The following is a 72,089-nucleotide window of genomic DNA, read 5'->3' on the forward strand; positions in this document are numbered from 1 at the left end:
AAAGTGGTTCAGCTTGCTTGTACGGATAGGAACGGAAAGGCTATGACGTAGTCCTTACGTTGTGAAAGGTGGAGCACTAAACTGCAACTAACACCAGCAAAGTTGAGGCATTCTTTGTTTTGGTGTGGAGGGAAGTTTTGAAATCCGTGCAAAAATCTGTCATTTGGGAAAGTTCTAGAAGGTAAACAGACAGAAGTTTAACAGTTTAACCTTTAGGAAGTACTATTTTTATAACTGCTGTTTGTTCGGTGGTAGATACAATTAAAACTGGTTATATATGTCAAGTAAATTGCAAACAACAATGTTGCCTATCGGACACCATGCCGTGTCCAAAGTCAGACTCTTCATTTCTCTGTACAAGATATCCCTGAATTGCAAACGAAGATTGCAGCCTTTTACTAAAGCTATCGTACATATTGTTTCAGATGTCCCAAACGAATCGGGCTGTTAGTGGAAACCCAGAACATGGAGAGGGCAATTGAAATTATTAGGAAGAAGACAATAGGATACAAAAGGGCAATTAAAAAATTCAGGCTACCGAAAACAACGCAGGTAAAGCTTGCAAATGAAAAGAATGGGAGTCCAAAGGAAGCAACTAGCACTAACATGGGAAGGCCCACAGTACTGAGTTCATTATTGGATGAAATTTTTGTGGAGTATTGTCTAATCATGGAGGATAATTTCTTTTGGTTGAGAAGTTGAGACACGAAAAGGATAGAACTGAACCTGCCCATAGAAAATGACTTGAATCATCGTCTTAAAGATCGCTCTTTTCTTCCGTGGTGCTGGGAAGAATTGGCTGAAACTTTTTTCTCAAACTGCGCAGAGCCTAGCTACCCGTACGAAAACTAGCACAAACTATGCTCGTGCCACAGATTTTACAAAATAGAACGTTGACAAGTTCTTTAACAACTATGTGCAAGAACTGGATAGAAGGAAAGGTAAATAAATCTTTCCCCACTACAGAAAGGGTGCTCGTGAACAAACAGAACAACACATAAACAATACAACGCAACGCAAGCACAAGCACGTAGCAAGCGATCTTACGTGCACAATTCGTGATTGAGACCACGAAAATTCTAAGAGTTGTCACGTTTCGTCAATTTCTAACAGAGACAGAGACTTGGAGAGCCCACAAGCAGGAATGCCAAACGACGATTATGCTGATTGCTTGTTTTGTGGGGAGACGTTCTCTATAGATTGTAGGAATGATTTGTGGATATCATGTGCAATGTGTGATATGTGAGCACACGATGAGTGCACAGGAAATGACCATGGGTTATACATAGTGATGGTTAAATTCCCGGGAAGATTCCCCAAAATGGGAATTTTCCGGGAATTTATGTAGAATCAAAAAAATTGCATTCCATTGCTATATTATGATTTCAAAGTTAAATTCGTTTTTATATCACAGTATATTATTACTGTTGTCCCCATGGGAGTCTTTAAAATGTATTTTCTGAACGATATTATGTGATTTTATTAATATTTTATTATATTTAGAAAATACGCATAAATGGATATTTATTCATAATATGTTCTATGAAAGTAAATATGTTTCAAAAATGGTATAGTAAGTCCACAAACTTTTAAACCGCTAAAAAGTTTAAATTTACATGTAAGTGGGTTTTCTAAACTTGACTCTACTACTGATATAAACATATTAAATTTTTAAATGTTATAAACAACTTAGGTTGGGTAACTGCCAGAAGACACATGTCCCACCATTTTGCCAACATTTGGGCATAAATATGTACGTTCACAATATTTGCAAGATACTTTCTTATCTTTATAATTTTGCATGTAATATTGCCACAGACGACCTTTCTTCCTGCCCATTTCTCGAAATTTCATGCTTTAATTCACACGTAAGAGAAGTCCGAGTACTTCTTCAGAAATTCGAGTCAGAGGCAGGAGACAGACCGACGTCTATTTCGAACGGTTTTTCAGGGTTTATTAATAGTACTTCATCTCTATTTCTAGGTAATTCTACATTACTTTACAAATTTGTTCCTTTTCTTCATTTGTAAATTAGTACTTTGCTACTTTTGGCTATTGTTTAGCTTTTCGTGGGCCAGGTTTTGCGATATTCTTTTCCGATGGGGTTGTTATCTGGTTTCATACCTTAAATTACTTTACCAACATTAAATTCAGACAGCATTGCCGAGCGAGCGTTAGCGAGTGAAGGCGGGGTAGAGCCCCGCAAGGCACGTTGTTTTCTATCTTCGTTACCAACAATTCACTTTCTTTTTTCATATAAATCACTTCCACTTACCTTTACGGTTTGTACAAATCCCCTACTGCCCTAAAAAAAATTGTGTTCGATACTTTCTTGACTGCTTGAACACCACTATCAACTCATTTGTTCTGTAAACCGTCCAACGTTTTGCTAGTTTTGGGCTCCCAATGGAAATGTAACTTAAAAACTCATATTATTAGTTATATAAAGTACAGTCAAAGAATTCAATTTTTTTAACCTCCAAATTCTTTAAAACCTAGAAGTAAATCATAATATATTAAAATAATGTAATTAGTCATACGGTTCTTATAATTTGGAAGGTAAAGTAAAGAAATGTAAATAAATTCCTTCCCGGGAATTTATAGGCAGGGGAAAACCCCGGGAATATTCTCATTTTTTTAAATTCCTTCCCACCGACAATATTCCCACTGCCCATTACTAGTTATACATTTGTGACTTTTGTGGCAAAGAAATAATGAGGTTTGTTTTTCATTTGAATTAGTATATTGCAGTGTTGGGTAAGTTACTTGTGAAAATGTAACGCGTTACAAATTACTTTACTTTCTCTTAAAATGTAACGCGTTACTAACGTGTTACTTGCCTCAAAAAAGTAACTGTTACTTTTAGGTCCAAAACTTTGAACATGTGAAAAAATCTTACTATTTCAGTTTTCCGTATTACTATTACTACCGTTATTATTATTATTATTATTATTATTATTATTATTATTATTATTATTATTATTATTATTATTATTATTATTATAACAACACTGTGTATAAACATGAAAAATAGACGGTTTATATCTGAATACTAAAAACGTAGTTGATTGCCAACCTCGGTAGTCGTGAAGTCTAGGAGTCAAGGATATTGTTCATGAGCTTCTCAATTTCGGTTGAGGGTCTAGGTTTAGTATTTGGGTTCGAGCCAAACATTGTTAAAATTTATAGGGCACTGGCCAAATATCTTCGGCCCGGGCTTAGAATTGTCAACGACTCGAGCAGATCAGCTCACAGCTTATTCACTACCAACCCAAACCGAGAAGTGAGTCGAGCCAAAAGCTCACCCAACCGAGTTGGCTAGAGCCCTTCGCTCAGTTGAGTCGAACCTAGCAGATGCCTCATCCCAACCAAGTCAGGTCGAGCCGATGGTTCACCCCCAAGCGAGCCGGCTCGAGCCATCGGGTAAGCTAAGCCAAGCCGAGGTAAGCTTGTTATAAAAAATCTCTTGTAGTCTCGCTATCGAGACAAGACGAGATGCGAGCAGTGTCCTCTCTCGTGAGCAACACTAAAAGTATTCCATATTTCTGCTTGGCTTACATTACTCATGGCTTTCGCTTTCCAGTGTAATCAGGTCATGCTTTCAAAACGAGTTAAAACGAGCGAGCCATTTATCAAACTCTACTCGACTCGAAACTCGACGCCAAAAACATTGAATCGTCTCGGAACTCGACTCGAGAATATTACTTTTGATTCGACTCGAAACTCGATTTGGATTCAAGTCGAGTTTTAGCTTGACTCGTGCCCATCCTTATGCGTTAGAAAAAATGGTTGCTTATTATTCTGCTAAACTAATTATATAATAATAACAATGTTGCTATGTAAAATTAAAAATACAGAATATAGAGAAACATTACACTACAACTGACAAATTGAGAACACATGAACTGGGGGTGAATCAAAACTTGTCAGTAACTCTAAAATCGATACATGCTTTTTAAAGGTAGTTGTTCCAAACTCTATAATCAACGAGAGTTTAGGATACGCAAACTGATCTATAGAACCCTAATTTTTACATACTCTCAACATTACATAAATAAAGTAGGCCTGCTCATCAGAACACAGTTTATTCATATTAACCCCTTACTGAATGTCGTTAATTATAGCACCCTAGTTGTTGATAAATATTTCCCGCAAGGGCACCACTTTATTTTTAGATTCTGTTCACCATTATCTTCAGTTTTTAAGAAAAATATTCTTTCAAATGTTCGAACGATAAAATATTTTCGTTCTCCATCTTTATAAAAACAACACCAATCAAAGTAACATAGACTACCAGTACCATTGCACTCGTAGTTCACTCACTGAATGTATTGATTTGAAGCTGTCAAAATCTAAGGCAAAATCTTTCAGGTGCTTGCAATCAGTACACGTGATTTCCCTGAGGCTGTCCTCATCTTCCAAAAACAGCAAGTGGCACTATATTTTGTTATATAAAAAACAAATCAAATTGTATCTATAAATGTATTTGCAAGCCTACCAACATAAAGTTCGCAAGGCGAAACGGGAAAATGCACATCGAGATTTCTCGTTCCGCCTTACATTAAGGTGAAAAGTGATAACAGGTTTTATATGCAAATTTCAATGCTAGAGGTCATAAGGCGAAACGGGAAAAGGCGAACAGTGCAAGAATCGTCGGTCGCTGGCATCGTTCATGCTCTATTGTTTCATTGTGAGAAATTCACTTACAGGAAGTAAACATTTGTTTTCGAAAGAAAATACATATATTGTAGTTACTAATCCGAAATGTAACGCGAAAAAAGTAACGCAAACTAGGTACGTTACTTAAAAATTTGTAACGCGTTACCGTTACAGTTACTTTGGAAAAAATGTAACGCGTTACTAGGAAACGTTACTTAAAAAGTAACGCGTTACATGTAATGCGTTACTTGCGTTACGTTACTTCCCCAGACTGGTATACTGTGCATTTTCTGTATTGTTCATTTATGTGTATTGTAATTTGTAAAATAGATTTTTAGTATTTTGATACTTTATTTGTGACTTTCATGTCAGTTATTATGGGAGGCCCGAGTTTCGAGACCTTTTTCCTAAATGCTTTTTTCATTCCTTTGCATGAAACAACTCATTAGCAAAACCTTATGAGCTGTATGCTGAATTGATTAATGTGTAAAGTTTAATAATATGCCAAAGATATTAATCCAGTGAAACGCGAGTAGAAACATCATAGTATTTAAATATACAGTCCGAAAACAAAGAAGGGGTCCGACTTTGGTGACATTCTTCTACATAAAAATATAGTAGGTGAGCATACGCTGTATATTCCAGGAAATGCCATATTACATTTCTATATAAATTGTGCTGAAATACATACAAATTTGATTGGAGAGCTTTCTCGAAAATGAATATGGATTGATTAACTCTAGAATATTGCTAGCATATAACGGAAAAAGTCCAAATACTATATAACATTGAATATATAGTATTAAGCTGAACAAAAGATGTGGTTGAGTGTAAATCCTCACGAGTAATTTTCTAGAAAAACTAGATTCTTTTAAACCTAAAAATTTTAAGTTTAACGCCCCACGATTGTGGCATTTAGTACCTAAGAATTTGTAATTTACGATAACCACACTCATCAAGATAAAACTGTTAGTAATACATACTTCAGTAAAGTTTTTCTTTAGGGGTATGACTGTAGAAAGACCATATATAGTTTGCTTAACTAGATATAACGAAAAATTAAAATAAAATATTAAACATTAAATTTCCTTTAACAATAATATTGTCCAACGATGAGATACAAATCAATCGATGGATGACATTGAGGTTGATAAAGTAATTGCTTCAGAGTAACTTCTGATCAGTGATATTTCAGAAAATTTACTTTTTATGTAGGGTTAAAATGTTAGTAGTTCGTTAGCAAGAATATTTGATAGGATTCAATGCGCTGGAATAGATAATTTTCAATTTTTTGTTTATTTATTTGTGCACTGGACATAGAAGAAATTATACTGTTAACTAACAAATTGTATATTGTTGTTTGTCTTGTCGTAGTGACGAGTATAATATTTGTGTAATACAACAAAGAAAAGAAATAATTTCAACTACGTCATGTGCTTCATTCTTGCGCCACTGGAGGATAACCCTCTACATTTACCATTCTTTTCCCCAAATTTACACACTTACCTATAATTTATTATTCTTACCCCGAATTTAATATTATGAACGAAATTAACGAAATTCTCAAAATTTACGTTACTTCCCCAAATTTACCATCCGTTAGTTTGATGTTCCTGCTGTCAATAAAAATTATCCTAGGAACAACTTGGGTCCTAAAACTCACCTTTGTGCACGCATATTAATAAAAAATAATGTTATTTATTTATTTGCGAAATGCTGAGTGAACGATAAGTAGCGTAAAGAACAACTTCTAAATGCTTCCTACACAACAGCCTCCACCTATCCATAAAGGAGATACTTAAGTGCACACCATATTTCCATAAAGCTTTTTTTTTTTAAAAAAAAAATAGTGGTGTATGGGTTTTAGGAATAACGTTAAGCAAGAAGCAACTAAATCCAATAAATCACAAGAGAGCAACACTTGAACAAAACTACTTTCCAAACAAATATATACATATATTGATTTGAACAGTGGGTAAAGCTAACGTACGGAAACCTGAATACGAAAAGAGCTTTTACCAAGATTTCCAATAGCATGGTTTTCGTTCGTTAGCCACTAGTGTCTATTTTACATGGACCACTGTCAGGAATTAACTTGGAAAGGAATTGGATTTTGGATCGATACAGCTGCCTCCAATTCAACTAACGATATAGCCTTCCCCTCTTCCTCTCCAGAGCTTACAAAATCTCTCTTGCCCGAACGATACCCGAAGTTGTATAATCCTACTTCATTCTGAATACGTTTCTTTTAATGCTGAATTAAAGGAAGAAATGAATTAGAAGTTGTTTTTATTTATTTTCAAACCTCCTTTCAACAGAGTTCAGAAAGTATGAAAGGATCTTTTTTTAAAGTGCAAAACCATTTAAAGTTTCATTTATCTATATATAAATCATAGGTTTAAGATTTCTGTTTTGCAAACAATAATTTAAACATCCTTTAATCTTATCCCATTTGCTCTTCCAAATAATGGCATACACGTTCCAAATAAGTAAATAAACACTTTTTGTTAGATGAAGAGAGAGTTCAATAAGCCAATTACATCTAGTGTGAGGTCAACATTTTTTCTGCTTTTCAGTTCAAAAACGAGTATCTCCATGCTAAACTGAATGTACCTATGGTTGATAGAAAATATTGTAAGCTTAAGTAGGAAAACTGAGTGAAATTTTCAGTTGCGATAAACAAGGAGAGATTATTTTATTTATATTTTCAAGTAATCTCTTTATTCTATAGAATACCTTCTACTTTTGCTGCTAGTTTTGGAGAGATTAAGATAAAAAAAATTTAGAAAGGAAACTTCTTCATCCTATGCAGATGTTGAGTTGAGTTGAGTTGAGTTTTACGTCCCGTTCAGCAGCGAGGCTATATGAGACGTGGACGTACTGATTAACGTGGAATCCGAACCACATGAGCTCCCGCCGGGAATCGAACCCGGGCCTCCCACTATGCAGATGTGATAGACGTAATGCTACTTGCTGGTGGTTGGTTAAATCATAAAGAAAAGTCCAGGATTATGGTTCCCAAAAATAAAATTTTGAAGAAAGAAAGGTGTTCATCACTGGTAAAGTTTCTTACTGGTGATTGGTTAAATGTTTAAAAAAGGAAAGAAAACAAGTTCAAGGTCCCAAAAGCAAAACTGAAGGAAAAAGCGAACTTATCACCCGTAGAGACAAACACACTGTGTAGAACACTGCAATATGTAATCGTCAGCAATGTATTTGAAACCAAGGTACGTAAGATAGACTGTTAATTTTACTAAGTTTAAAAATACCAAAAGCACATATGGAACGCAGGTTGGAAAGTTTGAGAGAGGGAGACCTTAGAACAGGAGAAGGGTTAAGCATGACACAAATACGAATCTCCCAGGTATGAGAATCATCAGTCTCGTTAGACTGTTTGACACTGGACAGGAGCTTATGTTCCTTCAGTAATAAGCTTTCCTTAATCCGCAGAGTTAATTAGTTACATAATAATGGGTGTCTGAAGGGCACAGAAAACTAAGTAATTAGTCTAGTTAAAACTATCCAGGCAATCAGATGCGAAAAGATGTGAGGACTAAATAATTATTAGGCTTAAGTTGTATGTATTATAAACTATACTTCAAATTTGAACCTAAGATTTTATAAAATCACAAATTATAAAATTAAGAAAAGTTTTTACATTCAGCTTAAATATTGGAACCGAGAGGAATTAATCAGAAAAAACAATCAAAACATGTTGATAATGGAGTAAATAGTAATATCGGAAGTGTTAAAAGGGGGGTAAGGAAACTGATAATGGCTTTTAGTTAAGAAAATATCATGCTATCAAGAAGTATATGACAAATTTATCGAATTCAGTATCCATGTCGTACATATTAAACTTGAGGGAAACCAGAAGTACAAAGATAATTCCTATCCTACTCGAGAACTTATACAAATACACATGTAGGGTTACTCGAGGAATTAGTGTACCTCATGGATTTTGGCTTGTTCAGTATAGAGAACTCTAGTTATAATTCTGAAGTATCAGTTCGGCTCCTGTAGTTGATTTTACTGAAATATAAGGGTAGCACTTAGTTTTCCTCAGTCATATAGTCTAAAATGATATAAGCTACTAATTCTTCATCCAAAATTCCAAATTATTAATCTCTTAATTAAATCTCCAAGTTTATATATAACAGTTTAGTTTTCTAGAAAATTACAACATGAACGGAAACTGACTCCCTACTTTGAATTGTGAAGTTCTATTCATGTGTGTAGATAGCAAACAAAGATATCTTGTTTTATAGACTAAAGCATGTCAGTTTTCCTATATTTTTTCAGATTCTGTAAAGCTTTCGTTGTTCCTTTGAAGCAACAGATATGCCAGGACGATTAAATATAGAATAGAGTATCAAAATTGCAGCAAGATTTGAGGTGTGGTAGTCTGTAATACACGTCCAATTGTGGTGGAGAGGTCAACATGGGAGGGAAGCTGTTGTGAATACAAAAACAATGAAAAATTGCCAAAGAAAATTAGTGACTACCAGAGGTGTCATGGACATTAAGAGATTAGGTAGGCATTGACTTCAGTATCAGAGGAAAAGGTGGCCACAGTATGGGAGGTGTCCGAGAGAGGCCCTTTAAAATTAACAAGGCAAGCTGCAAGAGAGAGTGTAATCACACTCTGTTCTGCGCGTTCAATTCTCCATAAATAGTTATATTACAGCCCATGGAAGCCTCATTATGTTCTTGTCCAAAGTTGTATCAAGGAGATTGCGATAGGAGTGTTGAATTTTGAGAAATTATGCTCGCATATCATGAAGATTATCCACACTTGTTGAAAAACTTTTGCGGAGTGATGAAGTTGTGTTTCAAGTAGGGGGTTCGTTAATCGTTATAGTAGCCATTATTGGGCAGAAGGTGATCCCGAAAAGACTACTGGAAAAATGCAGGGAAAGCCGAAAGTGACAGTGTGGTGTGGATTAACTTCTTTCCACGTTATTGAACCCTGTATGAGGAGAAAAACTATGAACGCTGAAAGATACTTGGAAATGTTAGAAAATTTTGTATGGCCTAGAGTTCCTGAATAAAATGAGGCAAATGAACTGTTACATATGCAAGTTAAAGCTCCTCCCCATTACACCTCGCCTGTAAGAAAATGGCTTGATGAACGCTTCGCGTACGCTGGATAGATCGCCGAGGTCCCACAGAATGTCCAGCGCAAAGTCCTGACCTCCCCCATGCGAGTTCTTTTTATCGTGGAGTATATTTAGCGCCCGTAGATTTAGCGCCCACATATAATATCGTATACTTAGCGCACAGAAAATATTTTATGCTTATCAGTGTGCTAGGGTTGACCAAAGAGAGAACTAGTTTATATGTATAAATGTAATTTCGTACAACCCATATTATCTATCCTCATCCCCTCTCTTTTGACGACTAAAGAACAAGAATTTTTCACTTGAAAGATTCTGCTATGCTTGCTGCACAATTGTCATGTCATTTTTAAAACCCCTTAGGCAAGTTGAAAGAAATGTGTTCTTTTCTTCCTCTTCTGTTCACCACCGTCAGCTCTAACACTCTGACTTTTCATGTACATCTGTAATTACGTACAACTTAATTACGTCTTAAGAGCATTACCATATCACCTATGATATTTTCATATATGGATGTGAATTCATGTGACAGTGTTATTTTAAAATTTATATAGTTTTAAATAATAATAATTACACGCACCTTAAGCAAATACTACTACATGGAAAACAGCAATTATTTATGCATATTGCATAACTTCATTTGCGTAAATACAGGGTGTCAAAAAATTCAACTGCCAAAATTTGCTGGGTAATTCTTTATATCAAATGAAAGTAAAACGTTCTAATAAACATGTGTCATAAAACGACTCCTTTCAGTGTTACAAGCTGCCCTAAACGCAATCAATCACATTTTAAACCCTAGTTTGAAAATAATATAACATATCGCAAGTAGTTAAAGAAATTCGGCAAGAATTATTATTTCCTCTATCCAAATATCCTTACAAGGATGTAGATGAAATTCCGGCTGAGTTAATTTTAGCTGGAGGCGAAAAATTGCGGAACAAGATACACAAACTCATTCTCCTTATGCGGAACAAGAAAGAATTGCCACAAGAGTGGAAAGAATCAATCATTGTTCCAATCACAAGAAAGGCGACAAAACTGACTGTAATAATTATCGAGGCATTTCTCTTCTGTCAACATCCTATAAAATCCATTCAAATATTTTATTACCAAGACCGAACCCATACGCAGATGAAATTATCAGTGCGGATTCAGACGAAATCGATCAACTATCGACCAAATATTTACCATTCGCCAAATACTCGATAAAAGTGGGAAAAAAATACCCCGGTACATCAAGTATTTATTGATTTTAGAAAGGCGTACGACTCGGTTAGGATAGAAACCTTATACAATGTTCTTACAGAACTTGGAATACCGAAAAAAGCTAATTAGATCAATTAAGATATATTTAAATGAATCCCAAAATAAAGTTCGGGTAGGAAAATATTTGTCCACGAGATTTCACGTCGAAAATGGCCTGAAACAAGGAGATGCGTTGTCGCCATTATTATTTAACTTCGTTCTGGAATACGCTATAAGGAAATTCAAAGATAGCAACCAGGGCCTACAGTTGAACGGTATTCACCAGGTTATGGCATATGCTGATGATGTAAATTTAATAGGGGATGATAGGAAAACAATAGAAAGAAATGCAGAGATCTTATTAAACGCTTGCAGGGACATGGATTTAGAAGTAAATGCAGAGAAAACTAAATATTAATATATGGAAGTGGGTCGGGACCGGAATACAGCAAATTATGGATGCGTTAAAATATTAAATAATACTTTTGATAAAGTGGATAGCTTCAAATATCTAGGATCAATATTAACAGATGAAAATCATATTCACGGAGAAATTAAATGTCGATTAAAAGCAGGGAATTCGTGTTACTATTCGGTTCATAATCTCTTGTCGTCGCGAATTTTGTCGAGGAATTTGAAGCTTAAAATATACAAAACGATAATCATGCCTGTTATTCTGTATGGCTGCGAAACATGGTCACTTACTCTGAGGGAAGAACATAGACTGAAAGTATTTGAGAACAAGATCCTGAGACGAATATTAGGACCCAAGAGGAACGGGAATGGGGAATGGCGGAAACTTCATAACGAGGAACTACATAATTTATATGGTTTATCCAACCTTGTTAGGGTCGTCTAGTCTAGGAGGCTTAAGTGGGCGGGTCATGTAGCTAGAATAGAAGAAAGTAGAAACGCTTTCAAAGTCTTGACTGGAAGACCAATCGGAAAACGACCATTATGAAGACCCAGGTGCAGATGGGAGGACAATATTAAGATGGATCTCGCAGAGATTGGAATAGAAAGTAGAAACTGGATGCAGTTGGCTAAGGATAGAAGTAAGTGGAGAGCTTTTGTGAACACGGCATTGAACCTCCGGGTTCCATAGGCCATAGAGTTAGTTAGTTAGTTAGTTATTCTTTCAGATATGATTTATAAACTTTTAGAAAATGTAATTTTTCATGTGTGCCATCTACAAGTAATACATAAATACACAATTATTCATTCAAGAGAATGAAAAAATAATTATATTTTTTCAATATATTTCACCCGGTCGTTAAATATAAATCCCCATCTTAGGTTACTGTTGGCGGATGTCCATTTCTCCCACTTTTTACTTGTTCTTTTACCGTATATTACTAACTAGGGATGATTACATACCGGGACCAAATACCTGGGGAAACCCATATATAGTCTGAAAGCTCCTGCCATAAGAAGTACGATACAGTTTTGAAATCACGGGCAAACATGCAATTTGACCCTATAAGCAGCCGGTTTGTTAGTGTTCGTGACCCTATGCATGGTGTGTATTCAACAGAATAAAACTGAATGTAGCGATCATTGAGATAATATAAAGACCTAGAGATGCCCTGATGCGAGATATTTGATGGTATCGAACTCGCATATATCGAATCGATCCGCCATATTGGAAATGGGAAAAGAGATATTTTCACATAATGCTCCATAGTAATTTATGTCTTTTTTGTTTTTTGATTGTCTCTGTTTGTAGGAAGAAATGTACATTGGAAAAAATAAACGTTGTTTGAAGTATTATGACATGTTAAAGGAAAATAATGTTCTTTCCTCTTTTACTCTGTAACAGTCAATAATATAATGTGGTTGTGTACTTGTAATAACATTGGATGAATAGGCATGTTCATTGTATTTACACTGTCAAAAGGCTCGTCAAGACTACTAGCTAGAGAATTGTCAAACTATTATTAAGTTTGCTTATCTATTGGACCCGTGTAACGTGGGTTCCTGTCACCACGGCATGGCGCGTCCTCAGGTTGTGGATCGAGGAGAAGGCCTCTAGATATACAGGTTAGCTGCGAATATACTGAATAAGCAGTCGCGGACTTTATGATTTTCCAGATGATTTTCCAGTGCTTCAGGAGACAGAATTGGGATGGATCGTGGCAGGACGCGTTCCTCAAGAACGTGACCCCCATATTCCATTAACAGCATGTTTTGTGAAGACAAACATAGATCTACAGCAACAACTTCAAAAATTCTGTGAACTAGAAGAAATTACTGTTAACCTAGATCAAGCGAAGAGCTTGCATGTGAGCGACATTTCGTTCAGAATACAACAAGAGATCATACAGGGCGTTTCATTGTACGATTGCCTTTGCTTGAAGACCGTACAGTTTTAGGCGATTCTTATCAGCAGGCATTAGTTAGATTAAAACAATTGGAAAGAAGATTTGATCAACATCCGGGCTTTGAAGCTAAATATACGGAATTCATGCAAGAATATGAAGATCTTAGTCACATGGTAAGGATAGATGAGCGTAAAAAGGAGGACGTCAGCGTTGCATACTATTTGCCACATCATGCAGTTTTTAAGCCCACAAGCTCTACAACGAAGCTCCGTGTGGTGTTTGATGCTTCAGCAAAATCTGACAGCGGAAAAAGCCTCAACGACATTCTCTTAGTTGGTCCTACAATACAGCAAGATTTGTTTTCTATCATTTTGCGCTTCAGAACTCATTCGGTAGTATTCACTGCAGATATCGCTAAGATGTATCGCATGGTCAATGTTCATCCAGAAGACACGCCATTACAACGTATATTGTGGAGAAGATCTAGAAATGAACCGATTCAAGTTTTTGAATTGATAACACTAACGTATGGTACGGTATGTGCTTCATTTGTGGCCACAAGATGTCTACAGCAATTAGCAGACGAAGAAGAGCATAATTACCCTGTAGCAGCAGAAATATTACGTCGAGATTTCTATATTGACGATGTTTGTAGTGGCATGAGCAACATACAGCAAGCTCTAGAGGTCCAGAAGCAATTGATAGAGTTACTGGGAAAGGGAGGTTTTGTACTTAGGAAATGGAGTTCGAATGATCCAAGGTTATTGGAATCCATCTCGCCAGAGCTTCGAGAAGTGCAGCGTCCAATCCAGTTCCACGAAACCAAGGCGTCAAGACATTAGCATTGTCATGGCATCCATACAAGGATATATTTCTCGTTGAAAGCAAGACGTCAACAATGAAGGTTCAAGAGTGCATTACTAAACGCCAGATTGCTTCAATCGTTGCCACTATATTCGATCCATTAGGAGTAATTTCACCAGTTGTCATTTCATACAAAATATTTTTGCAAGAATTGTGGCGGCAAAAGGTTCAATGGGACGACAATATACCAATGGAATTAGCAAAGAAATGGACTCAAAATTATACAAGCAGCTTCCATTAATCAATCAGATTAAATTCGACAGATATGTACTCGTTGAAGGAAACATAGCGGAGATTCAGATCCATGGTTTTTCAGATGCTTCTCAAAGAGCATATGGAGCTTGCATTTATATGGGATCGATCAATCAACAAGGAGAAATATCAGTTAAGTTATTATGTGCTAAATCACGTGTGGCCCCAGTCAAGAAAATCACTCTCCCACGTCTGGAGTTATGCGCAGCAGTTGTTTTGGCAAAATTAGTTCACAAGATTTTACCAATTTTAAAATTGAACATAAGTAGCGTCCATTTATGGACCGACTCCCAAATCGTGTTGGCATGGCTAGCTTCTCCGTGTAATAAATGGAAACCTTTCGTGGCCAACAGAGTAGTTCAAATTCAAGACTTAACTGACGTTAGCTGTTGGAAACATGTAACTTCTTTAGACAACCCTGGAGACTTGATTTCAAGAGGAATAGATGCAGTTTCCATAAAGGACAATTCATTATGGTGGCACGGTCCACAATGGCTTTCTAGTTTAGAATCTAATTGGTCAGTGACAAGTAAGGATTCATTGCAAACAAATCAAGTTCCAGAGAGTAAGGGAACCATAACATGACAGTCACTTTAGACAATTGGTGCAATGGAACCGTAACAAGATTCTCAAAATTGTCAAGGTTAGTTAGGACAATAGCATATTGTAGACGTTTTGTTCATAACATCAGACACAAGCAAAGCAAACTAACAGAAGGTCTTTCAGTACAAGAACTCCACAAAGCGCTCCATGTTTGCACCAAATGGACACAAGAAATTGGATTTCACAGCGAATTACAGCATTGTGATGGAAACATTGTTCTGTCAAGAAGTAAATTGAACAATTTACATCCATTTTTAGATAGTGAAGATATAATCCGAGTTGGAGGAAGATTGGAGAATAGTCAGCTTCCGTTTGACGCCAAACATCAAATAGTTCTGCCTTCAAATCAACACTTAACAAAACTTATAGTTGAAGCAGAACACTTAAGATTACTTCATGCTGGACCCCAATTATTAATATTATCACTACGCCAGAAATATTGGATCATCAGGTGCAAACAGGTAGTAAAACAAGTGATCCATCATTGCTTCACATGTTTCAAGTTAAAGGCCAGTGGTTCAAAACAACTTATGGGACAGCTGCCAGCAGCTCGTGTGCAGCAAGCCAGACCATTCCTAAACGTAGGCGTGGACTACGCTGGAACGTTTTACATAAAATCAGGAGTAGTTAGAAATAGATCTGTACGCAAGGCATACGTTGCGTTCTTTGTTTATTTATCCACCAAAGCAATACATCTGGAATTGGTAACAGATCTTAGTGCGCAGTCATTCATAGCAGCTTTACGCAGATTCATAGCCAGACGAGGAAGATGTCTCAATATATACAGCGACAATGGCACAAATTTCGTTGGAACCAACAACGAATTGAAAGAATTGTATCAGCTGTTTTCATCAGATCCTTTAGTTCTCAAGTTCATGATTTTACATCGACCGAAGGAATTCAGTGGCACTTCATACCACCAAATTCGCCGCATTTTGGAGGACTACGGGAAGCCGGTATAAAATCAATGAAATACCATCTAGTTCGTATTACAAAAGGTGCAGTGTTAACATAAGAAGAGTTTGCAACATTACTCACACAGATTGAGGCCTGTCTCAACTCTCGACCACTTACACTGCTATCAAGTGAGCCTAACGACATCAGTGTTCTCACCCCTGGACATTTTTTAATTGGAGAAGCCCTTACAGCTTTACCAGAGCCTAACTCCACCGCAACACAATCTCAAGGTTGGAGATGTAGTTTTGCTGATTGAAGACAACGTTCCTGCATTGCAGTGGAAATTGGGCATCATTGAAAAAGTGTTCCCAGGAAAGGATTTCTTAGTTCGTGTAGTGACGGTTCGTACTACAACTGGAACATATAAACGTTCCATCAAGAAACTAGTTGCATTACCATATAACAACGATTGGAATTGAGATTTTGAGTAATAAAAAATAAGTACAGTTGTAACATTGCTTCAAGTTTTGTGTTTGATTCGTTTTTTATGTGTATCATTTTGTTTTATTTGGTCAGACCTTACCTGACCAACAGGGGGAGTATGTTCGGGATTATTTGTGTGTTTAACAGTGTGTGTGTCTTTAGCTGGCAACAGTGTTCAAGTTGCTTAACGCTTTTCTATTGTTTTGGGAAGAGTGTGTGAGTGTAGAGGCAGCAAGAACATGCAGTTTTGGTGAACCATATATCATGGTCGAAGATCATACAACACAGCACAAACAATAAGCCATCGTATCAAAATCATTTACAACTAAAGACCTTGTGAATATGTTTATTCTCGTGTATTATTTTGTGTGCAAACTGAAGTTGTAATCATTAAATACAGTGATTTTATATTGGGTTGCATTCATGTGGTGTACAAATCAAGCCTTACAGTCCACATGTATGAACATCGTTTTTAGCATTGTTATTGTACTTCAGTGAAGTTACAAATATATACATTCACATTATACACCGAGAAAGCTAATTAGATTAATTAAGATATGTTTAAATGAATCCCAAAGTAAAATCCGGGTAGGACAATTTTTGTCCACGAGATTTCACGTCGAAAATGGCCTTAAGAAGGAGATGCGTTCTCGCCATTATTATTTAACTTGAAAGGAATACGTTCTGGAGTAAGCTATAAGGAAATTCAAATATAGCAACCAGAGCCTACAGTTGAACGGTATTCACCAGGTTATGGCATATGCTGATGATGTAAATTTAATAGGGGATGATAGGAGAACAATAGAAAGAAATGCAGAGATCTTATTAAACGCTTGCAGGGACATGGATTTAGAAGTAAATGCAGAGAAAACTAAATATTAATATATGGAAGTGGGTCGGGACCGGAATACAGCAAATTGTGGATGCGTTAAAATATTAAATAATACTTTTGATAAAGTGGATAGCTTCAAATATCTAGGATCAATATTAACAGATGAAAATCATATTCACGGGGAAATTAAATGTCGACTAAAAGCAGGGAATTCGTGTTACTATTCGGTTCATAATCTCTTGTCGTCGCGAATTCTGTCGAGGAATTTGAAGCTTAAAATATACAAAACGATAATCATGCCTGTTATTCTGTATGGCTGCGAAACATGGTCACTTACTCTGAGGGAAGAACATAGACTGAAAGTATTTGAGAACAAGATCCTGAGACGAATATTAGGACCCAAGAGGAACGGGAATGGGGAATGGCGGAAACTTCATAACGAGGAACTACATAATTTATATGGTTCATCCAACCTTGTTAGGGTCGTCAAGTCTAGGAGGCTTAGGTGGCCAGGTCATATAGCTAGAATGAAACAAAGTAGAAATACTTTCAAAGTCTTGACTGGAAGACCAATCGGAAAACGACCATTATGAAGACCTAGGTGCAGATGGGAGGACAATATTAAGATGGATCTCGCAGAGATTGGAATAGAAAGTAGAAACTGGATGCAGTCAGCTAAGGATAGAAGTAAATGGAGAGCTTTTGTGAACGCGGCATTAAACCTCCGGGTTCCCTAGGCCATAGAGTTAGTTAGTTATCTATTGAACTATATGTTTGAACTGTTGGAAATTTTGCGAAAATTATGTAACGTACAAGTGTTCTTTGACACCTTGGTAACATGCGCGCCGACTACATGGGTGCTCCGGAGCTACGGCACCCACCCAAATAATCTTGTAGGGGGAGGTGCACCTACAAGAATTCAATTTGGACCTGAGTTTGAACCCATTTCTCTTGCATTTAAGTCAGCCGGGTTTCCGACTGATCTGAGGCAGCCCTAAATTATCCTTATAGTACCGCTATATTTTACTTTATCACAGCACAGCCCTTTATGACAGTGTTCATTAAATATTTTAACTAAAAGTAAATCAATCAACTATCGAGACTTTCTTAAAAAATATAGGTTAACAAATCCCGCCATTGATATGCACCCACATAAATCTTGGAAAGTCGGCGTCGTTGCTTGGCAACATACTCTTTGGTTGTGGAGGAAGTAGACCTACTTTGTCTACGTTAAAAATTGCTAATGATAGCAATTAATGCATAAAGTAATCTTTACCCACTGTTAAAAGAAACAATACGATTATCTCTCATACAAGTCCCACTTTATTTATCGATATTCTGTACAAGAAAGTATATTTTTAGTGGGTTCACGTTCACTTTAGCAGACAGTTCTACCCTATTGAAATAGTGATTACTCGAGCAGACAGTTCTACCGAATGTTTTACATTTTTTATATTTTGATTGTAGGTTACAGCTTCGTATTTCTTTTGGCAGAGCATGCACTAAATGTGGAGCTCCATTTCTACTTGCAAATTGACTTCAGGAGGGCTCTGTATAAATACAATGTGGACGTATCACATAAAAGCTGCAGTGCACAGAACAAGAACCAATTTGTGCTAGGTAGCCACCAAAAGCATGAATGCTTTGTAACCGTGTCAGGCAGGAGTGCAGCAGGGAGCCCGAGCGGTAGCAAGAGGGTGTGTCCGTAAGGAGCAGGCGCCTCAGCGACGGAGAGTATATGCATAAACAAGTAAACTGGAGGAGACACTTATACATACAATACTGCCACTATCACTCAAAATTCATTTCAATATGGTCTGCACTGACAATACTTACTTATTCATTACTTCTTCCATTCTTTTGCAAAAAATATATCACATCGTATTTTACCTATAAATTTTCTATTTGATAGAACCGTCTGCTCGAGTGAGCCTTTTATATTTCGTATATAGTAGATATATAATTATTTTTGTTTTCGTGGAATTTGTTAGTTAAAAACCACAGGCGCTACGATTTACTTTTAAAAATAATAATTTCCGATTTAGTGTCGTAAAACGTAGGGCGGATAACATAAAGGGTTGTAGCATTTGGTATTGTTAAATATCTACGATAATTTTTAGGCGTTTGTTCCAAGTTTGCTTTCCACAGAATTTCTTAACTTCGCTTATATCTACACCATTGGAGAGATTAAGATTAGTTAAATACCACAAGAGCACAGCCCTGAAAAATATGACAAGTAAGTAATACAATATCAATGGCAGAGGTGTAGATAAGTAGCCCACCATATGTGTACCATGAAAATTTATACTGCCAAATATTCGAAAAACTACGTTTGAAAACTCCCTAGCTTAGAAAGTATAGAGTATATCCCAAGCGGTTTCTGGAATTACACAGAAACTAGTTTGCGCTCTGTCTAAATACTCATGTTTAAGAATTCACCGATTCCAGCGAAACGAACACTCTCTTAGTACTTAAAGGAGTATCCCTATACTTTAACTTCCTTTCTACAGTTCGTTTCGCCGATAACAGAGGATAGTAAAACATGGTATTTAGATAGAGCACATACTAGTTCCTGTGTAATTCCTTAAACCACTTGAGATAGGTCTTATAGGTTCTAAGCCAGGCCGTTTTGAAATGTGATTTTTCGAATATTCGATGGTTCATAACTCTGAAAGGAGACGTTTTTGACCCATGTTTCCCACTAGACCCATGACCCATTAGAACTTTTGTTTCATTTCATATAAGGAATCACCTCAAAGTTTTTCGGTGTTGTTACCTTTCACCCTGTATGAATGAGGTTTCTCGTAAACTTCAGAAAGTTGCTAATAAAATATAGGAAATAATATTCTTCATCTAGGTTTAGGAAGACCAAAATAGTCTTTAGGGTATTCCAAAAAACAGACCGTCTTGTTAAGAATCAAGAATCAAGCTCATAAGAAATACAAAACTTGTCAAAATGCCAACAATTGTCCAGTCTAAATGTTGAACCTTTAAAATTCAACTGAATGAGGTTACGAATAGTTGTTATAGAAGCATAGAAAGTGTTTTAACTTGTCCTCCTGAGAAAGTTTGAAGGTAAAGGAGTGAAAAACAATGAATCAATTGATATTTTAAGAGATGTTCTATTGAGTGAGATGACAGTACTGCAGAACAGTTTGCTCAGTACATTTCATATGTTTTTTAGGTTTCTCCGGTTATTACAGTTAACGAGAAATCATTTTTTATTACGTTTTGTGAAAGTAAACCCCGCGAAATTACTACTAAAGATGTATTAAAAGTTATTAAATTTCTTAAGACTAAGTTTACATATGTAATTCGTGGTATATCAGTCTTTATTATTAAAAGAATAGCTAAAATAATTTAACCTATCTTCTCTGTTTAATTGTAGTCTTTATACTAATGTTTATCCAGATATATGGATGATCACGGTGACAATCATATCTAAAACTTAGGGTAATAGTGCCAGATTTTCCCCCCTATTTTTATAATGAATATTATTATGAGATCTTTTGAGAATTTGTCAATATGTAATAAATAAGGTGAAGGTCGTAACTAATATAAATCAACAGAGCTTCATGAATCGTATATGCATAATTCCAGGTATGATGCATAATTAATTTCCTGTAATTTGTGCAGGCAGTCAAGTAGGTGCTATTCGATGAACATTCTGATAAATTGCTCCATCATTTATTAATGAATAAAATGAACATGAATGACTTAAATTATATTATTAATTGGTTAACTTATATTTAAATAGTAGGAAAATTGTTGTAAGATATAAATACAGTTTTGCCTTTACCTGTAGTATAACTTCTAGAGGGTCATTGGTTTGATTCCTGCTCGCACTAAATGGGCTTTGTGATGAATAAAACACCGTGTGCGTGGCTTATGTGGCTCATCTCTATTCTTTCTTCTCCTCACCACCTGAATATAAAGGAAAGAACTTTCAAATAAGTCGTATAAACACAAAAAAGGAAGTGAGATTTATATCACATCGTAAAACTATAGATGGTTTCAAAAGAATAATGAATACTGAAACTGAAAAAAAAATATAAGCTGTATAAATTAGGGTTGAAGAGGAATGAGTATGAGACGGAACATACTCTTGGGCGCTCAAGCCTTATCTGACTAGCTCTTACCGATTTTGCTCTACGAGGACATATATCGAATCTGATTTCTACTACTTCCAAAGAATAAATGAAATCGGAGATGAAACATACTCTTGGGGTTCTGAATACATATCAAAAGACCGTTCTTTGCAATTTTTCACCATTTTCTGATTATGGTGACCAGAATTGGTACAGGAGATTGTAGATTTGTAATATTAAACAGTCGAGATGAAATTTATTCTGAGACGCTGAAGTCATATGAAAGTCATTTCTTACTGCCTCTTACAGTATTTGCTCTGTGAAAATTAATATTGAAGTCGAAAGTGGTAGTAAATTACTACCACTTCTGGTTTCAATAAAGAGATCAAAATGGAGATAGAATATATCTTTAAGGCTCTTAATAGATCGTGAAAAATAGCCCCTCACTATCTGTTATCGTTTTTGTTCGACAATAATCAACGTTAAATCCAGAAGTCGTTGATCTTTGTCACTTCTAGTTTGAATATACGGCTCGGAAGATATATGGCACCTGTTCTTGTGACGCTGAATCAATTTCAAAGAACGGCTTCTCGCTTTCTTTTGCCGTTTTTTCTCAGACACCTGTCAACAGACGGGCATAGCAGCTCAATATTTATGCAAAGTGTGCTCTTACGATATCGTTATAGATGTCAAATGTTACTGCTGGGTGGTGTAAGAAAGCAACATCTTATAGCCCAAATTGGCTTAAAGCACTTTTATTTGCAGAAATAAATCCCTTCGGGCTACCAACTGAAATCAACATTGTCAGTGACTAATAAAAGTGGAATTTTTAAATATCGCACAATTGGTATTAACTTATGTTATGGAAAGAAACCAAATCCGGGACAGTCTCTTCTAAATTGAGACATCTTGAAGCTCTATCTTATTCGAGCTTTAAAAAGAGTCCGGCCTGTTTTTTTTAATTAATAAAATTAGATATTTTCCACTTTTTTCAGTATGGCCAATTGTTTCAAGGTAGTATATATATATATATATATATATCGGGTGTTCTAAAAATGGCGCCAACGGACCACAGGACATTATTCTACAGGTCAAAATAAAGCCATATATATATATATATATATATATATATATATTAGCTTTCGTGTCATCTTCTGGAGCCACAAATTGCACTATGTGGCAACGTCGCAAATAAAGTACCATAAATTTGATCTACCAGTCTATCAAATACTTATATCGATTCTTTCCAGATGGCAGCTAAAGTAGATATTGATTACACAAGCATCATTTATTAGTGTACGAATCGTTTTAACTGGTTGTTGTATTCGTAGAGTAACTAATGGCTCCAAATTAATCTGTGATGTTGCCACATTGTGAAATTTTGATTCTCCATAGCGGGTTAAGGAGGCCCCGGAGGGCAAATCATCATACAACATTTTCACTTTATTTTGATTTGTAGAATAGAGTTTGTGGTCCGTACGCGCTATTTTTATAGCACCCTATATATATATATACCCAACTGTAAGCACGAAGTTAAAAATTTAATATTTCTGTAATCGGTATTAAAAAAGTTTAATTATATATATATAATATTATATTTTCTCGGTATGTTGCTAGATTTGTCGAGTAATATAACTATTTGCGAAATCTAAAAATGTCCCCTTTCACTATAGTTCATCATATGGTGACCCTAGACTTTAGTGACTGCCTTGAAGGGAAGCGTTTCAGGTTTGGTTGCTTGATCAAGTCGACAAAAATAAATCTTTTTAGCACCACATCCCACTTTTGTGATCACGAATCTCAAGTAAGTTTTAACTTAACGATCACCACAGCACATTGGTTTTTAAAAGAATAAGAAGTCGTTTACACAAAAAGGATAAATTGTACGTAAAATTTATTTTTCACTGGAGGCAAATAAGTAACTGAGTTACGCAGACTAAGAGTTGATATTACTTCACATTATTCAGATCAGATTAATGCGTACATACAATTTGAAACACCTGTCTATTACATTTATATCCATATTAAACTAAATATTGTTATTAGAGAATACAAAATGCATTAATTATATGTTATTAGAGTTTTACGTTACTGAATACGTATCTATTGGTATTAATTATAAAATAATTTTAATTAAACTATGCTGTTTCTACTTCTGGAAACAATTATTGAACGGCCTTTCCAGTAGTTGGAATATTTGTTCCTTTTATTAACTTGGTAATGAAACCGCAAAACAGTAAGTGTAAGAATAAACTATGTCTCAGAAGGTGGGAAAGCATGATGTGAATTCTGTGAAGCGTTTAGTTTATCTGTTAATGAGGACAATAGATTGTTTCACAGGTTGCAATTACTAAACTAATTGCATTGTCGCAGTGCTGCATAACCAACACACTGCTTCTAATTACTTAAAGGGAAGCTTAGAAAGCAAACAAAGACCCTTAATTGTCAATGTGCACTAATTGAGTTAGTACATTTAAGCCTCTGGACCTGTATTATAGAACCGGTGCCTTTCTGATTGTAAAAATTCAGTTACATTTTTAAGGAACAAATGATTGAAAATATATTAATTAGTAATGATATCGAGGTGAGATGAGACGATATTGCATAGAGTGTCAGTCTCCCCTCTGAAGATAAACCGCGGTCTCAGTCTCGCTTTGAGTTAAAATTAATCATCTCAGTGTCGATATCGTCTTGATCAACGGATGCTTGTCTGTATTTCAATCTCGTTTCGATAATCTTGAAAAAAAAACAAAAAACTATGCTATATTAAAATTGTATATACAGTATCGTCCTAACATCTGTAATTTCCTCTTTATTTTTCCACTTGACTGTAGATTGTATAATTATTGTGGGCCGTATACTTCTAAGTGCTTGTATGTGAACATGCTCGTGGGTTCACTCTCCCATTGAGTGTTACTTTATCAAATTTATCGGTTTACCAAGACTTGAATAAAACATGACTAATGATTCGGAATCCACTTTAAGGAAATATATAATTCTGGTCTTTCGGCATCTATGATTATTTTAGTCTGTCACGTATGAGACGACCTACCTCGACGATAACTAGTTCCAAAGGAAGTAGGGAATGAGGAAGAAATGAAGGGTCCTGGTGTCTTTAAATTAGATACCAATACCATCTCGGCATTTGCCTGGTCTGAATGAGAAAAACCCAGGACAGTCTTCGTTCAGAATGGATGATCTGAAAATACTTTTATATCCTTCCAGCCGAGTTTTCCGACTGGGAATTGAATCCGGAGACGCTCTCACTAAAGGTGATAAAATCCCACTTTAAGCAATAGATCTTGCAATTTCGGTTTTAAGAAGTAACAGTAAATTGTAATCAATTGTCTTCAACATTATAGTTTAATTTCTGTTGTTAAATAGGTGTAGTTGAATACTACACACCCGATAATGCAATAGATATCACGAAAACTGTATTTAATCGAATTGAATTGTAAATGTGGAACTTTTTATCTTTCTTGACTGTTCATTTCACCACAAAATATCATGCTCATTATCTTAATAAATATTGCTACTAAAATAATAATTATTTCTACAATAAGTTTCGTTGCAAAAGGACAAAATGCTTCCTTACATTTTAGCTTTTCTAATTGAATTTACACACTATAAAACAAATTTCCTGAAACTATTTTCAGCTTAACTCTTCATAGCTTTATAGTGCAGTACTGAACTTTACTATTTGTGGTATCTAGCTGGATCCCTAAATGGGTTTAATTCAAACTCCGATGTCTCGCGTAATTCAAATTTCCCTTTAAACATATAGTATGTTCTTTATATTACAGTAGTTTACTAGGTTGTATATGTGCGTATCCTGATTTTCGTCTTGCGCCTTACAAATTAATTGGCCCCATGTTGTATGTTTTTGTGGTTGCAGTAGATCGAAAGCATATACTGCAAGTTTTAGTATAATCATGGAGAAGACAAATTATATACTTAGTTAATTAATATTAATTAACTAAAGTTCATAATGCAGTGCCTGTCACATTTAAGCACTTTTAGTTTTTGTGCACTAACATTTATTTTGCTTCTCGTCCAACATTAATCAGCTTAGCATTGCAATCTTCGTGAAATAGAGATGAATTTTATTTCAATCTGTGAAAACATATACGAAATATTATTCTGTAATTTAGTTCATTTAAAAATGTGGTGGAAAAAATGCTTTTTAATTCTGAAATGCCTCAATATACCTATAAGAAATGAGTCACCTCAAGTTCTTATGTCTTTTGAATGAGCGTTAGGTTTTTACTTTAATGCTAAGTAATCGGTATCATAACGAAGTAAACATTATGATACTTTGATTAGTTGATTTGAAATGTAATCTTCTTTTAGATCGTCGAAGTTATGAGACGTGGAAGCACAGGGAGACGTAGGATCCGAACAACATAAGATTCCACCGGGATTTAAGTCAGCTGGGTCTCTCGGTCCGAAGACGGGTACCCAACACTCTCAGAGGGAACTTATTTAAAGCAGAATCAGTAGAAACCTTTCTATTTTCTCAAATTCTACAAACTTCTGCATTATTAAGAAATGTACACAGAGATTACTATAAGTCTGCTTAATTTTACGTTAATTTGAATTACATACTAATAGACGTATTTGCTGTTTAGAAGTGTAGATCCTCGCTGATTTCATTCTTACACTGATACATGTTGGATTCCATAGTATATTTATTGATCACGTGGTTGTTTTTTACTCTTTTACACTAATTTAATACTGTATTTCATATCATTACACTACCCTATGTTACATTGAACTTTACTGAAATACATTTAGGAGCTTTATTATATTTAGATATGTGCATAGTCTTTCTTGTTGCATTGATCAACCATTCGCAAACGACTTTGTTAATATTTTTATTGCTGGTTTTCTTCGGTTTCCTCTTGATTTGACTATTTCCATTATTTCGTCTATACATTTCAGCACTTCATCAATGAGCGTTTTCCAGCACTTAACAGCATCACTGTTTCCCGTAAAGAGATTTTGTCTTTCTCTTTAAATTTTATAAGAGACAATGAGACATGCGACTCAGCAATGATGTTCATATTGTAGATTCAGTAGGGCTAATGGGAGTATTATCCAAACAAATTAATGTTTCCATTTCCCCTACTCTCTACCTATTGTTTTGATGCATTAAGCACAAAGGCACTTCGTAAAAGAATTCTGTTAGTACATTCTTGCATTTTTACAATCTGTCGACGTAACATTGTTCAGATCTTTTCAAAAGGTGTGTACTATGTTACCCATAAACAACACTTAGCAGGCTAAAAACATAAAAACTATAAAAGTACTGGAATATACTAAAAGTAAATTTCTTTGTCATGGAATATTCTAAAAATTTTACACGTAGTCTCTAGTGAATTCTTTAATTATTGCTTTCCGTTTCCGAGTTGGACAGATTCCGTACTATGGGAAAAAATAACATTGCATAACCTATTATCTTGGCTGGGGCTACGAAATGTGCCCACAAGGGTCAAGTTTCTGCCATATCCACGTTCTGCTTTGAACAAGTTTTATTGTATATTGCTCTTAAAATACCCGGAGATCTGTAAAATCATTAACTAACATGTAAACTTTGTTCCTCCCAACCGAAAGTAGATTAACAACATTGAAGCAAAGCAAGTTCTCCCTGTTTAGTGCTCTTTGCTTGGTAGGTATCATCCAGATTGGTTTTACAACCGGTGTACAAGGGAAATGTTATCTCTACAAATTATTACCGTGGGTAATAATTCCCCCTCGAATGACCATCTATTTGAAATGTTCGAACAAAGAATCATACCATACCAACGAGGGGGGGGGTAGTAATGTCCTAAGAAATTACCTCCCTCGAATTTACATTTATTTGAAATGTTTAAACGGAAACTCATATAGTTTCATTGATTTATTTTTTGATATGGTATATTTTTTCCATTCAAACATTTCAAATAGATTCGAATTCGAGGGGAGGTAATGATTCCCTAGGGTGTTACTACCTCCATTGTCATAGTAGTATCTTTTGATATTCTATGATTTTCCGTTTAAACATTTCAAATAACTGCGAATTCAAGGCTGGTAGTAGTTTCATAGAGCATTGTTATACCCTGGTAACAATTCCCGTGGATAAAGTTTTCGTGCTACTCTGGTTTCATCTTCAAACTTTTATGGGGCCGCGGTGGCTCAGTGGTAGAGCGTTCACCTCTGGTGCTTGGGGTCCCGGGTTCGATCCCAGCCCCCGCCAAGTGAACTTTGTGCTGGACAAACACCGTGTGCGTGGGTTTTCTCGGGGTTCTCCCGTTTCCTCCCACTTTCTTCATTCCACCATTTTATTCATTACTCATCATCACCGTCTCCTTTAGCCTAACCGGCATAGCCGTGGGACGTAAAACTCAAAGATTTCATTTTTTTCATTTCATTTCAAACTTTTATCCCCAAAATATGTTAATCTATTCTGAATAGTAAAATGAGTGGACAATTGTTTTATTATTCCTTTCCTACGTTGTCTAAAATGTAACGTATTAGATTTTAATTGTGAAAGCCGCATTGCCCCACTCAGTATTTATTTATTTATTTATTTCATAAGGACAACACAACAGGCTTAATACCCAGTTATAGTGTCGTATACAGAATTATTTAACATACACTATTATACATACACAAATATACATTATCTAGTTATACATAAGTTATTGCATGATAATTCTTTTGAACTTGTTCTCTGACATACTAAACACATCTATTACATGAAGTCTAATCATTTCATTATATGAAGCACACATTCTCCACAGAGGAGACTTATGTAATATTTTTGTTCTTGCTTTTCTACAATAGAATGTCCCAGCGTTTGCTGTTCTAGTCTTACCTGTTGGGACACGTAATAATACTTCTGAAACTAATTCTGGACAATCAATTTTACCATTTAATAATTTATGTAAGAACAACAAATCAAAAACACATCTCCTTTTTTCTAATGTTTGAAAATTAAAACTCCTTACCAAGTCTTCGGAATTCTTGTAGAATATCCGGTGTAGCCAGAGCCTAGAGGATATGTAAAATTGCTAATAATCTCTTTTTGGTAATAACATTCTTTTCAGTCACTAAGTTCTGTCTTTTGTTCATGTGATTGGAATAATTAACGTTCTTTGAGTATTTTCCTTGGCAAATCAAATTTATTATCGATGAAATATTACTTATAATGATATTTATCTCGTATTGGGGACACTCATCTCACATATATCTATTTAGTGTGTACCAACCATCCGTATTGTGAAGATTACATTGTTCCACTAAATACTCATCACTAATTTGTATGTAATTACATATTTTTTCCTTCATATGTAGGCTTGTCAAATCCTTAAATATTTGTGATTCACACCTGTAGGGTGCTTCAAATCAAGTTTTATATTGCAGATTTGTTTTACATATTTTGACCAATGTTACATATTTCTATGGTTTCTACATATTTTTACATAAAACTGCCTTAACATTTTGCGTATACTGAAATTTTAATTTTTTAAGAAAATAATAAACTCACCAAATGTGCAAGGCTTCCATCTAGATTAAATTTTGTCATGTCTATATTTTCTTTTCATTACCGAAAGAGAAACCTCTCTCTCACTCACTCTCTCTCTCTCTCTCTTTGTTTTATTTCTCAAACCATGTTTCGCAGAATTTTCGCCGATAACAAAAGAAATATAAGAAGAAACCAGTAAAAATCCTCCCTTCTCCAATCTTATCCTATCCTATCTATCCTAAATCCTATCTTATTGCGAGTAAATTGCTGGAACGCTCGAATCATTCCACGATTGCTCGCTTTGTAAACGATGGCCTTAAGGTATTGTGGCCCGGAGGAGTTCAGGAAGAAAAAGTCCTTGTTCTCTATACAGACAGTGCAGGTACATGTTAAAAGCGGCTAGAGGACTTACAGTTTTTTACCCTCACTTAATTTATTTCACCTGTATGGCCCATGCTCTTCAGCGTGTTGCTGAAGAGGTGAGATACAACTTTTGCGAAGTAAATCAACTAGTTTCTTCTACGAAAAAATGTTTGTTAAGGCTCCACAATGTGTTCAAGTTTACAGAGATCAGCTGTCAGACGTGCCACTTCCTCCGGAGCCTGTGCTAACGGGATGGGGCACTTGGATACAGGCAGTACATTTCTACAATGAACGTTTTCAAAAAATTAAGCCCGTTGTTCATTCATTTCCATCGGAGTCTGCTGTGTCAGTTGGCATTGCTCAGAAACTGTTTAATGACTCAAAAGTAGCGTGTGATATCGCATACATAGACAACAATTTTGGTTGGCTACCTACAAGCATTAAGAAGCTAGAGACTGTTGGGTGACCTCTTCCGGAATTCATGGAAATCATAGAGAATGAAAAGAGACTACTGCAAGGTGTGTGTGGAGATGTAGGAGAAAACGTTCGAAAGAAACTAAATGCAGTGCTGTAAATAAACCCGGGTTACGACAGCATGTTGGCAGTGTGTAAGATTCTCAGTGGTGAAACAAGAACCACCTGAAGATATTTCCCCCAACTACATCCCCCTGTTGAAATACGCTCCTGTTACCTCATGTGATGTGGGGAGATCATTCTCTGCATACAATAATATTTTATCCGACAACATGTTACTTCTGATAATTTGGAAATGTGGCTTGTAACCCATTGTGCAACAACACGCAGTTGAACTGCAGGCACATATTTTGTAAGTACTTTATTTCAAATAAAAAATGTTCATTAGTGGAAATATTCTTCAAACTTAGTTCATCTGGTATTGTTTAAAAGATATAGGACTGCTTTTTCCTCCATGAAATAAATATATATAAAACAATACATTTCGTCTTAAGTTTCTTTTAGTATTTAAATTTGTATACTGCGTATAATTCATTTCAAAATTGGGCCATAGTGACGGATGCGCATTTAGTGTAAAAGTGTAAACGGGACTACACCACACCACATGAGATTTCTGACGTACAAATGCCGTATGCATTGCTTTTCTCGGGCTTTCCTGTTTCTCTCTATTCGATTCACATCTTCCTTCACTCGCATCTGATTTTTTATTAACCTGCAATCAGTTACGTCAGTGACGTATGACTGTCTCAGCTGTTGAAGCACTTCACTTCATTGGGGGACTTGCATTAAGCAGTATAAAGTGTAGTAGATTTTCCTTTTTATTTTTATAATTCGTTTGAATATTGCATACTTATACGCGTGTTAATATTACGTTTTCATAAACATGTAACATATGTAATATTACATATTCTTATATAATGTTATATATTTCTTACATTTTAAGTGATTTTTGTTACATATTTATGTTCATATTTAGGGGGTTAATATTACATAAAAGTCCGGACTCTATGTATCACTTGTCAATTTTGGATATTTAGTGGTTGATAGTACAAGAACATCAGTATTTGGTGAAAAAATTGTTATTCTTTTAGCCCCTCTTTGAGTTGCAAGAATTACGTGGACGATTAACTTTATATCAGCTTCTTCCTGTGAAGTGCTGAATCTTATGCCAGTGATTTGTTTGACTTGACTTCGCTAAGGAAGAAAGATAACAGTTTTGTTTTAAATAACTAGATTTTTGAGCAAATTCTGACTTTATACTACAGTAAGTAAGTCTTTATTTTTATAATGAGATAAAAGTTTTTTCAAGGTGACATGTTTTATATTCATTTTTTCTTCAACCTTGTACATGACAGGTAGGTTACCATGGTACCGTTTTTCTCTGGTGGAATTTTTAGGAAATTCTCAAAGTAAGTATTGAATACGATATGAATTTCTGCGTATCTGTTGTACTAGGCTAAAATTTTATTGCTGAACTGATGTGCCAAATCAGCAACAGTTTGCGTAACTTTTGAAGGTATCAATTTATGCTATTCTGCGTGTGATATCGCATACATAGACAACAATTTTGGTTGGCTACCTACAAGCATTAAGAAGCTAGAGACTGTTGGGTGACCTCTTCCGGAATTCATGGAAATCATAGAGAATGAAAAGAGACTACTGCAAGGTGTGTGTGGAGATGTAGGAGAAAAAGTTCGAAAGAAACTAAATGCAGTGCTGTAAATAAACCCGGGTTACGACAGCATATTGGTAGTGTGTAAGATTCTCAGTGGTGAAACAAGAACCACCTGAAGATATTTCCCCGAACTACAACCCCCTGTTGAAATACGCCTCTGTTACCTCATGTGATGTGGAGAAATAATTCTCTGCATACAAGAATATTTTATCCGATCGCCAGCAAAATTTTACTTCTGATAATTTGGAAATGTGGCTTGTAACCCATTGTGCAACAACACCCAGTTGAACTGTACGCCCATCTTTTGTAAGCACTTTATTTCAAATTAAAAATGTTCATTAGTGGAAACATTCTTCAATCTTAGTTCAGCTGGTATTGTTTAAAAGATATAGAACTGCTTTTCGCTGCATGAAATATATATATATATATATATATATATATATATATATATATATATATATATATATATATATATATATATATATATATATATATATATAACAATGCATTTCGTCTTAAGTTGCTTTTAGTATTTAAATTATAGGGATGCACGCGAGACGAGACGAGACGAGAAATGGAAAGTCTCGTCTCGTCTCGCAGCCTCAAATCTTGATCTCGTCTAGTGTCTCGTCTCGTCTCACAAATGTGTAGTCTCGTCTCGGGTCTCGCATAAAATTTTGAATCTCGTCTCGCGCGGGACTTTCTCGCATGGTCTCGCAGTCTCGCATATATTCTGGGTCAAAATTTTGCAATATGTTATTCTGTGGCTGTTAATGAATGATGATGTGATATTCTGCCGGAAAGCATTTATTTGACCTAAAAGTACCTTGGCAAGGTGAATCCATGGTGGTTTGCCATTGCTTTCCATGGGATGAATGTTCATAACATCCTAAGGAGACGTAACCTAGAGTTCAACATGGTATTCGAACTTGTGTCCTCTCCGCTCCAAATTAAAAGAAAAGTTGTGCTGGAATTTGATTGCTGGACCATTAATTTTCGTCAAATTAATAGCATAATTTACAGCAAAACTAGCATAAATTGTTGCAGGATCCAACATTGTTTTTCAGCTTAGAGGTCTTCAGCAATATTTTCCAGTATGCCATGCAGGCACATTTTTGCCGCGAAAAAACAGTAGCATTTTCAATTCTATCTTCGTAGGCTTACATAATTTACAAATAAGCAACTCAGCATTCGTCGCAATTTCAAAGTAATTCTGGAAATTACTTACGCCCTGCTGTTTTGGGTGGATCAAGACTCGAACTTGTAGAAACAGTACCTTAATCCGTTTCACTTTCATCTGGGTCCCCGTTTGGCTCTTCTAAAATATCGTCGCCACCATCAACATTTACACGTTTTGATCGTTTCCTTGAAGGGTAATTTTCCATTGTAAAGATGTTATTATACCACCAAAAGCGCTTGTAGACAACAAAAGAATTCATCACAATACAATACGAATTCTTTCGGTTCGATCGCGCTTGTAGCAATGTTGCATCATCGCATTTTATCAACTTTCGCTTTCAACTTATATAGTGTTGCCAGATCTAGAAAATAAAATTACTGACAGATATAGGGCCATTCCTAACATTCCCACCAAACCTATAGGGCCATCCTACCAAACCAGTGTTTGAATTAAACTTCCGAACTAAAGGGGGATGTTTTTGATAAAAATATAGAAAGAAAATGCTTATTCCATGTGAAAGTATAATGTTATTTCTGCGAGCCGGGCCGGGGATAAACTTTGACGAGAGGGGATTTCCCCGTCATCCCCCAACATTAATCGCTAGTAGTAATGTGAAAAAGACAGAAACAACAGAAATATCACATTTCGCAGCAATAGGGAGTCTTATTCGCTTTTCAGACCAAAAACAGAAGTTCATGTATTCGCGCGCGCCCGCGTGTATGTGTTTGTGTCGCAAAATAAATTCCTAGATGAATGTTGTATAAATTTCCAATTTACAAAGCTTTTCTTTTTTATTGAGGCTTTAATTCTGAAAATAAACATTGAATAATAATAAATCTCATAAAATGTCTATTGCCCTAATCACTTTTTTGTTCCTGGAGTTATTAACGCTCAACTTATAAAACTCAATAAATGTAAAATCACTAAATATACAATAAAAATGTAATTTATAAATGTTGCGAGACTTTTCGTGCGAGACTTAACTGAGTCTCGTCTAGCGTCTTGTCTCGCATGGTTTAGTCGCGTCTCGCATACTTTTCACTGTCGTCTCTTGTCTCGTCTCGCAAATGCGAGACGAGGCAAGACTTCTGTGTAAACGGTTCTAGTTTTGAAATAGGACCACATCACACCACATGAGATTTCTGACATACAAATGCCGTATGTATTGATTTTCTCGGGGCATTCCTGTTTCTCTCTAGCCGATTCACATCTTCATTCATTCGCGTCTGATTTTTATTATCCTGCAATCATTCATGTCAGTGACGTATGGCTGTCTCAGCTGTTCAAGCATTTCACTTTATTGGGGAATTGCATTAAGCAGAATAAAGTGTAGTAGATTTACTTTTTTATTTTCATAATTCGTTTAAATATTGCACTCATACGCGTGTTAATATTAAGTTTTTATAAATATGTAACATATGTAATATTACATATTCTTATATAATATTACATATTTCTTATATTTTTAAGCAACTTTTGTTAAATATTTATGTACATATTTAGGGGGTTTATATTACATAAAAATCCGGACTCTACTCATCACATTCTTGTAGAATGTACAAAATACTCTCAGCGTATGATTAGAATTACTAGCGTTTTCTGAAGCTCTTTTTCTTACCTGTTTCATTATTATTATTATTATTATTATTAATATTATTATTATTTTATTATTATTAGAGGAAAAGGTGCAAATTTGGGCTACCACTTTTTGATTGCAAATAATTCGTAGATACATGGAAGTCGAACAAATTTAATTACTGCAATAAATACTATGTGACATTTCTTGCACATGATATAAAGAAAATTGAAAATAACAAATCACTAGTATTGTACATTTATATTTTTCTGACACTCTACGAAATCACGTTTCAAGAAATGGTGGTGCAAATATGGGCTACCAGTACAAAAACATACTAATATGAAAAAAATGTGGTACAGAATATCACAATACTACCAAGTATAAGTCTATACACTTAGTGACAATAGTCACACACATACTCGTCGTATTCAGCATCTTCGCATTCATTATGTGCCCACATGTGACAGTTTATGCACTGAACCCAGAGTTCCCCGTGTGTATCCGCTGAAAAGTTGCTGCGACAGAAAATGCATGGCACATCTTCATCTGTAGGTTTCTGCACGCCAACAGGTAGATCTAACTCCACGTCACTATCACTGTCATCGAAGAAAGTTGCTTCAGACTTTGTGGATGATTCCCCATAGTCCAGTCTTCTAGCAGGAGTTGATTGCTTCGTTGCAGAGCCTATCATTTCTGTTTCCTTGCTTTTCTTTGCGTGCTTTGCAGTTGTCGTGGATTATACAGGGACTGCCTATAGGGGGATCCAGTTATGAGTGAGGCAGCGCCACTCTTGTGACCTCTTTGGCTTGTCTTCTTCTTGATGGTGGGAGGAGATGCAATATGAAATGGACTGACGAGCTGTGATGGACCTGCTTGAGACTGTAAATCTGAAGTACTGCTTGGTGAAGAGGACTGATTTTCTGTTGATGGCATGCTGCTTGTTGTCCCTGCATTAGTTTCCACAACAACAAAATCGTCGTCAGTGAAGATGCTCCTGTCAAACGGCATGATTCCTGTAACACGAAAATCATTTACTGCTATGTCTGCTCTCTGCACTTTCAAATAGGCTCTTCCGAAAGGCTCCATGATGTCATAAGGACTAAGAGGACCATTGGAATGAAGAAGGGCAGATCTGATCTCATTACTGTAATGATGCTTGAGAGGACCCATGAAAGTTTTGTCCAACGGTTGTAACTTGTGAGTACAATGGGGCGGCAATATGATTTGGATGTGGTTTTCCCGCGCTAGGTCAATAACCGCCAGACTTCTATCATGAGTGTAATGGCCATCCAGTATCAGCAACACTGGTGATTCATTTGTCGGATGAGTCTTCTCAATGAAGTGCTGTAGCCATTCTACAAAGAGGCGTGATTGAATCCACCCTGACGGATGAGCTCTACCAATAGAACCGATTGGTTTACCTTTCATAAGTTGGTCCGTCATGTTTTTCCTGGAAAATATGAACATAGGTGGGATAAACTCTCCTTGAGCGTTCATACAAACTACCACCGTCATAGTTGCTCCTCTTTCGGCTGATTTTAGCGTTCCTATCTGTTTCTTTCCTTTCCTCGCAATGACACTTGGTTTCTTGCTCTGCACGACAGTAAGGCCTGTCTCTTCTACGTTGAAGGCACGGTCAGGCGCGCAGTAATGTTCCGCATATGCTGCTTCCAAAATATCAAAGAATTTTTCTACGTTGTCTTTAGTAAATCCCACAGCCCTTGCGTAAGAGGTCTCGGTGGCTTTGCGAACATACAGAACTTCTTTATGTCGATTTAGAAATAAATCTGCCCATGCTCTACCGGCTCCTTCTGATGTGAAAGGATAAGGCAAACCATTTACTACTGCTAATTGATACGCAAGACGTCTCAAATCTGTCACCGTGAAACCAAAGAAATGTGACTCCATAAACAGTAAATATTCTACCAACATCTTCTCAAGCTGGGCCCCTAAGACAGTCCGACCTCTCAGTGGTTTCGACGCTGCTACTTCAGGAGAGAGAGATGTGTCCTTGCTAAGAGATTGTAAAGTTGTCCGAGGAACGTTAAACACTTGTGCTGCTTTTAGTGTCCCCATTTTCTTTTCTCTGACAGCAGCAATTGCTTTCGCCATGTGTTCTTTATTCCATTGTTCCCGTTTATTCTGTGCCACATATCGCTGCTTGCTCCTTGGCATGCTGTAAAATAAATCGTAAAGACTAATTAGAAGCTTGGATCAACATGGTGCAAATATGAGCTGGTAGCCAATATTTGCACCAGGCAAGGTAGCCCATATTTACACCACCACGCCACATCTCAATTTTATACTCCATATACCATTGTTGGTGTTATCTGCACCTAACATACACAATACCAACATTTCTAATATTTGAACTCAACAGACACACTGTGAAAAGGACGCCCCATACATTCATTTCCAAGTAAAAATATGAAACAAACACACCTGCGAAAGTTTTCGTCCCCTCAAGAAACAACAAAAACGCACTATCTATTCTACACGAGACTGTTTCACTCACAACTGCATCAGAGCAGAGCAGAGATTTCTTGGCGGTTTTTGTGGTTGATTTAAGTACCGGGCTTGGGCCCTTGCCTTCCATTTGTGTTGTTGACTGTCGTTTGTTTTGCGTGCGTATTTGTTGTGAGAGAGGACGCAACTGTCGCGCTCCTCTTTTGCTGTTCCTATGTCAGTTTAGTGGTTGTGCGTTTTAGGGGTGCGGCATCTTGTAAGTTCGTCTTCTTGGGTTGGCCGTTCCTATGGTGGCTATGTGTTGGTGTGGCGAGGCTCTGATTGTCCTCCAGAAGTTGGCTGATCTGTGAATTCTGTAGTCATGTAGAAATGGGAGTTCCAAATCTTCATGTATTTGCTCGAGGCGAGTGTCTCTCGAGTGTCCAGTGATAGCCCTGGCTACTCTGTTCTGGATGACTTGTAGTTGGCTGAGGTGCGTTTTTGCTGCGTGTTGCCATGCAGGGTGGGCATACATCAGGATGGGACGAATGTTCATCTGATATATATGGCGTTTGGTTTTCAGGGTGAGGGATGGGGAGAGGAGTAGCGGTAGCAAGGCTTGATGGCGTTGACTGGCTTTCTTGGCGATGGAATGTATGTGGTGAGCAAATGTAAGTTTCCTGTCCAGTATTATTCCGAGGTATTTGGCATCATCTCGGTTCTGGAGGGGTGTTCCAGCCATGGTGATCCTGACGTGAACCCTTCTTCTGTTTCTTGTGAAGTTTACTACTGAGGTCTTCTGTTCGCTGACTTTGATCTTCCACTCTTCAGACCATCGGTGGAGAAGTTCGGCGTGTCGTCTGAGGTATAGTTCAGCGTATCTGATGTTTCCATGGCTGGCAAAGATTGCCGTGTCGTCTGCGAATGTTGCTACCGCTGTGTTGGGGGTTGTGGGAATGTCCGCCGTGTACATGGCGTAGAGGGTTGGGGATAGGCAGGATCCTTGGGGGACTCCTGCTAGGATAGGTCTGGAGGGTGTTAGGTGTCCTGCATGGGCAACACGAAAGGTTCTTCCTTGAAGAAAGGATTTGATGATTCTCAGAAGGTAGTGCGGAGTGCCCTGGAGCATCATCTTGTGAAAGAGGCCTTCGTGCCACACCTTGTCGAATGCTTTTTCTATGTCGAGAAAAAGCCCCAAGGTGTGGCCTCCCTCGTTGAATCTGTCACATATCTTCTCTACCACCTGTACCAGCTGCTGATCCGCGCAGTGTCCTTTCCTGAAGCCGAACTGGTGGTCCGGGATGATGTCATGATCTTCTATGAATTGCTGAAGTCTGCTCTGCAGTACTCTTTCAAACACCTTGCTGGTATGCGAGAGCAGGCTGATAGGGCGGTAGTTGGCCGGGTTTGATCTTTTCTTTCCTGGTTTGGCCAGCATTATGACTTTTGCTTCTTTCCAGGCTTCTGGGTAGTGTCCGGTTCTCATAATGGCGTTGCACAACTTGCAGAGTAGGACCTTTCTCGGGAGGTGCTTCAGTGCTTGCGGCGTCACTCGGTCTTGACCTGGAGCCCGGTGTGCATTGATCCTCTTGATGATTGCTTGTATCTCCCGCGGTGTTGTGAGGGCTTCTGGAGGAGGTGGGTCTTCTATTCGGGAGAGGTGATAGGATCTATGTACTGCTGCAGTGGTGGTTGCTAGCGTGTTGGTAGCGTTGATCTGGAAGGTGGTTTCCAGGGTCTGGGCGAAAAGTTCTGCCTGTTCTTCCGGTTCGTGTATTGTTCCTTGTGGAGTTTCAAGTGTGAGTGTTCTGGAGTTTGCTTCTGGTCTTGTGATGTTTTTCACTAACTTCCAGAATTGCCTGCTGGGTGCATCTAGCTCCTGGAGGTGGAGGTTCCAGTTTCTGATTTTGATTCGAAGGAGCCTTTTCCTGACTCTGGATACTAGGTGGTTCCAAAGTGTTTTGAACTGGGGAATTCTGGTACGTTGCCACTGCTTCCGGGCCCAACGCTTCAAGTGGATCAAGGCTGAGGTGCGTCGTTCTTCTGGAGTGGTCTGGTGTGATGGATGAGTCGTTGTTGAGGTGGTTGAGGCGATGGCTATGGCTGAGTTGATGGCTGCGGTCAGGGACGCAGTGGTGGCCTCTATGTCTTCCGTTGTTTCAATTATCCGGCGTGGATCTAACATGTCGCTGAGCAAGGATCTGTAGTGGTCCCAGTCTGTTGTGCGCAGAGTTGGAAGGGTTCGAGTTGTGAAGTGGTAGCTGATTGCGATCGTTTGTAGAACGGGTAGATGATCCGAGTCGAGGCCGTGGATAACCTGAGGTACACCTAGGATTGCCAGGTTCGCTGTCAGTACCATGTCCAGTACATCAGGCATCCCGCCGTTTCTTGGATAATGCGTGGGTTCCGTTGGAGCCGTGGGAGTGAAGTCTATGATGGTGAGAGCGTGGTGGAGGATCCTTCCGTTTGCGTTTGACACATTGGAGTTCCACGCCGGATGTTTACTGTTGAGGTCTCCCCCTAGTAGAATCCGGTGTCCTACCTGTCGCAGGGCTTGCAGATCTGTTGCGTTGAGGTTGTTGTTGTGAGGCTTGTAGGCTGCTATTATTATTATCGGTCCATTAGCTGAGTGGAGGGTGATCCCTGTAGCTTCCAGGGATTGTAGAGGTGGTAGAGGGAGAGGGTCGTACGGGATACTGTCTTTGATTAGAATTGCTATTCCTCCAAGGGGTCGGTCGGGACGGTCGGTACGGATGGTGGAGTAGTTGCGGATTTTTAGGGTAAGGTGTGGTTTTAGGTGGGTCTCTGACAATAGGGCTATGTCCACTTCTTCTCTGCGGAGAAAGTCCTCCAGGTTGTTCTTCTTCTTTTGGATTCCTTCTGCGTTCCAGTGCAGCACTTTGACTTGTCTGTTGATTCTTCTTTTAGTCGGTGCCATCGTCAAGGATGGACGCGACTACCTCAAACATGATGGTGATTTTGCTTAGTGGGTCTGTCGTTTCTTTCACCTTCCGGAGTCCTACTCGCAGCTTTTCTAGCATTGAACGGAGATTGAGGCCCGAGAAGAGTTCTCGGATCTCTTTGAATGTGTCTGCCAATGATGGTTCAGTGCGTTTGTCCTCGGTGTCTTCTTCTCTGGATTGGGAGTTGTCCTGGGTTGTTTGATTTTGCTTTGTTTCTTGGTTGGGGGGCCTCCTGGTTTTCTGGTTGGTGTTGTTCTTGTCTTCCGGCGTGACTGCTCCTGCGTAAGATGTAGCGTTGTTTCTTCTGCGGCTGGTATCAGATTTTGAGGGAGGGTCCGACTTAGCTGGTGGTTGGGTTGGCTGTTTCCTCTTGGCTTTGGCCGCCTTGAGCGTGGGACAGCCCATGTAGTTGGCGGGGTGTTCGCCTCCGCAGTTACAACATTTTGCCGGAGTGTCCCTCGTTTTCTTCGGACATTCCGTGGAGAGATGGGATTCTTCGCATTTGATGCAGCGAGGGGTCGCCCTGCATGTTTGCGTGGTGTGCCCTACTCGTTGCCATCGGTAGCATTGGAGAATTGACTGACCCTTGTAGGGTTCCACTGCCACTCTGTAACTAAGAAGGTACTTGAGATCGTAAATCTTGTTGTTCGTTGGGTCCTTGGGTAAAGTAACAAGGAATAGCGGAAACAAGGGCCTGTTGCCAGACGGGTCACAGCGTCCCCTCATCTGGACCACATTGGTTGGGGTGAACCCCTGGTCCTTCAAGTCCTGTAGTATGTCAGCCGTTGGAGTGTCGAGTGGCATCTTCCGGATGACTACTTTGATTGGGCGTGTTTGTTTCGGAAGTTCTGTGGCAAATGATTGTCCGGTCTGGATGCAGAAGGCTTCCATCATTTCAAAGTCGCGCCAGGTGGTGCAGTGGATTTTTATGTATGCACTCGGTTGCAGAATTTTGTAGGGATCCTTGCAGTTTGCGGTTAGCGTTTTTATGAAAGTATGTCTTTTCTCGACGTCATATATGAAGAGGGGGGGTATCTTCCTGCTGCGGACGGTGTCCTCCGGATTTTCTTCTTCATATTCGGTGGGTGTTTGACCACCCCCAGCGTTGGATGGGTCGTTGGTGGTGTCCAGCGCCGAGAAAGTGTTCCTGAATTCAAAAAGTGGCGTAATGCTACTTTCTGGTCTTCTTTTCGCTTTCTTCTTGGGGTGTTGGAACTCTCCTGCGCTATCGGTAGGGTCGTATTCTTCATCACTGGACCCTGCCATCTCGATGGACTGATCTTGGATCTGGGGGGCATCCGCGTGGACGGTTGCACTGTCAGCTGTTTCGTTCATGTGAGGGGTAGAAGTGGTTTGAGCCGTGAGGGCGTGGAGTTCCTCGAGACTCATAGGAACCAATTTAGCCTGACGGGTTGTTCTGCGGCGTTGAACAGAGCCTAAGTTACTAAAACTCATAGCTTTTAGTTGTTTCGCAAGGCTTGTTTCCGGTCCTGCGGGTGGTTTCCTGACGGGAGGCACTTGGTTGGTATGTGGATCACTGCTTCTTGGGGGGGGGGGGGCGACCTGAGTGTTTTGCTTCATTTCTTGGCTGACGTCTAAACGCTGTCTAGGAACGTATAGGACGAGCTCCTAGCGACCAGTTTTTCTTTTAGCCGTATTGCTGGGATCTTTTATTATTTATGGGAACAGGACCTAATTTTTATTTTTCCCCAGCCTATGAGCCGGGCTCCCGCTCCAGCGGGCAACTGAGCTAGTTGACGATGGTCCTGTTCTTTTATGTGTGCTGCTAGCGAATGCTGGCTTCTGATTGGCTCTCGCACCTGCGTCTCTCCGACCAATCAGAAGCAGGTTCTTGGTTTCTGTCGTGTCGGGGCCACGCAACTTGCTGAACAAAACTGTTCTTGTTCGTCGAAGTGGCGGTTATAGTGCTGCCGTGCTTTGTTGCTAACTACCAACTCTACTGCTAGCTACGCATGCAACATGCACACTGCACCGCACTTTCACAGTCACTAGAGTTCGTCACAGCACTTAAATGTTCGCAAACACTGTAATAAATGTTTATTTCAATGTTTATTTAAGGTGTGGGGAATAACAGTTAAAATTTTACGAAAACACGAAAAGATGTCAGGAGCACAGGCACTCGCGTGACGCGCACTACAGCTTCGTATCTCAGTATCCAACTGCATCCTCTACCTGAGTAGCCTTGTACCAATAACTTGTCGCATTCTCACAAGAGTGCAGCACTTAACAGAGCTTTAATTTGGATTGACACCCATATTTGCACCTCCTCCTCTATTATTATTATTATTATTATTATTATTATTATTATTATTATTATTATTATTATTATTATTATTATTATCGTTTAGAATGTTTTGTTTCCTGTTATTTATTTTTTCCATTACTTTTCTTCTAACCTATATTTTGATATTCTTTTATTTTCGAGCTTTCGCAGCATACTCACCCAGAGCTTTGCTCTGAAGCGCCACTGAGCATACAGTGACGATTTTTGAGAAAATCCTTCCTTTTCCTGATCCTGAGCTCTTTCTCTGTCTCTTTCGTGGCGAACCGTCTGTCAGACTGATCTAGTCAAGGGCAGCCGGTTCTACAGATCGAGATAGGGGACTTGCTCCTCCTGGACAACTATCCGAACGGGTTGTCCCACCTTTACATCAATACACTTCACTCTCACTCTCATTACATCGGTTTGAGGGCAGAACACAGAAGGTTTGTGCCAGCAATTGGCCTTTACGATGACCGACCCAGGCTCAGTCAGTGGATTACCTCTGGAATGCAGGCATGGAGGATTACCCCCAGTCTTCGCTAGCCCATCTGCTCCCTCCACGAAGGTGGAGAAGCGGAAGGACTATGTTGAAAGACAGCGACGGGCTTCAGAACGCTCGAATGCCTCTACTGTGTCAACTGCTTCTAACAGATCTCGATCCAGATCTCCACGGAGCCAAACAAAATACTCTGATAGGGTCAAGAACTCGCCTCCCGCCAAGAAACAACATATCGATAACGCTTCAGCTTTATCAGACATGGAAGCCGATGTTACACCAACTGCACGCCGACCATCCTCATCATCTCATCCTACTCCATCACTTCATTGCTTCTTGCTACAAAATTTTGACGCTAAGTACACAAACGAAAAGTTTATCATTCTGCAACTTCGTAAATACCTTCCGAGTATTCCCATTACAGAAGTTGTCAAAACACGCAACGGCTTCATTTTCAAATCCACCGATGCCAACTTCCTAACTACCGTTCGTAATAAGGCTTCGTTTGAGATATTCGGCAAAAATTCCACCCTAGTTTCTCTCAACACCGCTCGCCGTAAGCAAGCTCCTCCACCTAAACGTCCACCGCTGCTATCTGTTGTTATCCGGGGAGTCGATCCCTCGTATTCTGACGAAGAAATACTAGAGGAATTACAGCACGAAGGGCACACCATAGACAGAGTCATTCGCATCCGTAACAATACTGGCCCCACTTATATGGTACGAGTACTGACTATGTCTCAAGATACGCTTGACTCTCTGCTCACTCATGGGGCATTCATTTACAAACGGAAACACCGAGTTGAGCCTTCTCGATCTTCTCCGCCTCTACCACTCCGTTGCGAAAAGTGCCAGACATACAACAGTCATGCAACAGTAAATTGCACAAACCCCACAGTTTGTGGGTATTGCTCTGGACCGCATCTCACTCGAGTTTGTCCAAATATGCAGCTTCCACCTCAATGCTCCACTTGCACAGAACGCCATCCAGCCTACAGTTATAAATGTAAACGTAAACCATCACCAGACGAAGCACATCCAGAGCTAGTGGTTCCGTTACGCACTCAGTCTATTTCAACCAACACCGAAACTACAGTCAATGATCCAGTTACCGATGGAAAATTGCTAGAATTTATCACCCTTGCATTGCAAAATATCCATCCTTTTCATCGTCCACATATCCTTCAACAGCTCACTCTAGCCGCCAAATCGACCTTTAATGTAGCTCTTTATGCCACATACTCTAACAATTTTGTTCATATTCACACTACTGCACTTGAAACACCAGTGTAACTTTCTGCTAATCATGGATTTAGGTTTTCTGTTCTTGAATATCCGTTCTCTTCCGAAAAACAAAGTACTTTTCCAAGCACTTTTACTAGAAGAACATATCACCGCATTTCTCTTGAACGAAACTTTCCTCACTCCGTCCACACAGTGCAGAATTCCAAATTTCACTTTACTCCGACATGATAACCTTTTACCTACGTTACGGGCAAACGGGGGAGCTGCCATAGGTTTCCAGCATCATCTTCCTTTCAGACAACATACTAGCCCTGTACTAAACATACCAGAATATGTTATTACTACTCTTTACTTTAAATCCATTGCTATCACTCTTGCTACTATTTATATCCGGCCCGGCGTACCCATACCATACGATTTCTTCTCTCATATCTCCAACACCTATAAGCATTTCATTATTCTCGCAGATATTAATATGCATAGTCGCACTGATCAGGAACGTACACACTTCCAAGATTTCATACTGACCAACACTACTGGTGTTCTACTTGACTTACCTTCACCAACTCGACCAGCTTCTAATACCACACCCGATGTAGCAATTACTTCAAATACAATAGTTACTCATTGCACAGTTACAGTCCTGGATTTGCTTGGCAGTGATCACGCCCCAATTAAACTTACTTACCATACTGGTCTTGCTCACTCGCCATCCGCACGATCACCTCGTTTGTCTCCACGCTATGATAAAGCAAACTGGGATAATTATCGCACTTATATTTCTTCCGCCATCGAACCATATCATTCACCTACCACTTCCGACGAACTTACTACCCAGGTTGATGCTCTTACCACCGCTATTCAACAGGCCTCCACACTCTACATTCCACAAACTGAGTCCATACCTTTTCGGCCTAAATTACCAGCTCAATACCTTGCTATGATACGTCGTTCACGTCAATGCTATCGGGAATATCTGCAAACTAGAAATCCTGCTACTTTACGTCTTCATCACCAACTCCAACGGACCGTTCGCAATTACATTACCGCTTACAAGCAACGACAATGGATAAAGACATGTAATCACCTTGCAGATACAGCACATCCCACGTTATACTGGAAACGTTTTAATGCTCTATGTGGCAAATTCACTAAGACACCTTATCCAATTCTTATCAATAATACGCCTGCCCATTCTGATCAAGACAAAGCTAACGCTTTCGCTTCTCACCTTCAATTTATCTTTACTCCACCAGCACCCGATCCTACTACTCGCACTCATCCCGCCGATACAGTTAATACTCAGTCTCCACATCTCCAACCAGCTGACACACATACACTACCTACCCACGCACTCACCACTCCCATTACAGTGGAGGAGATTACTTCTGTCGTTCGGCGAAAACGTAATACCGCTCCAGGTTTTGATGGTATTACTTATCGCCATGTAAAAGAAAGTCCCCATTCATTACTCACTCTTCTTTCATTAATCTACACATTCATACTCCGCACTGGCTTTTACCCACTGGACTGGAAAGTCTCCAAAACTCTTATGTTTCCCAAGCCGAATAAACCGCCGTCTGATATTTCATCCTACAGACCAATACAGTTAACATCCACCTTCAGCAAGATCTTCGAAAGGATTATTGTTAAACGCCTACACCCATACTTAGCCTCTCGAAACATAATCCCCACTCATCAGGCTGGATTCCGACCTTCGTATTCCATAAATGACGAATTACTTCGTCTTACTACACTCATTACCAACCACTATAACTCTGTTCACCCATCTTGTCTCATTCTCTTTGATCTAGAGAAAGCCTTTGATAAAATCTGGCATATAGCTCTCATCTACAAACTTACTAAGCTGAAACTTCCTGTTACATATATCCGTCTCATCTACCATTTTCTCACCTGCCGTCTGTCATATGTCGCAATCAATGATTCACTCTCGCACCCTATTTTCCTCATGTGTGGTGTACCTCAAGGGTCCGCCTTATCGCCTCTTCTGTATATTCTTTTTGTAGCAGATTTTCCAGACTTGCCTCACAATATCCACTTGTTTCAGTACGCAGATGACACAGCTTTTCTTGCTCTCTGTCGAACCATCCAACAGATTAATCTTTCTCTTCAAGAAGCCATTAATCGCTTCACACGCTGGTGTCGCAAGTGGAATCTAGCAATCAATGCAGGCAAAACTCAAAGTATAATTTTCATACCGCCTCGACAACGATCCAGAGTTCATCGCAATCCATCTTTGCTTTCATTAACAGTTAACGATACCCCCATTCGGCCTTCTAAAACTGTCACGTACCTTGGAATAGTTTTCGATCATCATCTTACTTGGGCACCTCATCTCAAATCTCTCAAGGCCAAAGTCACAAATAGACTCAATCTGCTGAAACGACTCACCGGCACTACCTGGGGACTATCTTCACATCTCGTACTGAATACCTACAAAGCGTTCCTCCGACCAGTCCTAACCTATGGCTTTCCAGCGTGGATCTCCGCTCCACTCTCCTACTATAAAAAACTGGACATTTTCGAACGACATGCTTTCCGTATCGCTTTTCGCATTTCTCTCCCTAGTCCTACTCGAGATCTGTACACTCTTATCTCCTTCCCGATTCTCAAATTTCACCTTGAATCACTCCGCCTCAAGTTTATTACTGGACGTTATGTCAATCATCAGCCTCTTCTTCTTGAGACTATGCACTACCTCGCACTTCATCCATGTCGCTCTCGTTATTATCACACACCGTTACACCTCCTCTTTACACTTTATTGTTACACACTTCCCCCCGATCATCCGGACCTTGCGCTGCTCGAAGACTATCATTTGCATGATCATCTTCCGCATCTTTTCCCATCATATAGCGCACAGTAACTACCTTTGTAATTAACAAGGCTCCCCATGTCTTCATCAGCCTAGCGTCGCCCCTAGGCAGAAGATAATCGCATTTGTCATACTAACTTCTCCTAAGTGTTGTGCCGTGTTTTGCACCTCACCTCATCCCTCATTACCATTATAATTCAGTCTTTATATTTCTCATTATGCTTTATTATCTCAGAACTTATCCATCTCTAAGCCTTTTTTGTAATCGTTTATCTGCACTATTTCGTATTACCAATGCTTGTTCTAATATATCTTATTTGCTCTCTGTTTTATATGTTATATATGTTGTACTTTCGTCCCACCTTAAAGAATGATTATGATCGCAAAGGTCATAATGTCCTTATAGAATCATGAATAATAAAGAATAAATAAATACTGAATAACCTAACCTCACTTAGACCATCCATGATTGATCATTCCTCTCAGTCCTTCACTTCCTTTCCTGGAAGAGGGTGTACCCCTCTAAGAGGTGGCTAGCTCTCTGCTAGCCTTAAAAAAAAAAAAAAAAAAAAAAAGCTTTCGCATCCTTTTGTCTGTGTTAGAAGACATGTTTCTAATTATTTTTATTTGGCATTAGTTTCATAAGCAGATACGTTGACCTTTTCGTGACGGGGATAAATAGATTCTCCTCTGATGTCCTATTAGCCCCTGCAATCAATTAATTTTAAGAGTTTTTGTTAGTTCTCTCTCCATGAAACGCCAAACATTTATTTCCTGCAAAAAAAAAAAAAAAAAAAAAAATCTCGAATCCTTCTAAACTGCATACAAAACTTGTATAGTAGTAAGGAACTTCTGTAAATTTATTACGGTTTTCTATGTCAGTAACAATTTCGTTCTCTAGATTGTCTGTTTTGGCTGTCATCCAGATTTCAACTCATCTTCACCTCTTCAGAAGTTATCGTGTTTCTTGCAGGTTGTTTGGTTAGTGTAGTGTTATAGAATGGTACTGTACATGGAGATTGCATTGGAAAATAATTTCTGGTTACTCGACTTCGAAGATATATCGACGTAGCGGAGTGGTAGTAAAGCTGGTTGCTTGCAATAGTTCTACACTTTACGAAGAGTTGCTGGCTGTAACGCACGGATCTCTGCCTACGTTCTTTGAGATACCCCAAAGGAAAAAAAAATGGAGCAGTTAAGTCAGGGGAACGTGATGGCCAGTGGAAGTCGGCAAACCAGTTGAAGGCATGATTGATTTTTAATTTTCAAAATACAGTTCAATCAGTTCCGTGCGTTGTTCAGGACTGAATCTCCCCATGATGAATCTTCCGGGATTCCTTTACAATCCTGAAAAAGAAAAACTTCCTTTAATAACTTACCAAACAAAATATGAGACATTAAAACCCATGTGTGACATATGTGCTACGCTGTATTTATTTAAAGTTTCAATTTACTCTTCATCACTTTTTTTAAAATCTAGTTTCTTAGAAAATATTATTGTTACCGTCTACTTGTCCAATATAAGAGTACATCGTTTCTTGATTTTACCAAACCCTCTTGTAAATTTTCTTTCCTTTCTACAGTTCACTCATCCCTATGTATAGTATACTTACCTTTCATGCTGGAGATAGGGGTTGAAGTTTCTCATATTTTAAAAATTCAATCACTAGTCATATATTGTACGCGATCTTCAGATTGCATTCGAACTTGTCCAAAGTTGGGATTGAGGCAGTGTTGGGTAAGTTACTTGTAAAAATGTAACGCGGTTACAAGCTACTTTACTTTCTCTTTAAATGTAACGCGTTAGTAACGCGTTACTTGCCTCAAAAAAGTAACTGTTACTTTACTTTGAAGGTAACTCGTTACTAACGCGTTACTTTTAGGTCCGAAATGAATATGGGGAAAAAAATCTTATTACTTCAGTTTTCCTTGCTGCTATTACTACCGCTATAATAATAATAATAATAATAATAATAATAATAATAATAATAATAATAATAATAATAATAATAATAATAATAATAATAATAATAATTATTATTATTATTATTATTATTATTATTATTATTATTATTATTATTATTATAACAACAACACTGTGTATACACATGAAAGAGGCAATTTATATCTGAATACTAAGAAAGTAGTTGATTGCCAACCTCGTGGTCGTAGTCGTGAAGTCTAGGAGTAAAGGACATTGTTCACGAGCTTCTGAATTTGGGTTGAGGGTCTAGGTTGAATATTCGGGCTCGAGCCAAACGTTGTTAAAAGTTATAAGGCACTTGCCAAATATCTTCGAAACTGCTCGGCTCGGGTTTAGAATTGTCAACGACTGGAGCAACTCGGCTCACAGCTCATTCACTATCGACTCAAACCGAGAAGTGAGCTGAGCCAACAACTCACCCTACCGAGTCGGCTAGAGCCCTTCGCTCAGTTGAGTCGAACCGAGCAGATGGATTATCCCAACCAAGCCAGCTCGAGCCGATGGTTCACCCCAATCGAGCCGGCTCGAGCCATCGGCTCAGTTAAGCCGAGCCGAGGTAAGCTTGTTATAAAAAATCTTTTGTAGTCTTGCTATCGAGACGAGACGAGATGCGAGCAGTGTCCCCTCTCGTGAGCAACACTAAAAGTATTCCATATTACTGCTTAGCTTACATTTCTCATGGCTTTCGCTTTCCAGTGTAATCAGGCCATGATTTCAAAACGAGTTAAAACGAGCGAGCCATTTATCAAACTCGACTCGACTCGAAACTCGACGCCAAAAACAGTGAATCGGCTCGGATCTCGACTCTAGAATATTACCTTTGACTCGACTCGAAACTTGACTTTTATTCGAGTCGAGTTTTAACTTGACTCGTGCCCATCCCTATGCGTTAGAAAAAATGGTTGTTTATTATTATTCTGCTAAACTAATTACATAATAATAACAATGTTGCTATGTAAAATTAAAAATACAGAATATAGAGAAACATTACACTACAAGTGACAAAATGAGAACATACGAACTGGGGGTGAATCAAAATTTGCTAATAACTCTCAAATCGATGCATGCTTTTTAAAGCTAGTTTTTCCAAACTCTATAATCAACATGACTCTAGGATATGCAAACTGATTTAAAAGAACCCTAATATTACATACCATCAACATTACATCAATAAAGTAGGCCTGCTCATCAGAACACAGTTTCTTCATATTAAACCCTTACTGAATGTCGTTAATTATGGTACCCTAGTTGTTGATAAATATTTCCCGCCGGGGCACTACTTTACTTTTAAATTCTGTTCACCAGTGGCGTATTTACGATTTTGTTTCGGGGGGCTTTGCTAACTTTCGGGGGGGCTTTGAATGAAAATGTGAAAATTCTGCAAGATGTTTTATATACTTTACTATAGTAAGTAAGATTTCGGGGGGCTTAAGCCCGGAAGCCCCACCACTAAATACGCCAATGCTGTTCACCATCATCTTCAGCTTTTAGGAAAAAGTATTTTTTCAAATGTTCGAACGATAAAATATTTTTGTTCTCCATCTTTATAGAAACAACACCATTCAAAGTAAAATAGACTACCAGTATCATTGCACTCGTAGTTCACTCACTGAATGTATTGATTTTGGAGCTGTCAAAATCTAAGACAAAATCTTCCAGGTGCTTGCAATCAATACACGTGATTTCCCTGAGGCTGTCCTCATCTTCCAAAAGCAGCAAGTGGCACTATATTTTGTTATGTAAATAAACAAATCAAATTGTATCTATGAATGTATTTGCAAGCCTACCAACGTAAAGTTCGTAAGGCGAAACGGGAAAATGCACATCGAGATTTCCCGTTCCGCCTTGCATTAAGCTGAAAAGTGATAACAGGTTTTACATGCTATTTTCATTGCTAGAGGTCATAAGGCGAAATGGGAAAAGGCGAACAGTGCAGGAATTGTCGGTGACTGACATAGTTCATGTTCCATTGTTCCATTCTGAGAAATTCACTTACAGGACAGAAACATTTGTTTCCAAAAAAAATATACATATTTTGTAGTTACTCATCCGAAATGTAACGCGAAAAAAGTAACGCAAACTAGGTACGTTACTTAAAAATTTGTAACGCGTTACCGTTACAGTTACTTTGAAAAAATGTAACGCGTTACTACGAAACTTTACTTAAAAGTAATGCGTTACTTGCGTTACGTTACTTCCCAAGACTGGATTGAGGTAGACCTTGAATGGCTGAAAACACATGGGAAAGATTCTCCTTTGCAGGATTTCTTTTCTCGAATGATTGACCATCACGGTTGGAGTTTATACTTAATCAAAAGATCACAAAAATCACTAATTACCGTTTGTAATGAAAAAATAGGAAAAAATAAGAGTTGTGATTGAAAAGTAATGTGACTTTCTGTTAATGTTCAAATAATTTTAGTATTCTTACAAATCAAGCTTACAAGGGACATCACCCAATTGTCCGGCTCCGATTTCTATGAAATTTTTATTGCTGATAGAGGACATGTATTTATTACTTGTGATGACAGAAATTTTTGCCATGGTGCATGTTTTCTATTTTTTAATAATTTTTAAATGCTGTGACCCTTTGTAAACGGAGTGTTAATGAAGGAACAACCATGTAGATACGTATAGGGCATAGGGAAAAGTCGTATGGTATGTATGATCTTCACGGCAGCCATCTTGAAATCCGCCATTTTGAATTAAGGTCAAGTTTTCTAAAAGGGAATAGGGTAATATGATACATAATTTCGGGCTAGAATTTAATCAGAAAGACAATGGTGAAGTTAGTTTTAAGATGCGCCCATTTGGGGAAAAGTTACAGGCATATTAGTTGTTTATACTTACTATGTGCGTAAGTACCTTACCTCCGCTTCTAACCCGCGTATTAATGATTATAAGTGGATAAAGGTTTCGGTAATACACATTATGGCTAAAGGGAAGTGAAACGATAAGGGTATCATTGACGGCAGCCATCTTGAAATCCACCATTTTGAATTAAAGTGAAGTTTTGAAAAAAGAAAACCATAGCATGTGGCACCTAATTTTAATAGTAAATTTTCCCCAAAAGCCAATGGTATGATTATTTTTGTTCTATAGTTAACTAGTATGAATTTATGACTCTTCTAATGTGCACGAAACGTCCATTATTCGATCCTTCAAATTGGCAACAGTCCTAATTTTCACCACATGTTTTAAGATTCCAACTGGCACTTTGCAATTGTCATGGCTCATGTTTTCTCAATTTATTACATTCTTTTAATAGTTGAGATTTATCAGTTCATGAATAGTGTTGGGATAAGCATCTAGTAATCTTTCTAAATTTTGAAGACTTGCCATGTAATTATTAATTTCCTAGGCAGTGTAATCATTTATTTTAACCCAGAGTACATGAGTAACCTATGGACCTATGTGACGTAAAGAAATACAAATAAAATTATAAGAAATTGGTGTTACACGAACTCAAAATTATCATGAAATGTAGCCTACATGTTGCGCAAACGACAAACAGTATTTTTTTTTTTTTAATAAATACAACTTTAAAGGAACAGCAGCAATGATAGAAAATATCAGAGACATAATATGACTGTTCCCAACACACTGTTTCTACCGTGAACAAAATATGAAAACAGGTAACTTGTTTATAAAGAGGTGTAACTTAATCGAGTTCCCGATCAATACTGATTTTAAATCTTACAAACATGAACCATCGACAACAATCGCTAGAAAACGAATGACTTTTTTGTCTGACTAGCTAAAATATTGCCATAGAAAATAAATAAATAAATAAATAAATACAATAAACAAATAAATATAAAACAAAACAAAAGACCATTGATTTACACAACAATCATATTTCGTTGTCTTTTTTGAATTGAATTTTCGTTTGATTTCTCGTCTCATCTACTATCCATTACAAGGTACGTCTTCGGTATTACCTGAATGCAAAGTTGGAGTTCTTTCGTTGTGTAATGATTCATGTTAGTAAACGAGTTTTTGAAGGGCAGGTATAGGAAATAAATAATTACATTGTCTAGGAAATTAATAATTACGTGGCACGTCTTCAATATTCAGAAAGATTGCTGGATGCTTATCCCAACACTATTCATGAACTGACAAATCGCAACCATTAAAAAAATTTAATAAATTGAGAAAACATTAGCCATGCCAACAATTGCAAAGTGCCAGTTGGAATTTTAAAACATGCGGTGAAAATTAGGAGTGTTGCCAATTTGAAGGAACGAATAATGGACGTTTCGTGCACATTAGAAGAGTCATAAATTCATACTAGTTAACTATAGAACAAAAATAATCATACCATTGGCTTTTGGGGAAAATTTACTATTAAAATTAGGTGCCACATGCTATGGTTTTCATTTTTCAAAACTTCACTTTAATTCAAAATGGCGGATTTCAAGATGGCTGCTGTTAATGATACCCTTATTGCATCACTTCCCTCTAGCCATAATATGTATTACCGATACCTTTATCCACTTATTATCATTAATATGCGGGTTAGAAGCGGAGGTAAGGGACTTACGCACATAGTAAGTATAAACAATTAATATGCCTGTAACTTTTCCCCAAATGGGCGCATCTTAAAACTAACTTCACCATTGTCTTCCTGATTAAATTCTAGCTCGAAATTATGTATCGCATTACCCTATTCCCATTTAAAAAACTTGACCTTAATTCAAAATGACGAATTTCAAGATGGTTGAGTCATACGTACCATACGACTTTTTCCTATGCCCTATACGTATCTACATGGTTGTTCTTTCATTAACACTTCGTTTACAAAGGGTAGTAAGGGACTTCTGCAGTAATTTCTATTAACCACATCACAACCTTTAAAAATTATTAAAAAATAGAAAACATACACCATGGCAAAAATTTTTGTCATCACAAGTAACGAATACATGTCCTCTATCAGCAATAAACATTTCATTGAAATCGGAGCCGGACAATTGGGTGATGTCCCTTGTTAAGCCCTTCAAACAAATGAAGGTATTTATAGTATCCTTGGCAGTTACAGAACAATGGAGTCGTTATTTCCATTCTTCGAAGCAGTGCTGGAAGGCTTCTGCTGGAACATCTTTCATCTAGTTGGTTACGCTCTTCTGGATATGATCCAAAGTACCAAAATGGTGCCATTTCAAGTGGCTTCTGAGCAAGACATGTAATTAGAATGAGATCCAGTGAATAAGGAGATGAAAAATCACAGGAATTTCCTTTTTCTGTCAAAACGTTATTAGCGGGAACTGCCGGTTGCCATGGTGCATTGCGTAGTGCAGCATTCAAGTGCGTGCAGTTTTTGGTCGCACAGGTGCCACCTTTTTTTTTAGGATGAAAATTTAATGGATGGTGAACACGTTCAAATTTAAATGACTTCTGATCATTCTCAGCGTCAGTTGGCGATCTGATTTTACAAGATACTTCACTCTTTCTACATTGCTATCCGTTAATGAGGTTGAAAGCCACCCCGTATGAAGTTCGTCTCCAACTTATTCTCAACTTTTTAAACAAGATTTGTGCCATCTGAACACTTGTGCTTTTGTACACATCATAAGTTACTGTAGGAAATTCGCAAGCTTAACACAAAGTTTGATGCCACAACGTTGTTTAGCAGGTCCATTTTCGTGACGCACCTCATAAACACAATTTTACTGCAAACACTCTCAACAACCGTCGAGCAACTGGAACAAATTTAAACTTCTAGTGACTTAACAGACGACCCGCTCGGGAGAATAATACTCCCGGAAGTACGTTTTTTCGCGCGCTACTCTAGCCAGCTGTTTTACGCGCTATCCTAGTCAGTTGTTTTAAGTTGGTCACAAAATCTATATCATTTAGTACAAGGGGAACAAAACGAGCCTTATATAATGGAGTAGAAGGACAACAAAACGAGCCCTGCGGGGCTTCTAACCCGTTCCTACTACTACTACTACTTATTTGCACAAAAGTAAGTAAATCACATTTTTGAATATTATTTTCGTATTATTTTAATTTAAAAACTGTTATAAAATGTAAAAAAAATGTTAAAAAACTTTCCTCGGGCCGGGTTTGAACTCACGTCAAAAGACATTTTCGTTACTAGCACATAGCGGTAGCTCACTCGGCCACGAGAACCGATAACAACAACCGTCTGAATTCTGCTATTTGAATGCAACGTGGCAAGACATAGAATACGCCAACCAATCAACTGTGTTTTCCGTTCCTACTTCCGGGAGCATTACTCTCCTGAGCTAGTCCTCTTAACAGCAAGGTCAACTGTTGTGCGAAACTGGAGACAGCAACATTGTCGGTTTGTGCACAGTGTTGCCAGTCTCATTCCTTTTCTAACACACCTTGTACATAAATAAAAACTCGTTTAAAATTAATTGCAAGTTGAAAGTAAATCGTTCAATGTAAATAAATGTAATGGGTATTTTATAACAGGAGTTGTAAAACGACGACGTTTCTCTGCATTTGGAGAACTCATTAGTAGAACTCATACCGTAAACTTACTTTGCAAGTATTATTGCATTACTCAACTTTCATTCATTTTGATGCTTTTATTCTCAGGGATATATTAAAGGTAATATACACAATGGAACTTTCCTATCTTCCACGGAGCATACATTTTAATATGTTAAGGACATTTACTGTAAGCATGATACACAAAAGTAAAGAGCGAATTTTAAAGAAAGCGGGACATATTTTTGAGATTTCGTATTAAAGATTTTTATTACATTTCATTAAAGAAAGTGAGAACTGCTCGCAAAGCATTCACTGTACTTATTCATAGACTTCCACGTAACTCCTAGGACTCCATACAGTAATTCTTCAACGTTAGCATACACAGAAGTTAGAGGTCTGCACGAGCAGGAACTTTTAGCCCGACCCGAGTTCGAAGTATGTTTCAGCCTTTAGGCCCGAGCCCGGCCCGAGATCGCGTGATAAACAAATGAGCCCGAAATATGCCCGAATTACAGAAACTTAATAATTAATGCAAAATTGTTTTTTTAGAGCAATTAAAAATTTCATTTTAAAGTTGTGCATTAAAAGTTCTGCAGAAAGAGTAATCCGAAATATACCGTTTTACAGTATATTTACAAAGTTAGGTCTGAAAAGGCCCCGGAAATATGGTTATATATTTAAAAATATACGGCCCGTGCTCGGCCCGAGCCCGAAGTGATCTATGTTTTGCAGGCCCGAGACCTCAAACAGAAGTGAATTGCTAGTTCCTGGCTCCTAACATTCATGAGATCCTATCTAGGATATGTCGAAGTAAAAATATAAAGAATAAGTCATTAATATTGTTAAAGGTAGAGTGTAAATGGATTTAAAATATAGATGGTACCCCGCAAACTAAGGAAACTATCCCACATCCAGATTCGAACAATTGAAAAATACTGCTGACATCAGCCGATACTGAAGGATGAAAACTAGAAGCCTAACTGTTCTACGGCTGGCAATGCAAGTAGAAATATGAGATTGGAACACTAGAATGGTTTCACTGGTGAAAATAGACGTTTAATTCTGAGCCTTGGAGTCGGGTAGAGCCAAAGTTCCGTGGTCATAATATAAGTTTCCTATTATCAGTTTCGAAGTTTTAATAATCTTTTATTCTTAAACAATGATATTGGTTTTAGGAATCATAAAAACCCACTGTTTACATCTTCCAGCTACGAATCATGTCTAGAAGAAAGGTAATGGCTAACAGCGCCTGCCAGCCATTAAATCTAATTAGTCAGAAAATTTCAGCGTCCTTCACAATAGAAAATCTAACCGCCACTTACTTTTTGGCGATATCCAACAATCAGCTAAAGACTCGTGTCTCATTTTGCTTATTTCTAATTGTTATGGTCCTGAAAACAGTTGAATTTGGCTTCAGTCTGGATTAAGAAAGTACCCCGTTTGACTTTGGACTTTAACTTTCATTGTAAATTGACTGAATTGTGTATTTCACCTTCGGCCAAGGGTACCGATCCTGGGGGGGCGGAGAGCCCCCAAAGCTCATGTGGGCCCAAGTATTGTATTTATGAATATACAGTATTTGGCATAATTTGAATGCAATTTGTCTTAAAATCCTAATATATATACCTTCTGCATCTGATTGCCCCCCTACCCCGCCCCGCAAATTTACAGAGAAATCGGATCCCTTGCATTCGGCGACATCTTCAATAAACAGTTCCCTATCCCATTGATAATGGCTACCTTATCCAGCAATCTGTGTTTTGCTAGCTTGTTTGAATAATTCAAATTTAATGAGCATGAACAGTACTATTGTCTTATCCACGAAAGATAGCAAAATGGTATTAGTGAGTGACATGAAACAAGAGGACTCTCTTTTGTATATCTTGTACGGATTATACTATGTATCCATTACTTGATAACCTGCATTGCAATTAATGTTCTACGAACAAGTAAAGTTGAGATTTGAAGCCCACTGTCGAGATCTTAAATTGTTTTATAGTTGAAAAAAGTGATGTATGAAACGTTCAATACTTTTTAAGTCTTACCAATATTTAAATGGACAGTGATTTAGAATTTCACAGCTCGAAGGACTCAGAATTTCACGCACAATTATTGTATTTCTTTAATATTCCTTGAATATCATAGTAAGACACGAACCTTTATTATATTTACATACAGTTATAATTGCTCAATATTAACATCATTATTAATTTTATTGTGAATTGAATTTGCAACTCCAGACGTAATTTCTCCTATTCAAAGACACAAGACAATATATACAAAATCATATAAACATACAAACATATAAATCATATAAACAAATTTGGTCCAAGTTGTCTTATTAAAAATCATTTAAGTATGGTGCATTAACTGAGAGAAATAAAAAGCTGTGTATTGGTAACACACACTGTATTTTTAACTTAAAGGACTATTAGTTACAAAGAATTTTGCGATTTTCTCAACCAGTTTCACAACAAATGCAGCTTAGAGTCATATTTACCATAAAAGAAAACTTTCTCATCATCAGTAGTGACGTTTTAACTCTACGTTATACCAGAACTCCCAATAAAATTGTTAAAATTCTCGCTTCTTTTGACACATACACACACACACACACACACATATATATATATATATATATATATATATAGGGTGTCAACCTTATGACGCCAACCTGGGGTCCATGCGGACCCCAGGCTTCATTATGTTCATATATTTTCTCTGTTTGTTTCATTTTCTTATCCACGACTTAGGACATCTCTTTTTAATATGTTTTCAATTCACTCATAAGAATTTACTTGTTGTACGCTTTTGTATTTAGAAATTATAAACATATTTAAGAACCGAAACGTATTTAGCACACCTGGGGTCCATACGGACCCCATGGTTTTCCATGCTTCCATATGCGCAGTTAGATAAATAAAGCTTGCTAATTGGTAATTCCTAACAACGACAACATAAATAAAAGTAAATATTTAATCCTCTGACAAGTGAGTTGTGTTGTTTTAAAAATTGTCAGAAGATGGCAGCACTATCTTTGTGTTATTATTCTATTAGAATTTGGATACCTTACTGGATGTTACTATACACATATTTTTGAAACAAATAAATTTTCTTTAACAAAAAGTGTACTTCCTGTATAATATTTGTGAGGAAATCGTTCAATTGTATTTGTATTTCAATGTTGCCGGAGTATATTACTACTAAAATATACAGAAAACGATGCGTTTCAGGCAAAATTACATTGAGAAAGTTCTATTATTTAGTTGCAGTGTCTCGTCTAGGACTGCCTAAAGAAAGCGTTCGGCGGATGTTAGAAGTAACTAATAGCAAAGCAACTGAGGTTGAATCGGACAGCCATTACGAGTATGAACGTGAATTGTCTGAGGAAGGGAAATGAGACAAAACTACCGGTAGCTGTAATGAACGTGACATGGACCTGTTTTCTGATTATGGCCCTCCGCAGCGTTCTAGCCGAATTTTAGACATGTCAACAGAGCACGGAACAAAGACTACAGAATTTACACCTCCACGTGGAAAAAAAATCAAGTGCACAGGACCCACCAGAACACCAGACATTGGCAGAAAATGTCGTCAAGGAACTTCAACCAGCGGAATTAGGTATTCAGAATGAACTACCTGCCTTCTAAATTTTCAAACTCCAGAACCAGCAAATCTAATTGTGCAGGAAACAGAACCTCGAATCTATGTTGAGAAAACAAAGGAGCAAAACTCAGAAAACGACGAAACTGAAATATATGCGTTCATAGACTTCATTATTTTGGCCCTATTGCCAAAATCAGCAGAAGAAGGCTTGAATGAATTGTGGCCAAGTGAAAATGCCACAATTCCAATATTCCAAGCAACTACGTCGCTGAATCGTTTCAACTGTCTCCTTAGCTTTTGTTGATTCATAATATTCAAACTAGTCAAGAGAAACTGGAAACAGACAAGTTATCAGCATTCCGTGAACTGGGGGAAATATTCATTCTGAATTTCCATGACTTGTACAGATCTGGAAATTTGTAAGCTATGGATCAGTAACTGGTACCTACATGTGGAAGATTTCTTTTTGTATGTTTACATTCCAAGTATGACCGGAAAATACGGTATAAAAATTACTGAGTGTGCAATACTGAAACATCATAATGATTCAGAAACAAAATATATGTTTGTCAGCATCTAGGGCATGAACGAGGGAATGTAAAAGACCTGGTGAAGTGACTTGTAAAGCCATGGTTAGATAAGCGAGGAAATATAACAATGGATATTTACTTCAGAAACACCGGGCTTGCCGGGAGTTGTGTCTTCTCATAACAACAGTTGTTGGTACAATGAGAAGATGCAAAAGAGATATCCATATGGAAATGGTTGAAAGTCGTGAGCGATCAGAAAATACGTAGAAATAAAGCAAATGTAGTATATAGAAAATTTCAGTAGAATGTATGGTAGTACACAAATGTTGCACAATATATATATATATATATATATATATATATATATATATATATATATATATATATGTGTGTGTGTGTGTGTGTGTGTGTGTATGTGTGTGTATATGTGGTAGGAAAGGAATCCCTAAGCAGGAGAATAAAAAATGGTTTGTGTTTAGTATATTCTTCTAGTAAGTATATATATAATTTTACTATATTATAGAAAATAAAACTAAGAACTGTATTTAACAATATAATAAAAATAAAACCTAACAAAGAAAGTGCCTACTAACAACGGTATTGGTTGGGGTCCGCACGGACCCCAGGTTGGCATTAACGTAATTTTGAAAGATTGGCGTCATAAGGTTAATTAACTATACCGACAAACTGTAAGGGTGATTCCTCACATCAAAATCACACAAATAGTTCATATGGACCTGTGGGGAAAAGTGCCTAGTTTCAGAGCTAGGGCTGTCCAAAATCGCGAAAAATCCAAATTTAAAGAGGCCCTATTTTAAATTCGTGAAACAGTGGATAGTGGTCCTTATTAGCGTAAAGAAAATCGTGCATACGCAGTGCAAAATTGCAAATTTCATTAATGTTCAATGGGTGCACAGAGTATTCCATGCAGGGTGAGATTCCCAGACATGCCATCAACCGAATTTTGAGATATGCTCTGAATTTATGATTGGTCCAAAGTAGGCAAACGATATGTTTCGATAGCAGTGAATGTTGAATCCTCTGGCACGATGTCGGGAGTGTTAAGGATCGTCAGTACATGGTCTCTCGTACTCGGGAAAAAGCATGCTGCGATGTTTTCTTTCAGGCTTGGAAGTGAAGAAAATGTGAAATATACCGTTACGAAATACATCGCATCACACGTTGTTCGGAACTCAAAATGACATGGAATTGCCGGTGCCCACTTCTCTCGAAAGCATTGGGTGTCCATTGTTGTCAAGGCTTACCTCCTGTTTACTCTGGACTCTCCTTGAAATCAGAGTATATCTGAAAATTCTATTGAGAAGAGCATATCTGAGAATTACGTCCTGTAGGGAATATCTTGTACATCTATTGATAATTGATGAAATATGCACTTTTGGATTGCGAATGCGTGGCTTCCTTTATGCTGATAACGTCCACTATTCACAGTTTCTTGAATTCGAAATAGGGCCTGTTGAAACTTAACTTTTTTGCGATTTTGGAGAACCCTAGCTATGAAACTATGCACTTTTCGCCGTAGGCTTATATGAACATTTCCTCTTATTTTGATGTGAGAAATCACCTCTTACAGTTTGTAGTTATAGTTCATTAACACCTTATATATATAAAGAATATGGTGTCTCAAAAGTCCCCATCACATAGGGTAACTCTTTACTATCAGAGATAAAAAACATTTTAGAGGGGAAACAGTCTCCAAATATTATGTTTTCAATCTAAAGTGAAAGCATTTATTAAATACGACGATCCGTTTGGGCTGTATGCTCTTTATGTGCCCAATGTTAAATGAAAATGTAACGTTGTCATTTGTATAAACCCACAACATAACTTTATGAACCCACAACATAATTGTCTTTTACGCTAACTTGTCGATGGTCAGCCGAGTCGATGACCGTGTTTATTGTTATTTATCTGTTCGTGATAATGAAAAATCGAACAATATTTGAACAATAAGCCTACATAGCAAGGTTGGAAAAAATACATTTTAAAAAAGAACAAAACATGTGTTTAAAACATGAAAAAACACGTTCAAAATGCTTTAAATATGTTTTAAAACACGAACGAAAAAAACACGTTTTAAACATTTTGAACAGTTTAAAACATATTTCAAAATCATGTAATAGCTTATTTGTTAAGATTTTTTATTCTTTACTTGCAACCAGTATTACAGATTCATCCTGTATATACTGGTTAGTGCAACATTGATAGCAGAAATGAAATAGTTTGACTAAAAATGGCTTTTATATAGTTTTTTAAATGAATTTTTATTGGCCACTTGTTGTTCAAGATGATTTTCGAAAAAAAAAAAAAAGATTAAATATTTTCGTAGTACACTGGTGATAATGCACCTTCATATATCAAATTTCGTGTTTGTAGAACCAGCGGATTTGGAAATGACTTTTAAATTTCCGTATCGGATTCAAAATGTTGACTTTGTATTTCCGTAAGCTGTCACTGATAACGCACCTTTTTTTCTTTACCTAATTCAATTTGTGTAATACCAATGGTTTGCAAAGTGACTTTCGAATGACCATTGGATTTAATATGACATTTTTTACTGTATTTGGGTCAAATAATTAATGGAATTTTTCACACATGCACATAATTTTTACTCAATTGATCACCTGAAGCTGGGTGAAACTTTAGTTGCAAAAATGTGATTGCTATTTCGGAATACTGATACTAATAAAATTATTTTAAAATAATAAATTTTCGAAAAGTGATGTTTCAGCACACTTCATGTTGTGCTAACTTTAGAATATTTTCTGCAAGCCTGGGTATTGCTTGTTGTTTAAATCAATAATTGTATTGAAGAGAAACAATATTTGCGATATTCAAAGCGCAATAGATCAAAGTCTATTTTCAATCATGTTCAGTTTTGTTCAGCAAATGAACGCTATTTCAAAACGTAATATCTTAGCAGTCAAGAGTACGAAATAAATGAAACTGAAACCACGTGAAAGGGCGTGGGATAGTTTCATATGACGGCCGCTAGATAGGGGCGTCAATGGGGGCAGGAGCACAGCCGCGCCCACCCTCACTGTGAATTTCAGACTTTGGGACAGTAAGGCAGATTTAGAAAGTTTTTGATAAACAAAGTCCAACAAATACGGAGGAAATATAGATGATCAAAACTGGAATGTTACTTAGGCACAATTTCCAGAATTTTAAGCAGGCCCGAAACTCGAAAGTCGAGCCACCTTTGGAAGCCTTGGGTCAATAGAAAAAAAAATACAAAAGAGCAATATAAACCTATAGCTCCTTGCGGCAAATGGAAATGGATTTTAACTGATCAAACCCCGTATTTATCCGGTGTAAGGACTTGAATTTTGTTCTGTTGGACTTTACTCAGCAAAAGGTTTCTAAATCTGCATTACTGTCCCAAAATTTGAAATTCAGGGTAGGCGGTAGGAGGGCGGATGACCTCTAAACGGACGCACCTCTCTAGCGGTAATCATATAAAAGCTCTAGGCTGCACCTTGTCATGTAGTTTTCTTTCTTTCTTTTCGGATTCGTGGTTGCGAATATATGACGTTTCCCGTCAGTGTGTTCTTTTTGACAACCCTGCATTTATTTAATGCAACTAGGCATCATTGACTACGACATTTGGAGCTTGACTTATTAATCTTTCTCACGCTGCAGCGTACACAATACCTTAAATTTATGAGCAGGAGGGGGAAATTAGCCCTCCTGTTCCCCGTTCTAGAAACGCCCTTGTCCAGCGGTTGTCTTATGAAACCCTAGCCCACACTACACCTTTCACGTGGTTTTTGGTTCATTTATTTTGGATTTTTCGTTAAAAAAAAGATACTATGTTGGCTGAGCAAAAATGAACATTTTTGAAAATGGACTTGTATCCTTGTGCTCTGAACGACCCATATCTAAATATATACTTTTTTTAAAATTCTAAGTTGGAGTCAAATTTATTCTGCAACCGAAGTATAAAATTACTTTCTTCGGTTTACTCGAAGTGGTGTTTTTTTTTTCTTCCCGTAAAACACATGTTAAACGATTCCAAGGTGTGCAAAGACTGAGAACCAACATGTACTGTATGTATTAACAAATGCCTGCAATATTTTAATTTCAGAACCGCAATTTAGTAAAGAGCCCTTTGTTTTCTGAATAGAACCCAAAACTTGTTTCAATGATAATTCTTTTATTTGTTGTTTAATATCATTTCTACATGTAATCGAACCTTCGACTACAACACTTTCTCGCAAGTTAAGTAATAAGCATTTAAATAATACAATAGACGATAAAAAGCAAAGGAAAAAAGAGACGAAATAAATTGTGGATCACCAAATCGACCTGCTGTAGCCACGACAAATCAAAACATTCACACGGGAATAGTGTTGCCACAGTCCTAGCTCTTGAATGGGCTGAAATATAGTACCAAATTAAAACAAAAAGAGCTGAATTCATTATTTTATCACAGTGTAATAATTGCATGGCTCTACAACACGAAACTAAAAAAAGTAAAGTTCTAGAACACTCCGCCCCCTTTCTCCAAGACTCCAAATCAAGAAATTGCTCTTTTTAGAAACATTCAAATAGGAAGACCCCGAACAATTGTGGAAGTAGGTGAAATTTTCTAGCACGTAGTAAGTATAATAGAGGACGCAAATTAAAAGGGAAAACAGTTATCATCTTCAGTATGTGTTGTAAGGAAATCAAACGCCTCTATTTCAAAGTGACCAATATACCAAAACGGTATTATGGCCATATATGGCAAAAATATATAAAACGAGGAAAAAAATCAATCAATCTTGAGATGTAGGAAAAGTCTTATTGACACTTTTGAAAATGTGACAAGTATTTGTTAAATGGCACTGAATTTGGTAGAATTGTACCAACTTTATCACAAAAGGGGCTGACAATGCCAGCGTGGTACCAACGCGCTGATGAATGACAAAAAGGGCTGAATTTCGTAATTGTACCAAGTGTGGCAATACTGTACGGGAAGAAAATAGCTTTCTAAACGGGATCACTTTTAAAGGCAAAACTATTAATTAAATAATATGAATATGTTAGAATTAGTCTTCAATTACAGAGTCATCAATTACTTTTAATTCTAATTATGTAGAGTCTTCTCGTGGTTCTAATAGAGTTTCTGGAATTTAATTCATTTTTTTATCAATACGAAAGGAATCTAGTTAAATATAAATCACTTGGGAACATTGTTCGGCGTTGGATAATTATCAGGGCTTAGCTAGCAATTCAGCACTAATCTTGTTTAGCATGTATTGGTTAAATGAATCGAATTCTGTTACGCGGAGCGTGAATTATACGATGCGCTCTATTCTATACAGGTAAACAGAACGCAGTCTGAATCATGAGGGTTTTTTTTTATTATTTTGGGATTATATAACTGCTCTTAATTACAGTTTGTATAATTTTGTGCCAGCCAATTCCATGGTTATCTTTAAGTGTAGAGAAAAAAGGCATCAACTCAAATTATTCTTCAAAAGACATTAATGAATTGAGTGAGATTTTTAATTTAAAGTGTGGTTTCTCTTTTGGGCTTAAGGGAATTATGATAAAAGATAATGGTTTATGATGTAATAGCTAACGAAATTTTAAACTTAGAAAAAAGTGAGAGGTTGAAGAAAGTAGTCAAATGCTGGTGATACGAATTCGTTACGAACATAATAAAATAGCAATATGCGAGGAGCGTTTGATAAGTCTGTGGCTTTTCACGAACTGGCATTTCATCGCAAGTTTCAATTTGTAATTGAATTTGATCTCTTCTTTCTCACCTCAATCATAGGGTAGTGGCCAACATAGAAATTTTAAAACTTTTCTCCCTCTTGGGAGAGCTCTTTTATACTTTAATAAGGCTTCTTCGTAACTGTATATAGACATTCTATCCTTGGTTTTCCACTTCCTGGTTTTCCTTGTACCTCTCCCTCTATCAACAAGGCGATCCCATCGGAGTGCCTAATAAAATGGTCTAGCATGTTGTATCTTCTTTTTCCTTTATCTTCATGATCTGTCGTCCTTCATTAGCTTCCTTTAGTACGTCCTCATTCCTTTTCCTTTCAGTCCATGATATGCGCAGCATTCTACACCAATACTACATTCCAAATGCTTCCAGCTCGGATATTACAGCTTTTCTCAATGTTCATGCTATTGATCCGCAAAGCACCACGCTTCGTACCAGTCTCTTAATAAATCGTTTTCGACTTCCATAAATAAACTCCTAGAACTTTGATTGCCTTTTGTTTGTTATTCTGATATTGACAGTGCTCTAAACCGAATAAATGTTTGTTTAGTACCTGAATGAAAAGTGAATTTCATGTGCTGATAAGCAAAACATTTGGCGAACAAAAACTATTAACAAAACAAAAGGTATCTTAGGTTACAGGACTGTCGGCCTTTCTAGTGTAGCAATTAATAACTGTCCTGTATCTAATTTTAACAATCTCTCTTCTGTGTTTTTCGAAAGTTGCATTCAGTTATACTGCTAAAGTTTTACGTTTCTCTTCATATTTTGTATTTAATGATTACATATCCACTTCTTCTCCTTTAGCTGTGTATTTTGGGTTATTTTTGCTGTACATATTTCATCTTATCCGCATATTTGAAGAGAATGATCTTCGTTTTCTTCTTCTCTATACACGACACATCCTCGCACACATGCATATTTTTTTGCGACTTTCTTATTTACACGTGCCTAGTCTAAAAATAGCTATTATTCCCTATTTAAATCTACAGATGTTTCTAGTCCTGGCATTTTTCTCCATTTCTGTACATTATACCTTTAGTATTTGCCTCTTGAACTAGTGTCCTAAAGGAATTTTCTACTATATCCCATTCAATATGATGGTGTAGTCTATGTTTTTGGTTTCATCTATGAGCCTATCTAGTTCATTTTTTGTAAGATTTTGTTTACCCTTAGAACCAGGTATTGCTATTTTGATCCTTCATCTGTGCGATTAAACATAATCTTTCAAAATCTTTTGTGTCCTTACCTTTGCCAGTTTTTAGTGTTTGATCCATGTTCCATTGTGTGTAATGTTCTTTGAATGTGTTCATTGTCTTTGTCCTTTCCCATATATAAATCTACTAATCACATTTACTGTCTATTTCTAGAAAGTATTAATTTTGTTTTGCGGTGTTTACTTTGTTTCCAGTCATCACAATACTTACTTAGCGTATCTGGAGTTCGTTGTATTCCTATAGTAGCTAAGTCGTATGCATACGAGCATGATACTATATTTCCATCTTCATGGTGGTCTTCGGGCGTGGTGAGTCAGTGAGGTGTCGATGTCATTTACGTATAAGCTAAATAAAATTGTCGATAGTTAGAATCTTTGTCACGGATCGTTTTTGCCACTTTGTTGTTCCCAATTCACACAAAAACTCCTTTATGAACTCTTTAATTCAGTTAAAAATTTTCCTCCCTCATTCCCGTACTATTTAGTTTATAGTGCATTGTGTTGCGGCAGATTTCTTCAAAATGTTTTCAGAAAATCTACAAAGCAACTCTTTATTTTACCATATATTTTGCCAGCGATTTGCGCACTACCGTTCTAATTACAAAAAGATTGTCCATCATAATGTAAACTTTCTTGAAGCCCGCTTATGCGTGCTTATAGTGTTTCATTCTCTTAGACCTACTGTCTAATTATTTCTGTTAATATTTTAATGTAAATTTTATTTAGTCCTGCTAATGATATTATACCATGGTAATTATTCGGAACTTTAGTAAATGCTTTTTTTTTTCTTGTAGAATGTTAATAGTACTCCAACACCCATGATCTTGGTGTTTCTTTCCCTTCTAGTAAATTGTTTTAAAAAATTTAGGATAATTGTGCTGAATAGTTTGTTTTATGTTTAGTGATTTTAGAACTATGTGAACACACAATGTATACCAGCCGCCTTACTGTTTTACGTGGCAATAATCGCTTTCGTACATTCTTCCTCTGTTATCTAAGGTGTCATGTAGTAGTAGACCTTGGATGGAGTGTTCTATTTTCCATTGTGGAAAAATGTTCCTCCTATGATCTATACGTGCTGTCATAATCTGTATGTGCTTCTCTCTTTTTTCAAAATCGAGAATGATTTCCCATGAGTGTCAGCGATAAGTATTTTTTATGAACGTACTAAATTTGCTAGCCCACCGAGTGTCTTCCCAAATTCTTTTTGCAACTTAATTGTTTCTATCTAGTTCTTTGTATGATATATCCTTGTAATGTTTTTTCTTGTCGCTGCCACCTAAATTGTTTTAAGTCTGTTATCACTGGTAGACACGCATCAAAACATTCTTCATCGTGCCAAGTGTGCTCTCACAATTGCCTAGTATTTAAAGGAACGTATTGGCTTTTTCTCCTCGCCAGGTAATACACAATATTTAACATTTAGTTTGTTACATCTATATCACCTTTATCCAGAGATGTTGATTGATTCAATTAAATAGAACTCTGAAATTGTGTGTACTAAGATTTAAATATTTGTTTCTTTGTTTATTATTATCCCAGAAGTGTCTTGCTAATTTTGTCTCACCCATGCGGTTTATGTGTTCATGCACAAGTTTCCTTTAACAAAATGTTAACTTTAGCTTGGATTTCTATGATTAGTGTCATATGTTTGAAACCTATCTTATGATCAAATTTGAAGTGGGAAACACTATCAAAATATTTAGCATAAGTAGTAGTCTATATTACTGTACCGTGTTGAGCTTTGTACATGTATTTTCAGCCTTTGTCACCATCTGCTCTACCATATATAATTATTTGTTTATTAACGAAAGTTGGTTTTCCCCTCCTATTTACTCACTTGTCTTGAGTATTACGCTTTGATATCATAGCCAATACCGCAACATCAATGATATATTTATGCTTGTCCCTATAATATCCATCTGGTCATTTAATGTACTTCTCTGATCATAGAAATCTTCTATTAACAACATCTCGAAGTATGGATATTAAACACTCATTTATTCAATGTAGATCTATATTTGCAAGTTTTCAAAAAAAAAAAAATAGTGTTGTCAAAATTAGAATTTTGTAGATGTTTTCTACATAACCCTCAAGATTAGAGGTACCAATTTGGAAAACTTTTTGACAAACTTGTACCTTTTTGTTCCTTATTTCTCCACTAAAACTATAAGTCAAGTTTCTTTATATACTCCACAAATTCTTTACAGCTCATTTATATTAAAAAGCTTTCTATGTTTAGGCACCATATTTATAATTATCCACTACTAAAAGATTTTGTCTGACTCGTATGTAAAATAACATGTACAGTGGAACCCAAAGGGCGTGAGTGTCCTTTTCACCTTTCCTAGCGCTCTAATTGAACCTCTATTGCTGTAGACTTGATGTTGTTACCCTCCTCAGTTCATCATTGCATTCTTTTGTAACCCGCAGCCCCACTCACAATTCTGATGTTCTGCTTTTGTGGTTGTCTTGCATCTCCTCCGTCTCATGAAATAATTCGAAAACAATTCACATAATTTATTTTTGCTCATGTGGTCTGTGCCATGCCAAATTATTAAGTCGTTTTCACAAAGGACTCAAAAAGAGCAGACCAACACGTTATAAAAAATAATCTTCCTTCACTAAAACAACGACTCGGCCCACATCTCTGAAATTACCACGGGCAGAATTGTAGAATTACACTATACCTTATTATCAAGATAACCTGATACCTTATTATCAAGATTTGGCCCGCTTCGAGTTTTTAATTCTTTATAGACCTACTGTGAAGACCTGGTTCAGTGGAAGAAGGTTTGGTCTGATGAGAAAATTATACGCGTACTTTACATAAACGGATATTCTGAAATATTTCAAGAATTTAGTTTTTAAAATGCAAAACAATATTGAGGAAACACTGAAAAAAGTACATCGAGTCAAAAGGAAAATATACTGAAATATAAATTGATATTAAGTATCAAGCATAATTGTTATAATTTAAGCTTAATTACTCATGAAACACCTTTCATTATTATAAATAATTTTGCATTACTTGGTAGATTGGAAACAGCGTTAAATACATAAGCATTCGCTTCATAGATAAAACTGGATTAAGTTGGTTTCTTTTGCTACAGAGAAAAGCGTGCTTACAAACACATCCAGTTATCGTATACTACGTATATAAAATGCTATTGTTGTCGAAACATGTATTAGGAACAAAAGGTTTAAAAAGTTCTTGTTTTATTTTAGTTCTTAGTTTATTAAAACAATTGAATCTGAACCACCAAAAACACGTTGAACAAATATTTGTGTAGAAAACTGTAACTAATTGTGTAGAAAGTCGAAATTTATTGTGCAGAAAATTGAAAGTTGTGAAGAAGATTGCAACTAGTTGCTTTGATTATTTTCAACACTAATGTAACCAACATAACTTAGTTTTTCTGTTTAGGAAAGAAGAGTTAGCACCATGTGATTCCACAATGGAAAAGATCTCTCACTTCAGTTGAAATTTGGATCCAGAGCGCTTAACATAATGATATATCACAAAAGTTTTGTCTAAGCTTATATTAATTGTATCAACTCAACGAAACGCGAACCCAAAGGCATGCATTCACAAGCATCCAATGCCATTTTTCAATCTTGTGGAATAACTGAAATACAAGAAAGAAGAAAAAAAGTTCGTATACTATATTAGGTATGTCAGAAATCGAGCACAATTAAACCGACACGTATTTTAGTGGTGACTTTCTCAACTTATGTATGAGAGCATATCCACAAAAAATCACTTTATTTAGCTTGATACGATTTAACGATTGATACACAATATGTTTCATTTTTGGCCAAGATGATAGTAAAACAAAATACCATAAAATATCATAAAATAAGTATCGCTGTTCAGAGAACTCTGGAGATGTAACCACTTGACAGAATGCAACCAAACTCGGTAGGAGTATATTTGAGAACATGCAGAAGCGATTGGTTAAGAAAATAAAATTAGTTCGAATTTTCGCCACCACAGATAATTGTGGCGCTCCACAACACCAAGTAAGTATAGCGTGGAAGAACAGGTGCATTTCGCCAGCCCCCCCACCTTGGAGTTTCGAAAAAAAACCTATGCCAATCGTTTGTGCTACGTTTGTGCCGGAATGTACCGCAAAAATTTTCGTTTGTACCACTTCCGGTACGAAGTTATAATAGTTTTAAAGTGGGGGGGCTGGGGAAACGGCAGCCCCCCCACCTTGGAATTTCGAAACGAAACCTATGGCAATCGTTTGTGCTACGTTTGTGCCGGAATGTACCGCAAAAATTTTCGTTTGTACCACTTCCGGTACGAAGTTATAAGGGTTTTAAAGTGGGGGGGCTGGAGAAACGGCAGCCTCCAAACTTGGAATTTCGAAACAAAACCTATGCCAATCGTTTGTGCTACGTTTGTGCCGGAATGTACCGCAAAAATTTTCGTTTGTACCACTTCCGGTACGAAGTTATAAGGGTTTAAAAGTGGGGGGGCTGGAGAAACGGAAGCCTCCAACCTTGGAATTTCGAAACAAAAGGTATGCCAATCTTTTGTGCTACGTTTGAGCCGGAATGTACCTCAAAAATTTTCGTTTGTACCACTTCCGGTACGAAGTTAAAAGGGATATAAAGTGGGGGGGGGGCTGGAGAAACGGCAGCCTCCAAACTTGGAATTTCGAAACAAAAACTATGCCATTCGTTTGTGCTACGTTTGTGCCGGAATGTACCGCAAAAATTTTCGTTTGTACCACTTGCGGTACGAAGTTATAAGGGTTTAGAAGTGGGGGGCTAGGGAAACGGCAGCCTCCAACCTAAGAATTTCAAAACAAAACCTATGCCAATCGTTTGTGCTACGTTTGTGCCGGAATGTACCGCAAAAATTTTCGTTTGTACCACTTCCGGTACGAAGTTATAAGGGTTTTGAAGTGGAGAGGGTGCAGAAACGGAAGCCTGCAACCTTGGAATTTCGAAACAAAAACGATGCTAATCGCTTGTGCTACGTTTGTGCCCGAATGTACCGCAAAAATTTTTGGTTGTACCACTTCCGGTACGGAATTGTAAGGGTTTTGAAGTGGCGGGCTGGGGAAACGGAAGCCCTCCCCCTTGGAATTTCAAAGCAAATTTTATTTCAATCGTTTGTGCTAGGTTTGTGCCTGAATGTACCGCAAAAATTTTCGTTTGTACCACTTCCGGTATGAAGTTATAAGGTTTTAAAGTGGGGGGCTGGAGAAACGGTAGCCTCCAAACTTGGAATTTCGAAACAAAATCTATGCCAATCGTTTGTGCTACGTTTGTGCCGGAAAAAAATTTTCGTTTGTACCACTTCCGGTACGAAGTTATAAGGGTTTCAAAGTGGCGGGGCTGCAGAAACGGCAGCCTCCAACCTTGGAATTTCAAAACAAAACCTATGTCAATAGTGTGTGCTACGTTTGTGCCGGAATGTGCCGCAAAAATTTTCGTTTGTACCACTTCCGGTACGAAGTTATAATAGTTTTAAAGTGGGGGGCTGTGGAAACGGCAGCCCCCCCACCTCGGAATTTCGAAACAAAACCTATGCCAATCGTTTGTGCTACGTTTGTGCCGGAATGTACCGCAAAAATTTTCGTTTGTACCACTTCCGGTACGAAGTTATAAGGGTTTTAAAGTGGGGGGCTGGAGAAACGGCAGCCCCCCCACCTAGAAATTTCAAAACAAAACCTATGCCAATCGTTTGTGCTACGTTTGTGCAAAAGGTACCGCAAACATTTTCGTTTGTACCACTTCCGGTACGAAGTTATAAGGGTTTTAAAGTGGGGGGGGGGGCTGGAGAAAGGGCAGCCTTCAAACTTGGAATTTCGAAACAAAACTTATGGCAATCGTTTGTGCTACGTTTGTGCCGAAATGTACCGCTAAATATTTCGTTTGTACCACTTCCGGTGAGAAGTTATAAGGGTTTTAAAGTGGGGGGGCTGGAGAAACGGAAGCCTCCAACATTGGAATTTCGAAACAAAAGCTATGCCAATTGTTTGTGCTACGTTTGTGCCGGAATGTACCGCAAAAATTTACGTTTGTACCACTTCCGGTACGAAGTTATAAGGGTTTTAAAGTGGGGGCTGGAGAAACGGCAGCCTCCAAACTTGGAATTTCGAAACAAAACCTATGCCAATCCT

General features: G+C 37.4%; 3 protein-coding genes across 3 annotated transcripts; 2 read left to right on the forward strand and 1 right to left on the reverse strand.

Moving 5' to 3' along the window:
• Positions 1-14,380: 14,380 nt before the first annotated feature.
• LOC145682997 (uncharacterized) lies at positions 14,381-15,046 on the forward strand. The gene has a single exon (XM_081754352.1). It carries the CDS (start codon positions 14,381-14,383, stop codon positions 15,044-15,046), a length of 666 nt encoding a protein of 221 aa, XP_081610478.1.
• LOC145682999 (uncharacterized) lies at positions 15,043-16,026 on the forward strand. The gene has a single exon (XM_081754353.1). The coding sequence runs from the start codon at positions 15,043-15,045 to the stop codon at positions 16,024-16,026; it is 984 nt and encodes a 327-aa protein (XP_081610479.1).
• Positions 16,027-34,829: 18,803 nt separating this feature from the next.
• LOC145683000 (uncharacterized) lies at positions 34,830-36,254 on the reverse strand. The gene has a single exon (XM_081754354.1). It carries the CDS (start codon positions 36,252-36,254, stop codon positions 34,830-34,832), a length of 1,425 nt encoding a protein of 474 aa, XP_081610480.1.
• Between the last annotated feature and the right edge of the window lie 35,835 nt (positions 36,255-72,089).

The sequence above is a fragment of the Thermobia domestica genome, chromosome 4 (assembly GCF_964235325.1).
Source record: "Thermobia domestica chromosome 4, izTheDome1.hap1.1, whole genome shotgun sequence".
NCBI classification, from domain to species: Eukaryota; Metazoa; Arthropoda; class Insecta; order Zygentoma; family Lepismatidae; genus Thermobia; species Thermobia domestica.

Excerpts from the sequence above, each read along its gene's own strand:
- LOC145683000 (XM_081754354.1), bottom strand. The coding sequence starts at position 36,254 with ATGGCGAAAGCAATTGCTGCTGTCAGAGAAAAGAAAATGGGGACACTA.
- LOC145682999 (XM_081754353.1), top strand. The coding sequence starts at position 15,043 with ATGACAGTCACTTTAGACAATTGGTGCAATGGAACCGTAACAAGATTC.
- LOC145682997 (XM_081754352.1), top strand. The coding sequence starts at position 14,381 with ATGGGACGACAATATACCAATGGAATTAGCAAAGAAATGGACTCAAAA.